This window comes from Triticum aestivum, chromosome 4A (assembly GCF_018294505.1).
Source record: "Triticum aestivum cultivar Chinese Spring chromosome 4A, IWGSC CS RefSeq v2.1, whole genome shotgun sequence".
NCBI classification, from domain to species: Eukaryota; Viridiplantae; Streptophyta; class Magnoliopsida; order Poales; family Poaceae; genus Triticum; species Triticum aestivum.
The window spans coordinates 491,591,565-491,663,653 of NC_057803.1; positions in this window are offsets into that span (position 1 = coordinate 491,591,565).

Genomic DNA, 72,089 nt, shown 5'->3' on the forward strand with positions numbered 1-72,089 from the left:
GTGGAGGGGTATATATAGCCTCCACACAAAATCCAACCGTTACACACAGTTTTCCAATATCGGTGGGACCGAATCAACAAACTCGGTCGGACCGAAAATGTAAACCTAGTGACCGTTAGAGATTTCGGTGGGACTGACATGCAACTCGGTAGGACCGATATGGTTAGGGTCTGGGCATAACGTAATCTCGGTGAGACCGATTACACAAACTCGGTGGGACCGAATTTGGTAATTAGCTAACCAGAGAGTTGGTCAGGCAAACTCGGTGGGACCGATTTGCTCTTTCGGTGAGACCGAGTGGAACTCGGTGAGACCGAAAAGTTACAAAGGGGAAACACTAAGTTTACATTGCAATCTCGGTTGTGACTCCTTGAACTAGTGCAAGATGTGGAAGTTGATTGCACTTGTTCTTGCCAAAATAATAAGAGTGAAGTATGTTGGCGGAGTCACCCTCAAGAACTCTCTAGTTCTTCTTCTTTTGGATCCACATCATCTTGATGGGAATCCTTGGAGTTGTAGCCGTACTTGATGAAGTGGAACTTGAAGTAGTCTTGGGAATCCACTTGACTAAGGTCTTAGGAGCTTCTTCAAATGCGTCAATTTCCTCTTGAAGCTTGTCCTTGCCTTTTTGCTTGTAGTCTTGTGGTGGAAGATCATCTTGAGCTTGTGTCCCCTTGAAAGAAGTATCATACTTCTCTTGTTGAGGAACAAACTTTGTCTTGGGGTATTGATCTTCTTCCCACTCAACTCCATTGGCATTGAACTTTCGTTCAAAACCAACACCTTGATTCTTTCGATGCATTCCTTGCTTGCGCACAATTTCCTCGAATTGCTTACTCCCGGCATGGCTTTTGTACACTCCTTTCTCTATAATTCCCTTCAATAAACTATTTTCTTGATCAAGTGTAACTTGGCTAAGAGAATCATTACTGGAATCAAGAGAACTACTAGAAGCAGCAATATTGGATTTAGCATGATCATTGTTACTGCTAGAGGAAGAATCTTTCTTGTTCTTGTTACTAGACTTGACTTGAGGCATGTAAGTGGATAAGAGTAAATGCTTGGCAATGTGAGAAGAACTTTTCTTGCGGAGATCATCATTGATTGCTTTTAAGAACTCATGCTCTTGCTCAAGATTGAGCTTTTCAAAGCGTAATTTCTCATGAGCTCTTAAAAGTTCTCGATGATCTTCGAAGATAGTTTCATGAGCTAACTTAAGAGTGTTTAGTTCTTTAGTTAGAGCCTCAATCTTCTCCTTATCATTGTCATTCGTTTTATCTTGATTAGCATGTTTAATTGACGTTTCATCATAGTATTCATCACTAGAGTTGTCAACAAGCAAATCATCACCTAACAAGTCATCTTCATCACTATTGAAATCAACATACTCGGGGTGTGTTACCTTAGGACCTTTGGCCATGAAGCATCTTCCAATTCCTTCATTTGGTGAGTCAAATATGTCGTAGGAGTTGGTTGACACAAGTGCTAGACCGGCAACACCTTCATCTTGAGTATCTTCGGAGTCGGAGTGATAACTTCTCTCGGAGTGGCTGTCGGAGTCGGAGCCGGATACCCATTCACCAACATGAGCTTGATGTCTTCGTCTTGTGTAGCTCCTTGATGATTTTTCCTTCCTTTCCGAATCCTTGCTTCTCCGTGAGTATCTTCGTTCATAACGATCATCTCTACTCCTCCTCTCTCTTGGTGGTGATTCTTTGCTTCTTCTTTTTGGAGAATCTTCTCTTCTCTTGTAGGGAGCCGTACACTCATTGGAATAGTGTCCGGGTCTTCCACAATTGTAGCAGTTTCGCTCTCGACTAGAAGATCTTTTGTCATTGTAGGACCTTGACTTGAAGCTTCTATCTTTGCTTCTACTCTTGTAGAACTTGTTGAAGTTCTTCACCATTAAGCTTAATTCTTCATTGAAGTCTTGTTTCTCACTTGATGATGTAGGGGCTTCACATGAGGCTTTATAGGCACCACTTGATTTGTTGTGAAGTTCCTCTTTATCCTTAAGTGACATCTCATGAGCAACAATTCTTCAAATCACCTCCGTTGGCTTGAGATCTTTGTAATTGGGCATCGTTTGGATCAATGTGCACACGGTATCATATTTTCCATCCAAGGCTCTTAGAATCTTCTTGATGATGAATCTATCGGTCATCTCTTCACTTCCTAAGCCGGCAATCTCATTTGTGATGAGAGCAAGCCTAGAGTACATTTCAGCGACACCTTCACCATCCTTCATCTTGAACTTGTCAAGTTGGCTTTGAAGCACATCCAACTTGGATTCCTTGACGGAGTCGGTACCTTCGTGCATATCAATCAAAGTGTCCCAAATTTCCTTCGCATTCTCAAGACGGCTGATTTTGTTGAATTCTTCGGGGCACAATCTGTTGAAGAGAATATCACAAGCTTGAGCATTGTATTGCAACATCTTCAACTCATCCGCGGTAGCTTCACGGTTTGGTTCTCTCCCATCAAAGAAGTCACCTTGCAAACCAACACACACAATAGCCCAAACGGCGGGGTTATGTCCAAGAATATGCATTTTCATTTTATGCTTCCAACTAGCAAAATTAGTATCATCAAAGTAAGGACCTCTACGGTGATAATTTCCCTCGCTAGACGCCATACTCTCCTAGGTTGTGAAACCAAGGCTATGACCACCAAAAGCTATGGAAATCAAAGCAAATGGAGATCAAAGCAAATGGAGACCAAAGCTCTGATACCACTTATAGGATCGAAAGTATGTCTAGAGGGGGGGGGGGGTGATTAGACTACTTGACCAAATAAAAGCTTAACCTTTTCCCAATTTTAGTTCTTGGCAGATTTTAGCTATTTTAGGACAAGTCAAGCAATCATCACATAATTCAACCAAGCATGCAAAGAGTATATTGGCAGCGGAAAGTAAAGCATACAACTTGCAAGAATGTAAAGGGAAGGGTTTGGAGAATTCAAACGCAATTGGAGACACGGATGTTTTTCCCGTGGTTTAGATAGGTGGTGCTATCCTACATCCACGTTGATGGAGACTTCAACCCACAAAGGGTAACGGTTGCGAGAGTCCACACAGGGCTCCACCCACGAAGGGTAACGGTTGCGCAGGTCCACACAGGGCTCCACCCACGAAGGGTCCATGAAGAAGCAACCACCCACAAAGGGTCCACGAAGAAGCAACCTTGTCTATCCCACCATGGCCATCGCCCACACAGGACTTGCCTCACTAGCGGTAGATCTTCACGAAGTAGGCGATCTCCTTGCCCTTACAAACTCCTTGGTTCAACTCCACAATCTTGTCGGAGGCTCCCAAGTGACACCTAGCCAATCTAGGAGACACCACTCTCCAAGAAGTAACAAATGGTGTGTAGGTAATGAACTCCTTGCTCTTGTGCTTCAAATGATAGTCTCCCCAACACTCAACTCTCTCTCATAGGATTTGGATTTGGTGGAAAGAAGATTTGAGTGGAAAGCAACTTGGGGAAGCTAGAGATCAAGATTCATATGGTAGGAATGGAATATCTTGGTCTCAACACATGAGTAGGTGGTTCTCTCTCAGAACATATGAGTTGGAATGGTGTGTGTGTTCTGGTTGCTCTCTCTTCGAATGAAGAGGAGGTGGAGGGGTATATATAGCCTCCACACAAAATCCAACCGTTACACACAGTTTTCCAATCTCGGTGGGACCGAATCAACAAACTCGGTCGGACCGAAAATGTAAACCTAGTGACCGTTAGAGATTTCGGTGGGACTGACATGCAACTCGGTAGGACCGATATGGTTAGGGTTTGGGCATAACGTAATCTCGGTGAGACCGATTACACAAACTCGGTGGGACCGAATTTGGTAATTAGCTAACCAGAGAGTTGGTCAGGCAAACTCGATGGGACCGATTTGCTCTTTCGGTGAGACCGAGTGGAACTCGGTGAGACCGAAAAGTTACAAAGGGGAAATACTGAGTTTACATTGCAATCTCGGTGGGACCGATTCGCTCTTTCGGTGAGACCGAAAAGTTACGAAAGGGAAACAGAGAGTTTGCAACCCCGTCTCGGTGAGACCGAGATCCCTATCGGTAGAACCGAATTGCTAGGGTTTGGCAGTGGCTAATGACAAGTGAAACTCGGTGGCGCCGGATAGGAAGAATTGGTAGAACCGAGTTTGGCTTAGGGTTTAGGTCATATGTGGATATGGGAAAGTAGTTGAGGGTTTTTGGAGCATATCACTAAGCACATGAAGCAAGAGGCTCATTAAGCAACACCTCATCCCTCCTTGATAGTATTGGCTTTTCCTAAAGACTCAATGTGATCTTGGATCACTAAAATATAAAATGAAGAGTCTTGAGCTTTTGAGCTTGAGCCAATCCTTTGTCCTTAGCATTTTGAGGGTTCCACTTTCACATCCATGCCATGCCAATCATTGAGCTTTCCTGAAATAATCATCTTGGAATAGCATTAGCTCAATGAGCTATATGTTGTTATGAATTACCAAAACCACCTAGGGATAGTTGCACTTTCACTTGACCTTATGACAACTAGAACTGGATACTTAATAAAATACACCCTTCCAAGTTCCAGATACAACCGGTGATCGCTCTCTCATAGGGCGACGAAGGGAGGATCATCGGTTAGGATTATGCTATGCGATGCTACTTGGTGAACTTACCATCTACTCTCTTCTCCTGCTGCAAGATGGAGGTTACCAGAGGCGTAGTCTTCGATAGGACTAGCTATCCCCCTCTTATTCCGGCATTTTGCAGTTCAGTCCACATGATACCCTTATTCCATTTGATACAAATGCATACATATGTAGTGTAGCTCCTTGCTTGCGAGTACTTTGGATGAGTACTCACGGTTGCATTTCTCCCCCTTTCCCCCCTTCCTATACTCGATTGATGCAACCAGACATTGGAGCCCAGGAGCTAGACGCCACCATCGACGACGGCTACTACTACTACTCGGGAGGTGCCTACTACTATGTGCAGCACACTGACGACGACCAGGAGTAGTTTAGGAGGATCCCAGGCAGGAGGCCTGTGCCTCTTTCGATCTGTATCCTAGTTTGTGCTAGCCTTCTTAAGGCAAACTTGTTTAACTTATGCCTGTACTCAGATATTGTTGTTTTCGCTGACTCGTCTATGATCGAGCTCTTGTATTCGAGCCCTCGAGGCCCTGGCTTATAATATGATGCTTGTATGACTTATTTTGTTTATAGAGTTGTGTTGTGATATCTTCCCGTGAGTCCCTGATCTTGATCGTACACGTTTGCGTGTATGATTAGTGTACGGTCAAATCGGGGGCGTCACAAGTTGGTATCAGAGCCGACTGCCTGTAGGAATCCTCCTTCCACACTCCTTGGCCGAAGTTCAGTCTAGACATTACAAAACTTTTTACTAACATGGCTGTGTGCCTTACGGGCCCACGTCGCCATCTGGGTGGTATTAGGATCTTTTACTCCTTGATCTTTACTCTGGGACTCTATTCTCTCTTCTTTTCGGGTTAGATGAATTTTGCTACAACTAACATTAGGATCTCGTGATCACCTTCACCCGGAGAGCACCTTATTACCGATGATCGTCTGCTGCACCTGAAAATTTTGAAGATACTCTCCGATGTTTCCTCGAGACCCTTGTGCCCTTCGCCGTTGCAATTCCATACCACTGATAAATCCCTAAGGGAAGCTACATAAACTTGCCGTCCATAACTTCATTTCCAACTTGGTCTTGTTATTACAAGATACCCTGAAATACTTCGGATATTCCGAGAATCCTTTGTGTCTACTGCCTTGCAGTTCTTTGCCACCTGAATGCCCCTATGGATAGTTCCTCGCACTCACCGAGTATCCGCTCATCCCCAGTTGATTCATGTACTTCACAAAAGTCTTCGAAATACCATTCGATCTTCCGAAAATCCTTAGCTGCTTATTGCTCTTGAAATTCTTGCTTGCTTGCATTATGGTTAGTCCCATAAGTACAGTAATCTTATTGGCAGCCTTTGTCATTATCATTTTGAGTCTGTTGATTCAATATGTTGTGAATGCTCGCAATCCTCAGTCATATCCTAGAAGTCATCCTTCTGGCTCAGACGTCGTTTTAAACATGAACTGGATCTCGACCAATCAAGTTGCCATCGATTGTAACACTAAGGCTATTCCATTTATCCATCCCTAATCAGAGCATTGCTCCTGATCCCTTGTCTTGGAATTCATAACTCCTTTGCATTTGAACTTTGAGTTACTCAGTTGTTTCTATAGTCTGATCTCCTTGCCTTCTTTCTTCCTCTGGTTGAGTATCGAGACTCACATATTCTATATTGGATTTTATCCGACAGCGTCCTTCATATTCTATAAGCTTATGAGCCTTTCCTTGGATACATAATGCCTTTGGTAAATTGTATCCTCTGCTTTCTCCAGCATGCTCTACTATCGAGCTTGTGTTATTTATTCCTGAAATTGTGGTATATGCTCCTAAGATGCCTTGATGGATTGAACCTATGCCTTCCATATTATGTGCGAACTCGAAAGTTTTCACGAGTCATACTCGTGTGGTATTTTGCCAGATAATTCAACACTACAACTTCTTCGAAAAAGAGAAGTGAATGAAATGTTATACATTGGAAAAGTGGGAGTCGACCTTGAACCCTGTGTTCATGCCCATGGAACGATGTATACCTTATCATGGAAGCTTCTTTTAAAATAATTATTCCCTTGTTATAAGTTCATCTTGTATCTGTGGACGTGGTTCCGACCATGTTCTCCCTTAAATACCATTACTCGTGCAAGTTTAAGCATTTGTCTTCTGGAGAGCAATACCCCAGTCCAACCTCCACTTCGGTCTGTTGTCGAGTATTACCCCATGGTATCTCGAGATATCATGGGACATCATAACTTCTTATGGGTTCTTCATCAACTATTATTACTCACCGGATCCAATTGTTCCTAGGTTCTGGGTTGTTGTCAACCGAGAGCACCGAATAGTGAATCGAGTCCGCACTCCGATTCAATAACCCTAAATAATTTATGTTGCTTACGAGTTTAAATAATCCTTCAAGACATTCCTAGCTTGATCGGCTATACCCTTATTGTGCTGCTCTTAATTGTGCTACCTGGTCCTTCTTCCCGGAGCACAATTTTCGATGATGAGCTAAGCTTACGTCGATTTTCCTCATCATATCATTTCTCCTTAAACCACAATCTTGATTTCGAGTTTGTGACGTACCCATGGTTCAAATAACCTTTCGCTTCATCAATCTTTTGACTTGATGTCATCGCCGATGGATTACATCTTCTCGAAACCTCTCGACAAATGTGTCGCGATCATCATAAACATTCTGAGGTCTTCCAAGATATCTATCAAATTCTTGGTGAGAAATAGCATCCTTTGCCCTCAATGATTTGGGTTATCATCGACAACATTATTGCATTCCCTCCAACACAAAACTTGTTCCTGTTTTGTGTTGTACCTTGAGTCCCTTGCTATCCAACTTATGTTATGTTCTACCGCGGAGTATTACCATCTTTGATGTCAAGAATGTTGTGAGGATTGCTCCACCTCTTAAGAACTCTTGCTATAATGATACTTCTCACCATCACCATTCCTTCTTGGTCCTCCTAACCGGAATACTGACAAATGAACTATGATGTGTGAATTCAAAACTTCTCGCGACCCTATTGCTTTGAACCAATGTTTGCTCGTGGATGTTCTCCTCGAGTGTACAACATCATATCATTTGATTTGACAAATGTTATCTCCTTGTTCACATAAGTGTGGAAATCCAGCTTTTGGAAATCTTGAAGAATTGTCGCTGAGTTCATCGGCCACCCCCTCATCATTCCCTTGGGTTAATGATGAACTCTTGTTTCGGAACTCACTCCCATAGTTCATTTCCTAAGAATTTTACAAGGTCATCTTGACAATTGTGTTGCACCTTTTCTTCTCAGTCATCCTGAGTCAGAGGTATCCTGACACCAATCAGATCTGAATCTGGTTCAGATATGATGGTTGGGACATATTTCCAAGAGTTATAACACTGGTCCTTATATATCGGTAAGGTGGTGTCATGCCCATCACACCTGGCCGGAGGACTTGTGGTTATAGTTTCCTGTTTAACAAGGTTAATCATTCTTCCATGAGGAAATTGTAACACTTATTCTATGGGTTGTTCCTGATGGATCCTTTGTGTATCCAAAGTCTGACCTTTGCTTAAAGACCATGTCAACGCTATCTCGAAGCATGTATGTGGTACTCCGATTTTCAGTACGAACATTTGAAGCACAATGCTAAAATTTCTTTATAAATTACCCCAAGCACCGTTGTATGGGTAATGCCATGAAATCTCTCTCCCCTTACCTAAAGGGTTTTCTACATTATATCCTGTCATGGATATCATGCTCTGCTTGACCTTGGGTAGGTTATACCCATGAATTATGTGGTTAACCACATTTTTCCTTTCCATTGTTCTGTTTAATCTGATAATCACATTTTCCTTTCCATTGTTTGGTTTAACCTTTCTTGTGATCTATATGATCCAAGAAGAAATATTCTCCTGCTTATGCAAACACCTCAGTGTACAATTCTGTCAGCGAGACCCTGTTACTATTGTTGATGACATTTTGGTAGCCACCGATGGACGAGAACTTTGCCTATTGGCCCGCCTCGTTCAACGAGCAGGAAAATGGTTCTCTTCGTCCCTCACCCTTGGTACCGACGTTGTTGCCGACATAATCGATAGGCTACCGTCTGACCTGCCTTGCTGTCATGACCATGCAAGATGTCACCACTCCTCCTACTTTTAAAACCACATGGTGGGCCCATAACCCACAGTTCCCAGGATCGAAACCTGACTCTCCTGTACACCCCCTGTTTCCAAAGTTATTCCCCATGCTCGGCTTCATATGTAATTCACGAGCCACCATCCAAAGATCATCACTTCTGGTATGAAATACAATACTTATTCCCGTTGCTCTGAGCCCCTTCCACACTCTGTTTCAGGCATCGAACGATTGCCTGCCCGCTTGAAACTTCTCATGACACCTCTTTATTTTGCCCTCGATATTTTCTTAAGTTTCAATTCGAGAGTTACTTTCCGCCACCTTCCCTGATGTCATCTACCACATAGTCAACCTTGCAGAGGTCCATTCTCCTAGAATACCCCCTTATTCTTTCGTAAGTACGATGGAGTTCCCGAACAAAGGATGCTGACTTCATCATGATGACTTGAAGCAGAGAAATGAAGACAACAAGGTAATGGATCGACCTCTTCGAGAAGAGCAACCAAGACCGAGAAGATTCGTTAGAATTTCGTAACCAGACATTTCCCCCTTACTCCCCTCTTAAATCTCAGGACGAGATTTCTTGTAGTGGAGGAGAATTGTGACGCCTGGATAATCAAGCTACAGTAAACCTCTGTTAATGATGCCCCGTCACCATGGTTACTGTTCCTAATCTCGCATTAGTTCAAAACCAATTCAAATTCAAATTCAAAATAAAAAAATATAAAAGTTTTCAAATATTAAAACTAAAATGTTCAATAAATAGTACATAAATCAGAGGCTATGATAAAATTGTAAAAGACATTATTGAAATTTGATAAGTGACTTAAACAACCTCAAACAGTGGCTGAAAACGTTATTTAATAACCTTTTTTTAATACAAAATAAATATGAAATGATATTTACCCCAAACTAGTTTTTTGTGGTAGGATATATTGTTATGTGATTTGTGGGCCATCTCTCATATTTTACAAAACTCATTTGATGCCCAAACAGTTAGCCAAAACAGAAAAGGAAAAACAAATGAAAAAGGCCTAAAGAACAACTATGCACTTAAGCCTACTGCTACAGTCTCCGGCCCAGCCCACCACCGCAATCTCTCCTTCAACCTTCTGTAGCAGGAGGCAGGGGACTGCGTGGAGGGCATCCATGGCGCCTTGGCACGTGTTGGCCATCCCATGGCTCCCCCGATGGTTAAAACGGCATTGATCCCCCTCCCAGAAACCCTAGCGCCATTCCCTTCTTCCCCGCGCCGTCGCTTGCCTCCCCACGCACGCCCGACCAACACCGCGCCGCGTCGGCATCGGACGCGTGCTCCGGTACCTCCACGTGCCACGGAAGGGAATCCAGTAATTCCGCAGCGCCTCTTCGTCGTCGTCCACACCTCCGGAGTGAGTCGTGGAGCCGTCCTCCGCCAGATCGCCTCATCCCACATCACCGGAATCCTCCATGGCCGCCGCCTCGTCTTGATGCTTCGGCGCCTCCCTGACACCTCCCCGAGCTCGCTTTTGCACAATACAGGGCCCGGTGAGGACCCCTCGTCCGATTCCCCTTCCCCCCTCTTTGCATCACTTCTGACCGCCCCGCGCTTCATCGGTCGTCCCGCCCCTGCTCCCATGGTTGCGCACCGCCTGCGCCCTGCCTCGCCGTGGCTGCACCCCACGCTCATCGCCTGGTCGTCCCTCCCACTGCTGCAGCCGCCTGTCGTGCCCCTGTTTTCCCCGTGCACCCGCGTCCGTAAGTCGCCACTGTCGCCTGTGAACTGCTGCTGCTGCTCTAGCAATGCCGTCCCCGCATTCACTCCTCCCTCCGTGCTAGCTGCCATCCGCGCCCGCGCTCCCACGCGCGTCCGGGGATGTGCCCCGCTACTGTTGCCGCCCCCTGCGCCGGAGCCCCGCCTCTGCCCTGGCCGCGCCCATCCCCGCGCGTTCCCACGCACTCTGCCCGCTCACCGTCCCAACCCCGCCCTTGGCCGCTGCCTGCGCCGCTCGCCGCTTGTGCCGTGTGCCGCCCCTGCACCTGCCTCTGCGCCCGCCTGCCTGCAGGCCAGGGCCTCGCCCTCGCCGCCCCCGGCTGGCGCTGCTACTTCGCTGCAGCGGCTGCCGGCGCCCCGCCACGCTCGGCGGCCTCGCCCCGCGCCTGCACGGGCTTCGGCCCCGACGAGCGACCGCCCGTTAACCGCCCCGCACCGCTGGCTTTGTGCCACTGCCAGCGGGGCCCCATGCCCCCTTTTTTTCTACAAAAAAGAAATTAAATAAAATAATAATAAAATAAAATAATAAATGTAAAAACAACTAATTAAATAGTTAATTAACTAAATTAACCTTGCTTAATTAACCTAACCACATAGTTAGTCTTAACTAAACTGTTAGGTTAGCTATGGTGTCAATGACAGATGGGCCCCACAACCCTCTTGACCAGTCAATCCAGTCAAAGTTGACTGTTGACCCTGCTGACATCAGCATGATGTCCTGCTGGCGCAATAAGTCCATTTTCGAATTAATATAATTTCAAAATATTATTAAAACTTTAGAAAATCATAGAAAATTATCCGTAACTCGGATGAAAAAGTTTTCTATATGAAAGTTGCTCAGAATTTTGAGACGAATCCGAATACGCAGTCTGTTCGTCCGTCACACAACCCTAGCATAGCGAACACGCAACTTTCCCCCTCCAATTCATCTGCCCGAAAACACGAAACACCGGGAATACTTTCCTGGATGTTTCCCCCCTTCGCCGGTATCGCCTATCCCTACTTTAGGGCACCCCTAGCACCGCTACTTGTCATGTCATGCATCGCTATGCATATGTTTGTTTAATATTTATTGTTTCTCCCCCCTCTTTTCTCACTAGACACCGAGATCGACGCCGCTGCTACCCAGTATGACTACGGTGTTGATGACCCCTCTCTCTTGCCAGAGCAACCAGGCAAGCCCCCCCCCTTGATCACCAGATATCGCCTACTCTTCTCTATACTGCTTGCATTAGAGTAGTGTAGCATGTTACTGCTTTCCGTTAATCCTATTCTGATGCATAGCCTGCCCTTGCCACTACTGTTGTTACCTTTACCTGCAATCCTAATGCTTAGTATAGGATGCTAGTGTTCCATCAGTGGCCCTACACTCTTGTCCATCTACCATGCTATACTACTGGGCCGTGATCACTTCGGGAGGTTTTAACGGGCATATACTATATACTTTACACTGTTACATTACCTGTGGTACTGTTCGGAGTTGGGGGCTGAAGGGGCAGGTGGCTCCATCCCGGTAGAGGTGGGCCTGGGTTCCCGACGGCCCCCGACTGTTACTTTTGTGGCGGAGCGACAAGGCAGGTTGAGACCACATAGGAGAGAGGTGGGCCTGGCCCCGGTTGGCGTTCACGGATACTTAACACGTTTAACGAGATCTTGGTATTTGATCCGAGTCTGGCCACTGGCCTATACGCACTAACCATCTACACGGGGACAGTTATGGGCACTCGACGTCATGGTATCAGTCGAAGCCTACGTGATGTCAGTGACTGAGCGGCGCGCGCCGGATTGGACTGGAACGCCTGCTAGGCTAGGTCTGCTTCCGGCCGCGTTCGCAACGTGCAGGTGTGCAAAGGGCGATGGGCCCAGACCCCTGTGCCATAGGATTTAGACCGGCGTGCTGACCTCTCTGTTGTGCCTAGGTAGGGCTGCGACGTGTTGATCTTCCGAGGCCGGGCATGACCCAGAAAAGTGTGTCCGGCCAAATGGGATCGAGCATGTTGGGTTATGTGGTGCACCCCTGCAGGGAAGTTAATCTATTCGAATAGCCGTGATCTTCGGTAACAGGATGACTTGGAGTTGTACCTTGACCTTGTGACAACTAGAACCGGATACTTAATAAAACACACCCTTCCAAGTGCCAGATACAACCGATGATCTCTCTCTCACAGGGCGACGAAGGGAGGATCATCAGTTAGGATTATGCTATGCAATGCTACTTGGTGAACTTACCATCTACTCTCTTCTCCTGCTACAAGGTGGAGGTTACCAAAAGCATAGTCTTTGATAGGACTAGCTATCCCCCTCTTATTCCGGCATTCTGCAGTTCAGTCCACATATGATACCCTTATTCCATTTGATACCAATGCATACATATGTAGTGTAGCTCCTTGCTTGCGAGTACTTTGGATGAGTACTCATGGTTTCTTTTCTCCCCCTTTCCCCCCTTCCTATACTCGATTGCTACGACCAGACGTTGGAGCCCAGGAGCCAGACGCCACCGTCGACGATGACTACTACTACTCGGGAGGTGCCTACTACTACGTGCAGCCCGCTGACGATGATCAGGAGTAGTTTAGGAGGATCCCAGGCAGGAGGCCTGTGCCTCTTTCGATCTGTATCCCAGTTTGTGCTAGCCTTCTTAAGGCAAACTTGTTTAACTTATGTCTGTACTCAGATATTGTTGTTTCCGCTGACTCGTCTATGATCGAGCTCTTGTATTCGAGCCCTCGAGGCCCCTGGCTTGTAATATGATGCTTGTATGACTTATTTTGTTTGTAGAGTTGTGTTGTGATATCTTCCCGTGAGTCCCTGATCTTGATCGTACACGTTTGCGTGTATGATTAGTGTACGGTCAAATCGGGGGCGTCACAACTACTCCCTCCTCGTCATGGAGAGCACCGGGATGATGAAGATGGCCACCGGAGAGGGATTGCCCCCTCCGGCAGGGTGCCAGAATAGGTCTAGATTGGTTTTCGGTGGCTACAGAGGCTTCTGGCGGCGGAGCTCCCTATCTATTGTGTTCCCCGAAGTTTTTAGGGTATATGGATATATATAGGAGGAAGAAGTACGTCGGGGGAGCCACGAGGGGCCCACGAGGGTGGAGGGCGCGCTCAGGGGGGTGGGCGTGCCCCCTGCCTCGTGGCTTCCTCGTTGCTTCCCTTACGTGGAATCCAAGTCTCTCGGGTTGCTTTCCTTCCAAAAATAAGTTCCATGAAGTTTCAGGTCAATTGGACTCCGTTTGATTTTCCTTTTCTGCGATACTCTAAAACAAGGAAAAAACAGAAACTGGCACTGGGCTCTTGGTTAATAGGTTAGTCTTAAAAATAATATAAAAGTGGATAATAAAGCCCATAAACATCCAAAACAGAGGATAATATAGCATGGAGCAATCAAAAATTATAGATACGTTGGAGACATATCAGCATCCCCAAGCTTAATTCCTGCTCGTCCCCGAGTAGGTAAATGATAAAAATGGAATTTTTGATGCGGAGTGCTACCTAACATATTTATCCAAGTAATTCTTCTTTATTGTGGCAAGAATATTCAGATCCATAAGATTCAAGACAAAAGTTTAATATTGACATAGAAATAATAATACTTCAAGCATACTAACCAAGTAATCATGTCTTCTCAAAATAACATGGCCAAAGAAAGCTATCCCTACAAAATCATTTAGTCTGGCTATGCTCCATCTTCACCACACAACATATTTAAATCATGCACAACCCCGATGACAAGCCAAGCAATTGTTTCACACTTTTGATGTTCTCAAACTTTTTCAATCTTCACGCAATATATGAGCGTGAGCCATGGATATAGCACTATAGGTGGAATAGGATGGTGGTTGTGGAGAAGACAAAAAAGGGAGAAGACAGTCTCACATCAACTAGGCTTATCAACGGGCTATGGAGATGCCCATCAATAGATATCAATGTGAGTGAGTAGGGATTACCATGCAACGGATGCACTAGAGCTATAAGTATATGAAAGCTCAACAAAAGAAACTAAGTGGGTGTGCATCCAACTTGCTTGCTCACGAAGACCTAGGGCATTTTGAGGAAGCCCATCATTGGAATATACAAGCCAAGTTATATAATGAAAGATTCCCACTAGTATATGAAAGTGACAACATAGGAGACTCTCTATCATGAAGATCATGGTGCTACTTTGAAGCACATGTGTGGTAAAAGGATAGTAGCATTGCCCCTTCTCTCTTTTTCTCTATTTTTTTTATTTTTTTATTTGGGCCTTCTCCTTTTTATGGTCTTTTTTTATTTGGGCTTCTTTGGCCTATTTTTTCGTCCGGAGTCTCATCCCGACTTGTGGGGCAATCATAGTCTCCATCATCCTTTCCTCACTGGGACAATGCTCTAATAATGATGATCATCACAATTTTATTTACTCACAACTCATGAATTACAACTTGATACTTAGAACAAGATAGGACTCTATATGAATGCCTCCGGCGGTGTACCGGGATGTGCAATGACTCAAGAGTGACATGTATGGAAGAATTATGAATGGTGGCTTTGCCACAAATACAATGTCAACTACATGATCATGCAAAGCAATATGACAATGATGAATCGTGTCATAATAAACGGAACGGTGGAAAGTTGCATGGCAATATATCTCGGAATGGCTATGGAAATGCCATAATAGGTAGGTATGGTGGCTGTTTTGAGGAAGGTAAATGGTGGGTTTATGGTACCAGCGAAAGTTGCGCGGTACTAGAGAGGCTAGCAATGGTGGAAGGGTGAGAGTGCGTATAATCCATGGACTTAACATTAGTCATAAAGAAATCACATACTTATTGCAAAAATCTATTAGTTATCAAACAAAGTACTATGCGCATGCTCCTAGGGGGATAGATTGGTAGGAAAAGACCATCGTTCGTCCCCGACCGCCACTCATAAGGAAGATAATCAATAAATAAATCATGCTTCGACTTCATCACATAACGGTTCACCATACGTGCATGCTACGGGAATCACCAACTTCAACACAAGTATTTCTCAAATTCACAACTACTCACTAGCATGACTCTAATATTACCATCTCCATATCTCAAAACAATCATCAAGTATCAAACTTCTCATAGTATTCAATGCACTTTATATGAAAGTTTTTATTATATCCCTCTTGGATGCCCATCATATTAGGACTAAATTCATAACCAAAGCAAATTACCATGCTACTTAGGACTCTCAAAATAATATAAGTGACGCATGAGAGTTCACCTATTTCTATAAAATAAAACCACCACCGTGCTCTAAAAAGATATAAGTGAAGCACTAGAGCAACAACAAACTACTCCGAAAGATATAAGTGAAGATCAATGAGTAGTCGAATAATTATGAAACTATATGAGGAATCTCTAATATTTAAGAATTTCAGATCTTGATACTTTATTCAAACAGCAAGAAAAACAAAAGAAAATAAAATGATGCTCCAAGCAAAACACATATCATGTGGTGAATAAAAATATAGCTCCAAGTAAAATTACCGATGAACGAAGACGAAAGAGGGGATGCCTTCCGGGGCATCCCCAAGCTTAGGCTCTTGGTTGTCCTTGAATATTTCCTTGGGGTGCCTTGGGCATCCCCAAGCTTAGGCTCTTGCCACTCTTTATTCCATAGTCCATCGAATCTTTACCCAAAACTTGAAAACTTCACAACACAAAACTTAATAGAAAACTCGTAAGCTCCGTTAGCGAAAGAAAACAAAAAACCACTTAAAGGTACTGTAATGAACTCATTATATATTTATATTGGTGTTAAACCTACTGTATTCCAACTTCTCTATGGTTTATAAACTCTTTTACTAGCCATAGATTCATTAAAATAAGCAAACAACACACGAAAAACAGAATCTGTCAAAAACAGAACAGTATGTAGTAATCTGTAACTAACGCAAACTTATGGAACCCCAAAAATTCTAAAATAAATTGCTGGACGTGAGGAATTTATCTATTAATCATCTGCAAAAATAATTAACTAAATGGAACTCTCCAATAAAAAATGGCAGCAATTCTCGTGAGCGCTAAAGTTTTTGTTTTTTACAGCATGATCATAAAGACTTCACCCAAGTCTTCCCAAAGGTTCTACTTGGCACAAACACTAATTAAAACATAAAACCACATCTAAACAGAGGCTAGATGAATTATTTATTACTAAACAGGAACAAAAATCAAGGAACAAAAATAAAGTTGGGTTGCCTCCCAACAAACGCTGTCGTTTAACGCCCCTAGCTAGGCATGATGATTTCAACGATGCTCACATAAAAGATAAGAATTGTAACATAAAGAGAGCATCATGAAGAATATGAGTAGCACATTTAATTCTAATCCACTTCCTATGCATAGGGATTTTGTGAGCAAACAACTTATGAGAACAAGAATCAACTTGCATAGGAAGGTAAAACAAGCATAACTTCATAACTTTAAGCACATAGAGAGGAAACTTGATATTATTGCAATTCCTACAAGCATATATTCCTCCCTCATAATAATTTCCAGTAGCATCATGAATGAATTCAACAATATAAGAAGCACATAAAGCATTCTTTTCATGATCTACAAGCATAGAAAATTTACTACTCTCCACATAAGCAAAAATTTTCTCATTCGGAATAGTGGGAGTATCATAAGAGACTTGAATACTATAAATTGTTTCCACATTAAAAGAGTAATGTTCAGAAAATGGGTAATCATAATCATGACAAGTTTTATAAATATAATCACTACTTTTTATAGCATAATTATCATCACAATAATCATCATAAGTAGGAGGCTATCATCATTATAAATTTGCATATCAAAACTTGGGAGACTAAAAATATCATCTTCATTAAGCGTAGCATCCCCAAGCTTGGGCCTTTTCATATCATAAGCATAATCACTCTCATCATTAATAGTATGGATAACACCAATATTATAGCAATTATCATATTCTTCCAAGCAAGTGCCAAAAAGATTTTCAAGATCATAAGAAGTATCATTATCTTCCACAATTATATTTTCATGAGGCACAATAGTAATAGGAGCAGCATTATTTGGGGGAGATATCTTTTTACCTCTCTTCCTTTTTCTTTTCTTCTTCTTCACCACATCATGTGTGGGTTCAATCCTCTTTTTGGAGCTCCTTATTAATGAGATTGGTTGAATAGGAGGCTCTTCCTCGTTACCTGATTCATCATAAGAAATAATAGGAGGGTATTGGGAAGTCTCTTCCCTTTCATTAGTATTCTCTTCATCTTCTATTTATTTTCTTTTCTTTATGTAGTTGGCGATATAAGGATTTTCAATACAATTCACCGCACAATACATATAAATTTCCTCTAGATCAAAATGAAGAACTCTATCAAGGGCAAATTTTGGAATATCCTTAGTTATACGTTTCATTTCTTCATAACCCAAGAGCAAACTAAGTTCATTATGATGTGCAAGGGAAATCAAATCATTACAATTTTTGGACAAGATACGATCATGAAGCAATTTGCATTGGGTACTAAAATGATCACGTTCATTGCAAAGTTCACAAGTATGGCTAAGAAAGTTTAAATTTTTAGCACAAGCATCTAGCCTTTCTTGCAACAATTTAGTTTCTAAGTACTTATGCTTCATGCAATATCTATCTTCCCTATTTGGTGTGTACTTACAAACCCAATGCACACCACAAAATTGACATGTTTATAGGAGACATTTTCATCATAACTAGGGCAATCATCATTAGTACTATGGATATTCAAGGAGTTCATACTAACAACATTACAATCATGCTCATCATTCAAAGATTTAGTGCCAAACATTTTAATGCATTCTTCTTCTAACACTTTGGCACAATTTTCCTTTCCATCATACTCATGAAAGATATTAAAAAGATGAAGCGTATGAGGCAAACTTAATTCTAGTTTTTATAGTTTTCTTTTATAGACTAAACTAGTGATAAAACAAGAAACAAAAAGATTCGGTTGCAATACAGGCTCTTGTGTCCCCAACACACCCAATACAATGGTAAATTGTATAGGTGCACTAGTTCGGCGAAGAGATGGTGATACAAGTGGTATATGGATGGTAGATAAAGGTTTTTGTAATCTGAAAATATAAAAACAGCAAGGTAACTAATGATAAAAGTGAGCACAAACCATATTGCAATGCTAGGAAACAAGGCCTAGGGTTCATACTTTCACTAGTGCAAGTCCTCTCAACAATAATAACATAATTGGATCACATAACTATCCCTCAACATGCAACAAAGAGTCACTCCAAAGTCACTAATAGCAGAGAACAAACAAAGAGATTATGGTAGGGTACGAAACCACCTCAAAGTTATTCTTTCCAATCAATCCATTGGGCTATTCCTATAAGTGTCACAAACAACCCTAGAGTTCGTACTAGAATAACACGTTAAGACACAAATCAACTAAAACCCTAATGTCACCTAGATACTCCAATGCCACCTCAAGTATCCATGGGTATGATTATACGATATGCATTACACAATCTCAGATTCATCTAATCAACCAACACATAGAACCTCAAAGAGTGCCCCAAAGTTTCTACCAGAGAATCACGACGAAAACGTGTGCCAAACCCTATGCATAGGTTCATGGGCGGAACCCGCAAGTTGGTCACCAAAACATACATCAAGTGAATCACGTGATATCCCATTGTCACCACAGATATGCACGATAAGACATACATCAAGTGTTATCAAATCTTTAAAGACTCAATCCAATAAGATAACTTCAAAGGGGAAACTCAATCCATTACAAGAGAGTGGAGGGGGAATAAAACATCATAATATCCAACTATAATAGCAAAGCTCGCGGTACATCAAGATCGTATCACCTCAAGAACACGAGAGAGAGAGAGATCAAACACATAGCTACTAGTACATACCCTCAGCCCCGAGGGAGAACTACTCCCTCCTCGTCATAGAGAGCACCGGGATGATGAATATGGCCACCGGAGAGGGATTTCCCCCTCTGGCAGGGTGCCGGAACGGGTCTAGATTGGTTTTCGTGGCTACGGAGGCTTTTGGCGGCGGAACTCCCGATCTATTGTGTTCCCCGAAGTTTTTAGGGTATATGGATATATATAGGAGGAAGAAGTACGTCGGGGGAGCCACGAGGGGCCCACGAGGGTGGAGGGCATGCCCAGGGGGTGGGCGCACCCCCCTGCCTCGTGGCTTCCTCGTTGCTTCCCTTACGTGGACTACAAGCCTCCCGGGTTGCTTTCCTTCCAAAAATAAGTTCCATGAAGTTTCAAGTCAATTGGACTCCGTTTGATTTTCCTTTTCTGGGATACTCTAAAACAAGGAAAAAACAGAAACTGGCACTGGGCTCTGGGTTAATAGGTTAGTCCCAAAAATAATATAAAAGTGGATAATAAAGCCCATAAACATCCAAAACAGAGGATAATATAGCATGGAGCAATCAAAAATTATAGATACGTTGGAGACGTATCATGAGTTTATGTGTTTTGTTGTACCGAATGCAGTTCGGAGTCACAAATATGATCACGGACATGACGAGGAGTCTCGAAATGGTCGAGACATAAAGATCGATATATTGGAAGGCTATGTTTGGACATCGGAATGGTTCCTGGTGAGTTCGGGCATTTACCGGAGTGCCGGGGGGTTACCGGAACGCCCCAGGGATTGTATGGGCCTTTTTGGGCCTTAGTGGGAGAGAGGAGGAGGCGGCCAAGGTGGAGGGCGTGCCCCCCCCAAGCCGAATCCGAATTGGGCGGGGGGCCGGGCCGCCCTTCCTTCCCTCTCTCTCCCCCTTCCTTTCTCTCCTACTCCAACAAGGGAAGGGGGAATCCTACTCCCACCGGGAGTACGACTCCCCCCTTGGGCGCGCCATGAGAGGGCCGACCCTCCCCCTCCTCCACTCCTTTATATATGGGGGAGGGGGCACCCCATAGACACACAAGTTGATTGTTTAGCCGTGTGCGATGCCCCCTCCACAGATTTCCAGCTCGGTCATATCGTTGTAGTGCTTAGACAAAGCCATGCGTTGGTGACTTCATCATCACCGTCATCACGTCGTCGTGCTGACAAAACTCTCCCTCGATCTTAGCTGGATCTAGAGTTCGTGGGACGTCACCAAGCTGAACGTGTGTAGATCACAGAGGTGGCGTACCTTCGGTGTTAGGATCCGTCGGATCGTGAAGACATATGACTACATAAATTGCGTTGTCATAATGCTTCCGCTTACGGTCTACGAGGGTATGTGGACAACACTCTCCCCTCTCGTTGCTATGCATCACCTAGATGGATCTTGCGTGTGCGTAGGATTTTTTTTGAAATTACTGTGTTCCCCAATAGTGGCATCAGAGCCAGGTCTATGCGTAGATGTTATATGCACGAGTAGAACTCAAAGGAGTTGTGGGCGTGGGTATATATCTATTGCTTGCCGTCACTAGTTGATTCTTGATTCCGCGGTATTGTTGGATGAAGCGGCTCAGACCGACATTATGCGTACGGTTACGCGAGACTGGTTCTACCGACGTGCTTCGCACACAGGTGGCCAGTGGGTGTCTGTTTCTCCAACTTTAGTTGAATCGGATTCAATAAACATGGTTCTTTCTGAAGATCAAAAAGCAATCACTATACCACGTTGTGGTTTTTGATGTGTAGGTAAGAAGGTTCTTGCTCAGCCCGTAGCAGCCACGTAAAACTTGCAACAACAAAGTAGAGGACGTCTAACTTGTTTTTGCAGGGCATGTTGTGATGTGATATGGTCAATACATGATGCTAAATTTTATTGTATGAGATGATCATTATCGGTGTCAAAACTGGCGGATCTCCGGTAGGGGGTCCCGAACTGTGCGTCTAGGCCGGATGGTAACAGGAGGCAAGGGACACGAAGTTTTACCCAGGTTCGGGCCCTCTTGATGGAGGTAAAACCCTACGTCCTGCTTGATTAATATTGATGATATGGGTAGTACAAGAGTAGATCTACCACGAGATTGGAGAGGCTAAACCCTAGAAGCTAGCCTATGGTATGATTGTTGTTCTATATGTTGTCCTACGGACTAAAACCCTTCGGTTTATATAGACACCAGAGAGGGTTAGGGTTACACAAAGTCGGTTACAATGGTAGGAGATCTACATATCTGTATCGCCAAGCTTGCCTTCCACGCCAAGGAAAGTCCCTTCCGGACACGGGACGAAGTCTTCAATCTTGTATCTTCATAGTCCAAGAGTCCGGCTGAAGGTATAGTCCGGCCATCCGGACACCCCCTAATCCAGGACTCCCTCAGTAGCCCCTGAACCAGGCTTCAATGACGATGAGTCCGGCGCGCAGATTGTCTTCAGCATTGCAAGGAGGGTTCCTCCTCCAAGTACTTCATAGAAGATTTTGAACACAAAGATAGTGTCCGGCTCTGCAAAATAAGTTTCCACATATTGCCATAGAGAGAATAATATGTACACAAATCTAATCTGCTGACGTATTCCGTAGCGTGACATCGCACCACGGCCAAGCCTTTATTCAAATCGCTTTATTGTCCCACCTCAGCGTGTCATGCGAGGCGGTTTCCTTGGCACGTCTCGTCGAAGCAGAGATCGTGTCCCCTTATTCCGGGATTCTCATCAATACGGGCGTGAGTAACCCAACCGCGCCATTGATTACGGCGCTTGGAGATAAGCGAGTTTTACCAGGCTTGTGGGGACACGTAGTTGCGTCCACCCATATAAGGGGATAAGGATCCACCTTTTCACCTACGCCTTCTTCCTCCTTTGCCTATCCATTTTCGCGCACTCGAGCTCCAGCGCCCAAGTCCGCACTCCCCACCTCAACCTTCTCCAGCCATGTCCGGAGCGGGAGGCAAGTGGATGGTCTCCTTCGTCACGGAGGGACACATCAAAAAACTGAGGAAGGCCGGATACTTGTCTAACGACATCGCGTACCGGCTTCCCGAAGAGGGGCAGCTCCTCCCCACCCCAAGGCCCCATGAGAGGGTAGTGTTCCTTCCCCACTTCCTCCGCGGACTGGGCTTTCCTATCCACCCATTCGTCCAGGGACTCATGTTCTACTACGACCTGGATTTCCATGATCTGGCCCCGAACTTCATCCTCAACATCTCGGCGTTTATCGTCGTGTGCGAGGCTTTCCTCTGCATCCGACCCCATTTCGGCCTATGGCTCAAGACTTTCAATGTCAAGCCAAAGGTGGTGCACGGCAACCAGACGGAGTGCAGAGACGCCATGGTGGGCAAGATGCCCAATGTCTTATGGCTCGAGGGCTCCTTTGTGTAGACCCTGAAGGGGTGGCAATCGGGGTGGTTTTACATCACCGAGCCGCGTGACCGTGAGTGGGTCGCAGCCCCCGAGTTCCGGTCCAGACCCCCAACGCGGCTCACGTCCTGGAAAGAGACGGGCCTGTCGTGGGGCAGCAAAGGAGAGGTGACTGGACTGAAAACATGCATCCAAACCCTTGTGGACAAGCAGCTTAAGCTTGTCAACGTAGTTCAGGTTATGCTCATCCGCCGAATCCTCCCGTGTCAACAACAGGCCTTCAATCTGTGGGAGTTCAACCCGGCGCAGCATCGAACTCTGAGCAGGCTCTTCGACACGACGTAGGAAGATGCCTGGAAGGTGCTTTTCAAGGGCGCCGAGGCTCCCGCATCCGCTACCGAGGATCGCGGATTCAGCACGCAGCGTCGCGCTAGCGCGGTAAGTTGTTTGTGCCTTTTACATGGCATTAGTTTTTCATAGTTTAACTTTATGCGGGATCTAAGCTCCCTTACCTTTGACAGGATTGGCAGGCGAAGTCTGGACAGATCGACTGTCCGGCTCCTTTGCCCGAAGACCCAGCCGATGCCCGCTTGGCGAAGCTGCTGGTTCCGGCACCCTATGTGGTGCCGGAGAAGAAGGCCACGAAGAAGGCCACGGGGACTCGAAAAAGTGCCTGGTGTCAGGAGGTGTCGGGTTCATCATTCGACGGCTCCAAGGCGCATTCCTCTCGTGAAGTCGAAGAGGAGGAAGAAGAGACCTCTCCCCCTCCAGCGGGGGGAGAGAAGAAAAGGAAGGCCGCCCTCTCTAGGGAGGCCGAAGGGTCCAAGAAGGGAAAAACCCTTCCTCCGGACTGCTCCACCGACGCCGACGACAGCGGAGAGGAGTGGCCGCTCAGGGCCAAGCCCCTGGCAAAATCGTAAGTATCCGGATACCAGAGTAATTCATAGTATTCCTTTATTGCACATCTTTCACTTATGTCGAATATGATTATGCATCCCACCCAAAGACCGGCTCGACGCGTCGTCGAGTGGTTCACTGGACTCGTCGGATGTGAATTCGCTTCCGACGGCTACCTCCCCCCGCCCTACGGACGACGCCGAAGTGTTGTCCCAACAGGTTCCAAGCCAGGAGGAGGTGGTCCTGGAGGCGCCGCCAGGCGACCTCCCGGACTCCAGGAGTAAAGGGGATAAAACCCCCAGGGCTCAAAGTCTGGATCTAGGCCGGACACCGCTCCGGAACCTTCAAAGGTTCCAGAGTCCGACGGGCGACCTCCTTCCAAGAGGAGCAAGCCCACCGTGCCGGTGACCCCCGTCCAACCGGAGGCGCCGGACAATCTGTTGGAGGTGCTCAAAGGCGCCTCCATCAACGAGGAGCACCACACCATTATGAGTGCGGTGGTCCAGAAGGTTCAGTCCGCCAAGAGTGGACTGACTGAAGCTTGTGCTAGCCTTTTAACAGGCTTTGAGGTAAGTAAAGAATGTGTAAATAATATCACCGCATAGACAGTAGCCCCTGATGCTCTGTTTGGCATTCGAGAAGAAAAGCCGAATAGAGGATCAAATGAAATTTGCAGGAGTCTAACAAAAAGGAGGCAATATGCGTATGCAGGCTTCTCTGCTGGCGTCCGCCGCACTAACTGCGGAAGTGGACACGCTAAAGCAGAACCTCGAGCAGTCCGAGCAAGAGCTCGGGCGTGCCAAGAAGCAGCTTGAGGACAAGGAAGGTAAGAAATACCTTGTTTAAATATAGATAAAAAAAGTGCAATTGCAAAAAATGACAGGATTATTGTGGCTATTGTAGGGGCCACGTCTGAGGTGGCCACCCTTAAGCAAGCGCTGGTTGAGGCCAAGAAGAGGGCGACCACGGAGCGCACTGAGTGGGAGAAGTATGAGGCCCAGGTTGGCAAGGTGCGGCAAGAGCTCCAGGCTCTCATGAAAAAAACATGAGATTTTGGAGCTTGACTCAAAGACGCGAGCATCCGAGCTCGCGATGGCTATTGAAAATGCCAAGTCTGCCTAGGCCGAATCCCAGAAGACCCTTCAGGAGTTGGATGCGGTGAAAAAGATAGCGGCGGGTAAGGCATTCTTTATGCAAAGCAAACACATAAACGTGAGTTACTTGCTACTTACCCGAATCCGGAGCTCTCCAGGAGCATTCGCAGATCTTCCCCGTAGCGTGTCCGATGTCGCCGCATTCTATCGAGCCAAGGAGGGCAGCTCGACAGAGAAGGTGTTCTGGTCTCAGTATGCTGAGGCCGGACACCCCGTGCCCCTGAGCGACCAGCTGAAGCAACTGGTCGAGCTCCACAAGGCGGCCGAACAGGCCATGAAGGGCCTCATAGTTCGGCTGTGGCCTGGAGAGGCTCTGCCTGGGAGCTATTTCGGGCTGGTGCGGCGGCTGGTGGGGGCCTGTCCAAGGCTCGAAGTTATCAAGCGCTCCATCTGCATTGAAGGTGCCCGTAGGGCCCTTGCCCGTGCTAAGGTGCACTGGGGCAAGCTGGATGCTGAGAAGCTTGTGAAGGACCGGCCACCGCCGGGGAAAGAGCATCGCAAGCCCGAGAATTATTATACGGATGTTCTGAAGGGTGCCCGCCTTGTGGCGGATGAATGTTCCAGGGATGTAATTTTTGAGTGAAACTCGCTCGTTTTGTCCTGTGCACTGAAAACTTGTTCATATGCGCTAAGCAATGCTGTTGGGATTTAAAATATTACCTTCTGTGCGGCTGTTTATCAATTCTGAGACATGGCGAGTCGTCGGCTTCTGCCCACGTGCCGCTAGTGCTGGGGTGTTCGGGGATAAACCTAAGCGCTCTTTTCCCCATGTTTGGGTCCTTGAAGGGAGGCGCTCAGCACAATGAACAAGGCAATCAGACTATAATGCGTGAACACTCTCACTTAGCCATAGAATTCTATAATTTTAAATTTCGGCGAAGCCCCTGGTATTCGGAAGACCGAGTTCGGGGTGCTATCCACGCCTTGGCCGGACAGAGCCGACTCCTTGCTCTAAGCGGCATAAGTCTTTAGGGACTCGAAAAACCTCTCGAACAGCGACCAGCTCTCGCTTCATCATGACAGTCAGTTTTAGCTTTCTCTACTGAGGTGCTCGACCCAGCTCAACTGGGGCACAATCGCAGTAGTTCTCCTAGTGCTACCTTAGCCGACACAGCGGAACATAAGGCACCAAAACATAGGAGCCGGGCAAACCCAACTATTGACCCAAGACATGATTCGAAGCCGATGCATATAATGCTATAAGTTCGGGGTGCCGCACTTGTTAAAGTGTTCGGACTTCTCACACCATATTGAGGGGTACTAAAGCCCCTCGCGTATTTTGGCCGTACCAAAGTGTACGGGTGTAACATGTCGTTAAGGAACATATATTTGTAAAAAAAAAGTAATGCAAAGATAGACAAAAGCTATGCATTGTTTATTAAAAAGGGCTGCGATCAAAGCAGAACGATACAAATAATGCGATAAGCAAAAGGTTGGACTATTTAACATGTCCGTTCCAGGGGCAGGCTGCGGAATGGTATGCGAAACAGGTATACTGCTCGTGATAGAGACCACCTAGGAGTTCCATAATGCGGCATGGCTTGTCTGCTTCCCTGGTTCTTGCATCGTTTGTGCGACAATTGAACTGCCGAATAGGCCTTCCGAAGAGTGGAGTCCTGAAAGTAAGAGAAAATTAAAAAATCGGCAGCCCCTGGTGCGGTTTAAGCCGTGTTTCGGGCGTGCCGTGATGGTGCCCCTCCCCCTGTACCCATGGTATTTCTAGAGCGTAGTTATGTACGCGAAGCACTGGTGTCGCATTTTTGCGAGGGCTGGGGTTGGGGCCGCATTGCTACGCCTGCTCGAAACGTGCCCGACGGTCTTGTTGTAGGTTACTCCGGGCGCGCTTGACGGTGTCCGGACGTTTAATGGCCGGACTGGAGAACTGCCTGGCGAGGCTGCTTTGTACTTCCGCTACAAGGGCCGCCATGTGCTCCTCTGTTCGGAGGGAGCGTTCGGTGTTTCCATTGACTGTAATTACTCCTCGAGGGCCTGACATCTTGAGCTTAAGGTATGCATAGTGTGGTACCGCATTGAACTTGTATATGCGGTTCGCCCGAGCAGTGCGTGATAGCCACTGCGGAATGGGACTATGTCGAAGATTAACTCCTCGCTTCGGAAATTATCCGGAGATCCGAAGACCACTTCAAGTGTGACTGAGCCTGTACAGTTGGCCTCTACACCTGGTATTACGCCTTTAAAGGTCGTTTTGGTGGGTTTAATCCTCGAGGGATCTATGCCCATTTTCCGCACTGTATCCTGGTAAAGCAGGTTCAGGCTGCTGCCGCCGTCCATAAGGACTCTAGTGAGATGAAATCCATCAATAATTGGGTCTAGAACCAATGCGGCGAATCCGCCATGACGGGTGCTAGTGGGATGGTCCCTTCGATCAAAGGTGATCGGGCAGGAGGACCATGGGTTAAACTTTGGGGCGACTGGCTCTACCGTGTATACGTCCCTTAACACGCGCTTCCGCTCCCTCTTGGGGATGTGGGTTGTGTATATCATGTTCACCGTCCGCACTTGTGGGGGAAAACCCTTCTGTCCTCTGTTGTTCGGCGGCCGGGGCTCTTCGTCGTCATCGCTATGCAGCCCCTTGTCGGTATTTTCGGCATTTAACTTGCCTGCCTGCTTGAACACCCAACAATCCTTATTGGTGTGATTGGCCAGCTTTTCGGGGGTGCCATGTATCTGGCACAAGCGGTCGAGTATTCGGTCCAAACTGGACGGGCCCCTAGGATTTCTTTTGAATGGCTTTTTCCGCTGACCAGATTTATAGCCTCTGAATCCGGCATTAACTGCCATATCCTCAGCATTGTCGTCATTAATGCGGTGCTTCTGCTTGTTGCGACGCGACCTACCACTACTGTCCCAGGTATCCGAATTACCAGGGTTCTTGGCCATATTGTTGCTACAAGCAAGCTAGCTGTCTTCTCCCGCGCAAAAGCGGGTCATGAGTGTCGTGAGTGCTGCCATATATTTCGGCTTTTCCTGTCCAAGGTGCCGGGTGAGCCACTCGTCACGGATATTGTGCTTGAAGGCTTCTAGGGCCTCTGTGTCCGGACAGTCGACTATTTGATTTTTCTTTGTTAGGTACCGTGTCTAGAATTGCCTGGCCGATTCCTCTGGCTGCTGAATTACGTGGCTTAGGTCATCGGCGTCTGGTGGTCGCACATAAGTGCCCTGGAAATTGTCGAGGAATGCGGCTTCCAGGTCCTCCCAACAACTGATTGATCCTGCTGGCAAGCTGTTAAGCCAATGCCGAGCTGGTCCTTTAAGCTTGAGTGGGAGGTATTTGATGGCGTGGAGATCATCGCCGCGGGCCATGTGGATATGAAGGAGATAATCCTCGATCCATACTGCAGGATCTGTTGTGCCATCATATGATTTGATGTTTATGAGTTTGAAACCCTCGGGGATTTGATGATCCATTACTTCGTCTGTGAAGCATAGTGGGTGTTCGGCGCCTCTGTACTGGGATATATCACAACGTAGCTTCAATGAGCTTTGTCTACTGTGTTCGGCCCTACCGGATTTGTGTCCGGCGTGATGGTTATCGTCTCGAGTTGTGGGGCGCCCACGTGATCCGTAGATCAATCTTGTTTGCCTTGCCTTGTCCTCCAACATATCTCGCAGGTCTGGCGCATTTTCCCATGCCTTGGTATCTTTTGAGCGGCGCCGGGGTGCGGCTTGAGTGGAGGGCCGGGAGGCCTCTCTGTCGCGGCCACGGGGTGGCTGGTTGGCCGCATCATGCGCTGGTGATGTAGGTTTAGGTGCTTCCTCCTCTAATTGGGGTAGCAACCTGCGCTTTGGGTAGCTCTTGGAGGGACGTTCGAGTTCATACTCTTCATCCGCAAGGACTTCAGTCCATCTGTCGGCTAGCAAATCTTGATCAGCTCTAAGTTGTTGCTGTTTTTTCTTGAGGCTGCTCGCCGTGGCCATAAGCCTGCATTTGAAACGCTCTTGTTCGACGGGGTCCTCCGGCACGACAAATTCATCATTGTCGAGGCTTGCCTCGTCTTCGAAGGGAGGCATATAATTATCGTCCTCGACCTCTCTGTCTGCCGCTCTCTCATGAGGGCTGGCTTCTCCATCCTACTGTTCTGAATCTTGCTGGAGGGGGCTTTCTTCGGCACTCTCTGGAGTATTATTATCTCCCGTGCTGGAATCACCATATTTGCTTTGGCGGGATTTTGAGCGGCGCCGCTGACGCCGGCGCTTAGGCTGTTTCTTGGAGGGGTCATCCTCTGTTGTTCCATCGCCATCTCCTTCTTTTGGGGTGTCCACCATGTATATGTCATACAATGAGGTGGCTTTCTAGGGCCCAATAGGCGCTGGTTCTTCATCGTCTCCTACATCGGCGTCCATACCGTCGATGTCTTCAGAGTCGAAGTCGAGCATGTTGGTTAAATCGTCGACAGTGGCTACAAAGTGGGTGGTGGGTGGGCTTTGAATTTCTTCATCGTCCGTATCCCAACCTTGCTGACCGTAGTCCGGACAGGGCTCTCCTGATAAAGAGAGAGACTGTAGTGTCTTCAGAATATCGCCAAAAGGCGAGTGCTGAAAGATGTCCACGGCAGCAAACTCCATGATCGGCGCCCAATCAGATTCGATCGGCAGTGGCGCGGAGGGTTCGGAGTCCGGAGAGGAGTCCAGCTCCTTGGAGTCACGAGTCTCGCGAAGTGCGGGGCTGGTGTTCGGCTCAATCGCCGTTGGGATCGCAGCCCCCGAGGTGGCGTCCAACCACCCATCCTCGATCGGCGAAGTTGGCTCCGAATTAAGGGTCGAAGCCGATGTGGGTGCGGCCTCCAGGGCACTGTTCGGCGGCAGAGCTAGATCATGCTCGTCATGACAGTGCGGCGCGCCCGGCAGTGGCTCGAATCCGTCGAAGATCAAGTCCCCGCGGATGTCAGCCGTGTAGTTTAAACTTCCAAATCTGACCTGACGGCCAGGGGCATAGCTTTCGATCTGCTCCAGATGGCCAAGTGAATTGGCCCGCAGTGCGAAGCCGCCGAAGACGAAGATCTGTCCGGGGAGGAAGGTCTCACCCTGGACTGCATCGCTATTGATGATCGTAGGAGCCATCAAGCCTAACGGCGACGACACAGAGGAACTCTCAATGAAAGCACCAATGTCGGTGTCAAAACCGGCGGATCTCGGGTAGGGGGTCCCGAACTGTGCGTCTAGGCCGGATGGTAACAGGAGGCAAGGGACATTAAGTTTTACCCAGGTTCGAGCCCTCTTGATGGAGGTAAAACCCTATGTCCTGCTTGATTAATATTGATGATATGGGTAGTACAAGAGTAGATCTACCACGAGATCGGAGAGGCTAAACCCTAGAAGCTAGCCTATGGTATGATTGTTGTTCTGTATGTTGTCCTACGGACTAAAATCCTTCGGTTTATATAGACACCTGAGAGGGTTAGGGTTACACAAAGTCGGTTACAATGGTAGGAGATCTACATATCTGTATCGCCAAGCTTGCCTTCCACGCCAAGGAAAGTCCCTTCCGGACATGGGACGAAGTCTTCAATCTTGTATCTTCATAGTCCAGGAGTCCGGCTGAAGGTATAGTCCGGCCATCCGGACACCCCCTAATCCAGGACTCCCTCAATCATGTTTTGTAACAGAGTTATCGGCAACTAGCAGGAGCCATATGGTTGTCGCTTTATTGTATGAAATGCAATCGCCATGTAAGTGCTTTACTTTATCACTAAGCGGTAGCGATAGTCGTAGAAGAAATAGTTGGCGAGACGACAATGATGCTTCGATGGAGATCAAGGTGTCAGGCCGGTGACGATGGTGATCATGACGGTGCTTTGGAGATGGAGACCAAAGGCAAAAGATGACGATAGCCATATCATATCACTTATATTGATTGCATGTGATGTTTATCCTTTATGCATCTTATTTTGCTTAGTTCGGCGGTAGCATTATAAGATGATCTCTCACTAAATTTCAAGGTACAAGTGTTCTCTCTGAGTATGCACCGTTGCTACAGTTCATCGTGCCGAGACACCACGTGATGATCGGGTGTGATAAGCTCTACGTTCACATACAATGGGTGCAAGCCAGTTTTGCACACACATAATACTCGGGTTAAACTTGACGAGCCTAGCATATGCAGATATGGCCTCGAAACACTGAGACCGAAAGGTCGAGCATGAATCATATAGTAGATATGATCAACATAGTGATGTTCACCATTGAAAACTACTCCATCTCACGTGATGGTCGGACATGGTTTAGTTGATATGGATCACGTGATCACTTAGATGATTAGAGGGATGTCTATCTAAGTGGGAGTTCTTAAGTAATATGATTAATTGAGCTTTAATTTATCATGAACTTAGTACCTGATAGTATTTTGCATGTCTATGTTGTTGTAGATAGATGGCCCGTGATGTTGTTCCGTTGAATTTTAATGCGTTCCTAGAGAAAGCTAAGTTGAAAGATGATGGTAGCAACTACACGGACGGGTCCGTAACTTGAGGATTATCCTCATTGCTGCACAAAAGAATTACGTCCTGGAAGCACCGTTAGGTGACAAACCCGCTACAGGAGCAACACCAGATGTTATGAACGTCTGGCAGAGCAACGCTGATGACTACTCGATAGTTTAGTGTGCCATGCTTTACAGCTTAGAACCGGGACTTCAACGATGTTTTGAATGTCATGGAGCATATGAGATGTTCCAGGAGTTGAAGTTAATATTTCAAGCAAATGCCCGGATTGAGAGATATGAAGTCTCCAATAAGTTCTACAACTGCAAAATGGAGGCGAATAGTTATGTCAGTGAACATATACTTAGAATGTCTGGGTACCACAACCACTTGACTCACCTTGGAGTTAATCTTCCCGATAATAGTGTCATTGATAGAGTTCTTCAATCACTGCCACCAAGCTACAATAGCTTCGTGATGAACTATAATATGTAAGGGATGGATAAGACGATTCCCGAGCTCTTCGCAATGCTAAAGGCTGCGGAGGTAGATATCAAGAAGGAGCATCAAGTGTTGATGGTCAACAAGACCACCAGTTTCAAGAAAAAGGGTAAAGGGAAGAAGGGGAACTTCAAGAAGAACAGCAAGCAAGTTGCTGCTCAAGTGAAGAAGCCCAAGTCTGGACCTAAGCCCGAGACTGAGTGCTTCTACTGCAAAGGGACTGGTCACTCAAAGCGGAACTGCCCCAAGTATTTGGCGGAGAAGAAGGATGGCAAAGTGAAAGGTATATTCGATATACATGTTATTGATGTGTACCTTACTAATGCTCGCAGTAGCGCCTGGGTATTTGATACTGGTTCTGTTGCTAATATTTGCAACTCGAAATAGGGGCTATAGATTAAGCGAAGATTGGCTAAGGGCGAGGTGACGATGCGTGTGTGAAATGGTTCCAAAGTGGATGTGATCGCCGTCAGCACGCTACCTCAACATCTACCTTCGGGATTAGTTTTAGACCTAAATAATTGTTATTTGGTGCCAGCGTTGAGCATGAACATTATATCTGGATCTTGTTTGATGCGAGACGGTTATTCATTTAAATCAGAGAATAATGGTTGTTCTATTTATATGAGTAATATCTTTTATGGTCATGCACCCTTGATGAGTGGTCTATTTTTACTAAATCTTGTTAGTAGTGATACACATGTTCATAGTATTGAAGCCAAAAGATATAAGTTTAATAATGATAGTACAAGTTATTAGTGGCATTGCCGTTTAGGTCATATTGGTGTAAAGTGCATGAAGAAACTCCATGCCGATGGGATTTTGGAATCACTTGATGCTTGCGAACCATGCCTCATGGGCAAGATGAATAAGACTCCGTTCTCTGGAACAATGGAGCGAGAAACAAACTTGTTGGAAATAATACATACTGATGTATGTGGTCCGATGAGTGTTGATGCTCGCGGCGGGTATCGTTATTTTCTTACCTTCACAAATGATTTGAGCAGATATGGGTATATCTACTTGATGAAATATAAGTCTGAAACATTTGAAAAGTTCAAAGAATTTCAGAGTGAAGTGGAAAATCATCGTAACAAGAAAATTAAGTTTCTACGATCTGATCATGGAGGTAAATATTTGAGTTATGAGTTTGGTCTTCATTTGAAACAATGCAGAATAGTTTCGCAACTCACGCCACCTGGAACACCACAACGTAATGGTGTGTCCGAACGTCGTAACCGCACTTTAGTAGATATGGTGCAATCTATGATGTCTCTTTCTGTTTTACCGCTATCATTTTGGGGTTATGCTTTAGAGACGGATGCATTCATGTTAAATAGGGCACCATCAAAATCCGTTGAGATGAGACCTTATGAACTGTGGTTTGGCAAGAAACCCAAGTTGTCGTTTCTTAAAGTTTGGGGCTGCGATGCTTATGTGAAAAAGCTTCAACCTAATAAGCTCGAACCCAAATCAGAGAAATGTGTCTTCATAGGATACCCAAAGGAGACTGCTGGGTACACCTTCTATCACAGATCCGAAGGCAAGATATTCGTTGCTAAGAATGGATCCTTTCTAGAGAAGGAGTTTCTCTCGAAATAAGTGAGTGGGAGGAAAGTAGAACTTGATGAGGTAACTATACATGCTCCCTTATTGCAAAGTAGTTCATCATAGAAATCAGTTCCAGTGATTCCTACACCAGTAAGTGAGGAAGCTAATGATGATGATCATGAAACTTCTGATCAAGTTACTACCAAAACTCGTAGGTCAACCAGAGTAAGATCCGCACTAGAGTGGTACAGTAATCCTGTTCTGGAAGTCATGTTACTTGACCATGACGAACCTACGAACTATGAGGAAGCGATGATGAGCCCAGATTCCGCAAAATGGCTTGAGGCCATGGAATCTGAGATGGATCCATGTATGAGAACAAAGTGTGGACTTTGGTTGACTTTCCCGATGATCGGCAAGCCATAGAGAATAAATGGATCTTCAAGAAGAAGACTGACGTTGACGGTAATGTTACTGTCTACAAAGCTCAGCTTTTGGAATCACTTGATTATGAATCACTTGATGCTTGCGAACCATGCCTCATGGGCAAGATGAATAAGACTCCGTTCTCTGGAACAATGGAGCGAGAAACAGACTTGTTGGAAATAATACATACTGATGTATGCGGTCCGATGAGTGTTCATGCTCGCGGCGGGTATCGTTATTTTCTTACCTTCATAGATGATTTGAGCAGATATGGGTATATCTACTTGATGAAACATAAGTCTGAAACATTTGAAAAGTTCAAAGAATTTCAGAGTGAAGTGGAAAATCATCGTAACAAGAAAATTAAGTTTCTATGATCTGATCATGGAGGTGAATATTTGAGTTATGAGTTTGGTCTTCATTTGAAATAATGCAAAATAGTTTCGCAACTCACGCAACCTGGAACACCACAGCGTAATGGTGTGTCCGAACGTCGTAACCGCACTTTAGTAGATATGGTGCAATCTATGATGTCTCTTTCTGTTTTACCGCTATCTTTTTGGGGTTATGCTTTAGAGACGGCTGCATTCATGTTAAATAGGGCACCATCAAAATCCGTTGAGATGACACCTTATGAACTGTGGTTTGGCAAGAAACCCAAGTTGTCATTTCTTAAAGTTTGGGGCTGCGATGCTTATGTGAAAAAGCTTCAACCTGATAAGCTCGAACCCAAATCGGAGAAATGTGTCTTCATAGGATACCCAAAGGAGACTGTTGGGTACACCTTCTATCACAGATCCGAATGCAAGATATTCATTGCTAAGAATGGATCCTTTCTAGAGAAGGAGTTTCTCTCGAAAGAAGTGAGTGGGAGGAATGTAGAACTTGATGAGGTAACTATACATGCTCCCTTATTGCAAAGTAGTTCATCACATAAATCAGTTCTAGTGATTCCTACACCAGTAAGTGAGAAAGCTAATGATGATGATCATGAAACTTCTGAGCAAGTTACTACCGAAACTCATAGGTCAACCAAAGTAAGATCCGCACCAGAGTGGTACGGTAATCCTGTTCTGGAAGTCATGTTACTTGACCATGACGAACCTACGAACTATGAGGAAGCGATGATGAGGCCAGATTCCGCAAAATGGCTTGAGGCCATGAAATCAGAGATGTGATCCATGTATGAGAACAAAGTGTGGACTTTGGTTGACTTGCCCGATGATCGGCAAGCCATAGAGAATAAATGGATCTTCAATAAGAAGACTGACGCTGACGGTAATGTTCCTGTCTACAAAGCTCTACTTGTTGCAAAAGGTTTCCGACAAGTTCAAGGAGTTGACTACGATGAGACCTTCTCACCTGTAGCGATGCTTAAGTTCGTCCGAATCATGTTAGTAATTGCCGCATTTTATGATTATGAAATTTGGCAAATGGATGTCAAAACTGCATTCCTTAATGGATATCTTAAAGAAGAGTTATATATGATGGAACCAGAAGGTTTTGTCGATCCAAAAGGTGCTAACAAAGTGTGCAAGCTCCAGCAATCCATTTATGGACCGGTGCAAGCCTCTCGGAGTTGGAATATACGCTTTGATAGTGTGATCAAAGCATATGGTTTTATACAGACTTTTGGAGAAGCCTGTATATACAAGAAAGTGAGTGGGAGCTCTGTAGCATTTCTGATATTATATGTGGATGGCATATTGCTGATCGGAAATGATACTGAATTTATGAATAGCATAAAAGGATACTTGAATAAGAATTTTTCAATGAAAGACCTCGGTGAACCTGCTTATATATTGGGCATCAAGATCTATAGAGATAGATCAAGAGGCTTAATTGGACTTTCACAAGGCACGTACCTTGATAAAGTTTTGAAGAAGTTCAAAATGGATCAAGCAAAGAAAGGGTTCTTGCCTGTGTTACAAGGTGTGAAGTTGAGTCAGTCTCAATGCCCGACCACTACAGAAGATAGAGAGAAAATGAAAGTCATTCCCTACGCCTCAGCCATAGGTTCTATCATGTATGCAATGTTATGTACCAGACCTGATCTGTGCCTTGCTATTAGTTTAGCAGGGAGGTAGCAAAGTAATCCAGGAGTGAATCACTTGACAGCAGTCAAGAACATCCTAAAATACCTGAAAAGGACTAAGGATATGTTTCTCGTTTATGGAGGTGACAAAGAGCTCGTCGTAAATGGTTACATCGATGCATGCTTTGACACTGATACAGAAGACTCTAAGTCACAAACTGGATACGTAGTTTAATTTTATTGAATGGTGGAGCTGCCAGTTGGTGCAGTTCCAAGCAGAGCGTCGTGGCGGGATCTACTTGTGAAGTAGAGTACATAGCTGCTTCGGAAGCAACAAATGAAGGACTCTGGATGAAGGAGTTCATATCCGATCTAGGTGTCATACCTAGTGCATCGGGTCCAATGAAAATCTTTTGTGACAACACTGGTACAATTGCCTTGGCAAAGGAATCCAGATTTCACAAGAGAACCATGCACATAAAAGACGCTTCAATTCCATCCGCCATCAAGTCAAGGAGGAAGACATAGAGATTTGCAAGATACATACAGATCTGAATGTTGCAGACTCGTTAACTAAGCCTCTCTCACGAGTAGAACATGATCAACACCAAGACTCCACGGGTGTTAGAATCATTACTATGTAATCTAGATTATTGACTCTAGTGCAAGTGGGAGACTAAAGGAAATATGCCCTAGAGGCAATAATAAAGTTGCTATTTATATTTCCTTATATCATGATAAATGTTTATTATTCATGCTAGAATTGTATTAACCGGAAACTTAGTACATGTGTGAATACATAGACAAAATGAGTGTCACTAGTATGCCTCTACTTGACTAGCTCGTTAATCAAAGATGGTTAAATTTCCTAGCCATGGACAAGAGTTGTCATTTGATGAACGGGATCACATCATTAGAGAATGATGTGATTGACTTGACCCATCCGTTAGCCTAGCACTTCGATCGTTTAGTTTACTGTTATTGCTTTCTCCATAACTTATACATGTTCCTATGACTATGAGATTATGCAACTCTCGAATACCGGAGGAACACTTGGTGTGCTATCGAACGTCACAACGTAACCGGGTGACTATAAAGATGCTCTACAGGTGTCTCTGATGGTGTTTGTTGAGTTGGCATAGATCAAGATTAGGATTTGTCACTCCGTGTATCGGAGAGGTATCTTTGGGCCCTCTCGGTAATGCACATCACTATAAGCCTTGCAAACAATGTGACCAATGAGTTAGTTACGAGATGTTGCATTACGGAACGAGTAAAGAGACTTGACAGTAACGAGATTGAACTAGGTATTGAGATACCGATGATCGAATCTTGGGCAAGTAACATACAGATGACAAAGGGAACAACGTATGTTGTTATGTGGTTTGACCGATAAAGATCTTTGTAGAATATGTAGGAACCAATATGAGCATCCGGGTTCCGCTATGGGTTATTGACCGGAGATGAGTCTCGGTCATGTCTACATAGTTCTCGAACACGTAGGGTCCGCACGCTTAACGTTCGGTGACGATCGGTATTATGAGTTTATGTGTTTTGATGTACCGAATGCAGTTCGGAGTCCCGGATATGATCATGGACATGCCGAGGAGTCTCGAAATGGTCGATCCATAAATATCGATATATTGGAAGGCTATGTTTGGACATCGGAATGGTTCCGGATGAGTTTGGGCATTTACCGGAGTACTGGGGGTTACTGGAGAAGGCGACCAAGGTGGCCAAGAGAGGAGGCGACCAAGGTGGAGGGCGCGCCTCCCAAGCCCAATCCAAATTGGGTGGGGGCCCGGCCCCCTTCCTTCTGTGATGCCCGTATAATTAAGCTACAGTGAACCTCTGATAATGATGCCACGTCACCTCGGTTACTGTTGTTAAACTCGCGTTGGTTCGAATCCGGTCCAAATTCAAATTATGTTTTAATGTCAAAATTTCAAATTTGTCAAACATGAACTTTGGCAGATAATCCATAGAACATGTTGGTGGAGAAATCATCTTTTTATGAAGTGTTTAAGTGTGCAAAAATAAATAAAACAACAACTAAAACATATTTTCAAATGCTTTTCATTAGTAAAATATGCGAACTAATTAATTGGAGTGCCAAATTATTTGTGGTAGTGGCATACTTACTATTACTAATTTTGGGACTAGAATCATATTTTACAAATCTATAAATAAAATAAAATGGAACTAATAGGAAACATAAAAGGTTAACAAAAAAAGAGGGAAAGAGCCCCCCGGGGCCAAATGGCCAAGCTGGCCGACCAGGCCTTCCACCACGCCGGCCCACCCCGCTTACATCTACCCCCCACTACATGGTAACCCTAACCCAACCCACTCTCTCGTCCCCCCCGATCCACCCCCCACTGTCCCCATTCCCCTCCCCCGCGCAATCTGGATCGGGGGCGCCCCAACACACGCCGCCCCGATCCCGTCGCCCCCGAGCCCGACTTCGGCGCCCAACCCGACATGCCCCGCAGTCGCCGGACTGCCCCGCCCCCACAACTCCTTCGCCGCACGCCATCGGCCTCGCCTACCGTCACCGTGCGACCGCGCCTCCGACCCCATCACCAGAGCCACCTCGGCCCGCCGTCGCTGCTCGCTGACAACCGGAGCTACCTTGTCGCTCGCGCCCGCCTCTCCGTCCTCGTCCTCGTCTCCAACGACACAGCTGGCGCCGGCCACGATGTGACCCCGCTTCCGCCGTCGATCTCTCCGCTGCCCTCTCTGTCGCTTCCCCGACCCGCTTCCTCGTCGGCCTCCCTAGGCCACGCCGCCCCTCTACCCAGCAACGCCGGTGATGTTCCCGACCCGCTCCGCCGCTCCGCCGAACCCCCTTTCCCCTGTTCTCGCCACAGTTGGCCACGGCGCGCCCCGCTGCGATCACGGGCACCCCGCGCCGTTCACGTGCTGGACGCGCCCTCGCATCGCAGCTGCCGGCGCCCACTTGCTATCGCCCGCGGCCCTCGCTTGCGCGTAGCCCTGCGCTCGCACGGCCTCTCGCAACCCTCCTCGCTCTGCCGCCTCCCATCGCCTGGTCACGCCGCCTTCGTCCGCGCTCACGGCGTGCTCCCGCGGCCACGGCGTTGCTCGCCGGCCGCGCCCGGGGCAGCCCTCGCCCGCACACCCGTCGTGTGTTAGCACCCGAACCCGATAGGCCCTTGGCCCTATGACACGGGGGCCCCACGGCCCCAGAACATTATAAAAAGGGAGAATTAATTAAAATATAATTAAAATTAATTAAAATATTAATTAATTAATGAATCAATTAACTTAATTAATTCTGTTAACTAAATATTAAACCTAATTAACCTGCTAATTATTCTAACTAGACAGTTGGTTAGTTAGTCAATGACAATCAGGACCCACTGGTCAGTTTGACTAGTCAACCCGCTGACCGGACTTGTCCCAGTCTATAACACGTGGGCCTCCTGTTAACCCGTTTACCATTCAACTGGCCAACTGTTGACCTGCTGACCCAGTAGGCTGGCCCCACCTATCAACCTGTAGTGCCATTGTTGTGTACACTTCTCTGTGTACACCTAGCACATAGTATTTAATATATTTTCGAATTAAGTAAATTTCAGAAATTTAAAAAATGATTTAAATCTTTTAAATAATTATAAAATAACCGCAGCTCGGATGGAAAAGCTCTGTACATGAAAGTTGTTCAGAACGACGAGAGGAATCCGGATTCATAGCCTGTTCGTCCGCCACACATCCCTAGCATAGCGAACACGCAACTTTCCCCCTTCGATTCATCTGTCTGAAAATGCGAAACACCGGGAATACTTTTCCGGATGTTTTCCCCCTTCGCCGGTATCACCCATCCCTGCGTTAGATCACCCTGGCACCATGTATTGCCTTGTTATATTTTGTGATGCTTTGTTTGCTCCGTATTTACTATTTCTTCCCCCTCTCCTTCTCCGGTAGACCCCGAGACCAGCGCTGATGCCACCGAGTACGACTACGTCATCGAAGACCCCTCCTTGCCAGAGCAACCAGGCAAGCCCCCCCTTGATCACCAGATATCGCCTACTCTTCTCTCTACTGCTTGCATTAGAGTAATGTAGCATGTTACTGCTTTCTGTTAATCCTATTGTAATGCATAGCCTGTCATTGCTGCTACAACTGTTGATACCTTACCTGCAATCCTAAATGCTTAGTATAGGATGCTAGTTATCATCAGTGGCCCTACATTCTTGTCTGTCTGCCATGCTATATTATTGGGCCATGATCACGTCGGGTGTTGAACACAGGTATATACTATACCTATTACACATGATATATGTTGTGACTAAAGTCGGGTCGGCTCGTTGAGTACCCGCGGTTGATTCACGAATTGGGGGCTGGAAGGACATACTTTCCCGACGGCCCTCTGTGTGGATCTTTGTGGCGGAGCGACATGGCAGGTTGAGACCACCCAGGTAAGAGGTGGGCCTGGCCCTGGTCGGCGTTCGCGGTTACTTCAAGATAACACGCTTAACGAGATCTTGGTATTTGATCTGAGTCTGACTACTGACCTATACGCACTAACCAACTACGCGGGAACAGTTATGGGCACTCGACGTCGTGGTATCAGCCGAAGCCTTCGTGACATGAGCGGTTGAGCGGCGCGCGCTGGGTTGGACCACGTAATGCAACTTCCTTTGTAATGGAGGTTGCTAGGTCTACTCACCGGCCGCGTACGCAACGTGTATGTGTGCAATGGGCGATGGGCCCAGACCCCTGCGCGCATAGGGTTTAGACCGGTGTGCTGACCTCTCTGTTGTGCCTAGGTAGGGCTGCGACGTGTTGATCTTCCGAGGCCGGGCATGACCTAGAAAAGTGTGTCCGGACAAAGGGGATCGAGTGTGTTGGGAAATGTGGTGCACCCCTGCAGGGAAGTTAATATATTCGAATAGCCGTGATCTTCGGTAACATGACGACTTGGAGTTGTACCTTGACCTTATGACAACTAGAATCGGATACTTAATAAAATACACCCTTCCAAGTGCCAGATACAACCCGGTGATCGCTCTCTCACAGGACGACGAGGGGAGGATCACCGGTTAGGATTATGCTATGCGATGCTACTTGGTGAACTTACCATCTACTCTCTTCTACTTGTTACAAGATGGAGGTTACCAGAAGCGTAGTCTTTGAAAGGACTAGCTATCCCCCTCTTATTCCGGCATTCTGCACCTTTTTCATTTGATACCAATGCATACATACGTAGTGTAGCTCCTTGCTTGCGAGTACTTTGGATGAGTACTCACGGTTTGTAACACTCCGAATGTAACTTACCATATTTGTATTCCAACTCTTGCCATTTTCGACTCTAAGTTATGATTTTTCCTCGTGGTTGTGTTTGTCTTCATTTTGCTTTTTGTCCATGTCATGCATTTCATATCATGTCATCATGTGCATCGCATTTGCATACGGGTTTGTCTCATGCATCTGAACATTTTCCCCGTTGTCCGTTTTGCAGTCCGGCGCTCCTACGTCCTCCGGCGTCCCCTTTTGTCTCTTTTCATGTGCGGGTGTTAAACATTCTCGGAATGGACCGTGATTTTCCAAGCGGCCTTGGTATGCCACCGGTAGACTGCCTGTCAAGTTTCGTGCCATTTGGAGTCCGTTTGATACTTCAACGGTTAACCGAGGAACCGTAAAGGCATCATGTGTGTTGCAGCACAACACCCCTCCAAAGTGGCCCAAAAACCATCCAAACCCCCTTAATCCTCTCGGCCGTTTGATCACGATCGCGTGGCCGAAAACCGCACCTCATTTGGACTCTCCTAGCTCCCTCTACCTATAAATAGGTGCTCCCCTCCAAAATTTTCGGGCGAAACCCTAGTCTAGCTCCTACCGCCGCCACCGGACGCGTCTGCCGCCGCCTCCCTCGCCTAATCCGCGCCTACCATGTGTCGACCGCGCCGCCGGCCCCCGCGGCCCAACTCCTCCCCGCCGCCTCGCGCCGATCGCCGCCGCCCGCGTTCGCCCGCTCTCCGCCGCGGGACCTCGCCGCGCCGCCGCCTAGCTCCTCGCCGGCGCCGACCTTCGCCGTCGCGCCCGTCCTTCGCCTCCTCCCACCTCGACATCCGCCACCATGCCGCCCTCGTTGCCGACAGGCGCTCCGGCGACCGGATTTTGGGCCGCCGTCGTCTTCCCCCACCTCGGCCTCCTTCCTCGTCTCCTCCGGCGAGGAACTCCGACGAGTATCCGGTGAACCTCGGGAAGAGCACAAACCCTAGATCTGGAATCTGAGGTTGACCCGTTTTTCTCTAAGTCCTTAATATTTTCTAGCCCTGTTCATCACATCATAACTCCACATCCGTAGCTCTGTTTTGCGCGTGTAATATATCAAAATGTTCATCTGGATGTCCTCTTCATTTGGTTCCATTGTGCCATGCTTGTTTGAGTCCATCTTGATACCCAAATTGCTGTTGCAAGAGTGCTATAAAATGTTAGTTCCCGTTTCTTATCAGATTACGAGCATTTGTCATTTTTGCCATGATTATTGTGTGCTGCATATGAGCTTGAGCCCTACATGTGTTTTGGGCTATGCCATGCCATCTTTGCAGTGGTGTATGCCATGTATTTTTGTGATCAATGTGGTGACTAGCACATGCATGCAAAGTAGCTTTCGTGATGTTGCTGATTTCAGGGACTTAGAATTTCATTAAGTCATTTCCCTGTTGTTATTTTTATGCCATGTATTCATGTTGCTACAGAGTGATCCATGCTTCTTTTGAGTATGTTCAGTAAGGATGATTTTGAAATATGGTTATGCTCTATCCATCCATGCCCTTTTTTGCATTTATGGAGTACCCTAGCACGACTCGATCTTGCTCTACTTTTGCTATAAAATGTTCCTGGCGGATTGTTTACGTGTTAATCAATTTTGCCGAGGTTGTTGTAGTTGATCCATGCATGCTATGAACTTTTTCTTGCTTTTCTTGGCTTCATGATCATGTCTTCTTGCTGGGAGTATGCTTAGCTTGTCATGCAATGCCTTGTGTTGAGTGCATCGAGCTCACAAACATGCCTACGTAACTTTGTTGATGCCATGTCCAGTTTTCTGCTAAATCTGAATCTGTTAACGAAACTTGCTATGTTTACATGGGTGCCATCATATCTTCTAATCCTTTTTGGCTTATGGTCGGTAAGAGACTTTTGTTATATGTTGTGTGTAGATTCATGCCATGCCTTTGTTTGCTATGTGTAGATTTATCCTGTAGCATGTTGTTATCTTGCTCTAAACATTGCTTCCTGATATTAATTCCTGGCATGTTGTTATTTTCACTAAGTCTGTGAAGCTGATATCTTTTGCACTTTTGCCATGCTTGTTTGAACCTGCTATTGTGTGATTTAGCCGTAGCTCAGTGTTCATCTTTTGTCAAGCATCTTGAGTAGATCACTTCCATGTGCTTGGTTGCTATGTTAGAAAGTAGTAGCTTAGTTTCTTGTTGCTTTTTATATGGCATCGTGCTGTTAATCGCAGGTTTGTGCCATTATTGTTTTGCTTGCCATTTGCAAACCGTGCATTCGATCCGGTGATCTTTATATCGATTTCGACCGAAATCAACTCATCTTTCCAGTGGCGCACTTGTTTTGCCAAAGTTGAGGCCTGGTTAAATCTTTTCCTTCCGGAGCACGCATTTGCATTGCATAGCACATCCCGCATATCATGCCATGTTTTGCATCATGTTGCTTGCGCATTGCACCGTGGTTGATTGTGGTTTCTTTTGCTTGTGTTCTTGCCTTGGGTAGAGTCGGGAGACGAGTTCGTGATCGAGGAACCCGTTGAGTACGCTTATGAGGATCAAGCTTACGTCAACTCGGAGAACTTTGCAGGCAAGATGACCATACCCTCGAAATCACTTCTATCTTTGCTTGCTAGTTGCTCGCTCTATTGCTATGCCTATGCCGCGATACCTACCACTTGCTTTATCATGCCTCCCATATTGCCATGTCAAACCTCTAACCCACCTTGTCCTAGCAAACCGTTGTTTGGCTATGTTACCGCTCTGCTCAGCCCCTCTTATAGCGTTGCTAGTTGCAGGTGAAGATTGGAGTTTGTTTCTTGTTGGAACATGTTTATTGTTGGGATATCATTATTATATCTTGTTTACTTTATGCACCTATATACTTGGTAAAGGGTGGAAGGCTCGGCCTTATGCCTGGTGTTTTGTTCCACTCTTGCCGCCCTAGTTTCTGTCATACCGGTGTTATGTTCCTTGATTTTGCGTTCCTTACGCGGTTGGGTTATAATGGGAACCCCTTGACAGTTTGCCTTGAATAAAACTCCTCCAGCAAGGCCCAACCTTGATTTTACCATTTTCCACCTAAGCCTTTTTCCTTGGGTTCCGCGGACTCAAGGGTCATCTTTATTTTAAATCCCCCCGGGCCAGTGCTCCTCTGAGTGTTGGTCCGAAACGAGTAGACTGCGGGGCCACCTCGGGGCAACTTGAGGTTTGGTTTTACTTGTAGGATGTCTCATCCGGTGTTGCCCTAAGAATGAGATACGTGCGACTCCTATCGGGATTTGTCGACACATCAGACGGCTTTGCTGGTCTTGTTTTACCATTGTCGAAATGTCTTGTAACCAGGATTCCGAGTCTGATCAGGCCGTCCTGGGAGAAGGAATATCCTTCATTGACCGTGAGAGCTTGTGATGGGCTAAGTTGGGACACCCCTGTAGGGTTTTGAACTTTCAAAAGCCGTGCCCGCAGTTATGGGCAGATGGGAATTTGTTAATATTAGGTTATAGAAAACCTAACACTTAACTTAATTAAAATGAACCAACAACGTGTGTAGCCGTGATGGTCTCTTTTCGGCGAAGTACGGGAAGAGAACACGGTCTCGTGTTATGCTTGAACGTAAGTAGTTTCAGGATCACTTCTTGATCTTTATAGCTTCTCGACCGTGCTTTGCTTCTCTTCTCGCTCTCTTTTGAGTAAGTTAGCCACCATATATGCTAGTGCTTGCTGCTGCTCCACCTCACTACCTTTGCCTACCCCTTAAGCTTAAATAGTCTTGATCGTGAGGGTGTGAGATTGCTGAGTCCCTGTGACTCACAGATTACTTCCAAAACCAGATGCAGGTGCCGATGATGCCAGTCTAGGGGATGCGACCAAACTCAAGTGGGAGTTCGACGAGGATTCAGGACGTTACTATGTTTACTTTCCAGACGATCAGTAGTGGAGCCCAGTTGGGGCGATGGGGGATCTTATGCATTTGGGGTTGTCTTTATTTTGGTTTTGTAGTCAGACCTTGATTGTATTCTGGATGATGTAATGCTATATTTATGTATTGTGTGAAGTGGCGATTGTAAGCCAACTCTTTATCTCTATCTTATTCAGTACATGGGATGTGTACAGTTATGCCTCTAAGTCGTGCTCCGACACGTGGGAGATATAGACGCATCGTAGGTGTTACATGGTTGCTTTGCTCCCCCTTTTCCCCCTTTCTATACTCGATTGCTGCGACCAGACGATGGAGCCCAGGAGCCAGATGCCACTATCAATGACGGCTACTACTACTCGGGAGGTGCCTACTACTACGTGCAGCCTGCTGACGACGACCAGGAGTAGTTTAAGAGGATCCCAGGCAGGAGGCCTGCGCCTCTTTCAATCTGTATCCCAGTTTGTGCTAGTCTTCTTGAGGCAAACTTGTTTAACTTATGTCTGTACTCAGATATTGTTGCTTCCGCTGACTCGTCTATGATCGAGCTCTTGTATTCGAGTCCTCGAGGCTCCTGACTTGTAATTTGATGCTTGTATGACTTATTTTATTTGTAGAGTTGTGCTGTGATATCTTCCCGTGAGTCCCTGATCTTGATCGTACATGTTTGCGTGTACGATTAGTGTACAGTCAAATCGGGGGCGTCACAAGTTGGTATCAGAGTCGACTGCCTGTAGGAATCCCCCTTCCACACTCCTTGGCCGAAGTCGAGTCTAGACATTACAAAAACTTTTACTAACATGGATGTGTGCCTTACGGGCCCACGTCGCAATTTGGGTGGTATTAGGATCTTTTATTCCTCGTCTATACTCTGGGACTCCGATCTCTTTTCTATTCGGGTTAAAAGATTTTGCTAACTCTAACTTTAGGTTCTCGTAGTTACTTTCTTCCGGAGAGCCCCTTATTACAGACGATCATCTACCGCTCCAGAAGATTCCGAGTTCTCCCGAGACACTTGTACCTATCGTCTTTGCAATTCCCTACCATCGTATCCTTATGGATAACTACATACACTTGCCATTCATACAATCATTCCCCGTTGATCTTGTTATTACAAGGTACCACAAATTTCTCTCTATTGTTTCGAGAATACTTGTGCCTACTGCCTTGCAGATCGTTGCCACCTCAATACCCCTACGGATAATTCCTCACACTTACCAAGTATCGCTCATCCCCAGTTGTTCATGTGTTTCAGAAAGGTCTTTGAAATACTATTCGATCTTCCGAAAATCCTCAACAGTTTATTGCTCTTGAAATTCTCGCTTGCTGCATTATGGTTAACCCCATAAGTAATCTTGTTGGCATCCTTTGTCATTATCATTTTGAGTCCATTGATTCAATAAGTTGTGAATGCTTGCAATCCTCAGTCGGATCCTAGAATTCATCCTTCTGGCTCAGATGTCATTTTAAACATGAGTTGGTTCTCGACCAAACAAATTGCCGACGATTGTACCTCTAGGAGTATTCAACTTATCCATCCCTAATTAGAGTGTTGCTTCTGATCCCTTGACTTGGAATCATAATTCTTGTGCAATTGAGCCTTGAGTTGGTTAGTTGTTTATATCATCTGATCCCCTTGCATTCTTTCTTCTTCTGGTAGAGTACCAATACTCACATCAGCTCCATTGTGGATTGTCAGATCCATTGTTGGATTTCATCCGACATCGTCCTTAATATTCAATAACCTTGTGAGCCTTTCCACAGGTATATAATGCCTTTGGTAAATTGCATCCTCTGCCTTGTCAACCATGCTCTACTTTCGAGCTTGTGTTATTTACTCCTGAAGTTTGTAATATATGTTCCAAAGATGCCCCTATGGGTTGAACCTATGCCTTCCCCTAATCTATGTGAACCAAAGGTTTTCACAAGTCATACCCTTCTGGTGTTTTACCAGATATTTTTCTACCATACAACTTCTTCGTAAACGAGAAGTGAATGAAAGGTTATGCATTAAAGAAGTGGGAGTCGACCTTGAACCTTGTGTTCATGCCCATGGACATGATGTAGATCAGATCATTAAAACTTCGTATAAGTTCATCTTATATCTGGAATCTACCTTTTGCAATCGTGGTTCCGACCATGTACTACTATAAATACCATTTCTTGTGCAAGTTTAAGCACTTGCCTTCCACGGAGCACTACCCCAGTACAACCTATACGTTGATCTGTCATTGAGTATTACCCCCTGGTATCTTCTTATACCCCCTGGTATCTTCTTATGAGCTCTTTCATCAAGTACTACATTCGCACTGATTCCAATTTTTCATGAGCTCCGAGTTATTAAACACTCAAAGCCATCAATAACTGAATTGAGTCCGCACCGCGATTAAACGACCTTGGTAACCTTCATTACTTACGAGTTTGAACTCGATCGCGTCATTCCTAGCCTACTCGGCTATAACATTATTGTGCTAAATTTTACTGTGCTACCTGGTCCTTCTTCCCGGAGCACAATTTTCAAAGATGAGCTAAGCTTACGCCAATTTTCCTCGTCATATCATTTCGCCTTGAACAACAAGCTTGATTCCGAGTTGGAGACGTATCTGTGGTTCCAATAATATTTTGCTACAACACTCCTTTTGCTTGATGCAATCATTGTTCGATTGCTTCTTCGTGAATCCTCTTGACAAAATTTGTCGTGGTCATCATCAATATTTTGACTCCTTCCAGAATAGCAATCAAATTCACAATGATAAGTACCATCCTTGCCCTTGATGATTTGTGTTATGATCGACCACTTTATTGCCTTCTGTTCAACACAAACTTGTTTGTGTTTCGTGTTATACCTTGAGATCCTTGCTATGTAGCACTTGTTCTTTACCTTGGAGTATTACCATCTTTTATGTCAAGAATGTCGTGAGAGTTTCACCACCTCTTAAGAATTCTTGGTATAGTGATACTTCTCACCATCGCCATTCTTTCTCATGTTGTTTCTAAACGGAAGACCAACAAATGGTCTGTGATATGTTAAATTCAAAAATTCTAGCAACCCTATTGCTTTGACGTTAATGGTCGATAGCTTCATTCTAAGCCTATTGCTCACTGATCATCATTCAAACATTGATCGTGCTACCTAGTCCAGATTTTCGGGTGCACTTTTCAACCAATGTTTAAATTGTGTATGTTTTCTTGAGCAGACATCATTATATCATTTGATCTGTCAAATGTTATCTCCTTGTTCACATAATCATGGAAATCCATCTTTTGGAAATCTCAATGAATTATCGTTGAGTCCTTCAACCACCTCCTCATCCTATCCTTGGGTTAATGATGAACTCTTGTTTTGGAACTCACTTCCATAGTTCATTTCCTGAGAATCTTACAATGTCACCTCGTAAATTTGTGTTGCACCTTTTCTTCTCAGGCATCCTAAGTCTGAGGTATCCTGACACCAATCGGATCTGAATCTCGGTCAGATATGATGGTTGGAACATATTTTCAAGGGTTATAACATTGATCATTATATGACCCGGTAAGGTGATGTCATGCCTAGCACACCTGGCCGGAGGACCTATTGTTATAGTTTCCTTTTCTACAAGATTATCCATTCTTCCATGAGGAAATTGTAAGACTTATTCTACAAGATGTTCCTGATGGATCCTTCGTGTATCCAGAGTCTGACCTTTGCTTGGAGACCATGTCAACGCTACCTCGAAGCATGACTGTGGTACTCTAACATCAATAAGAACATTTGAAGCCCAATGCTAAATGTTTCCTGCTCAATTATCCAAACACCGCTGTATGGTAATGTCATGAAATTTCTCTCCCCTACCTAAAGAGTTTTCTACATTATATCTTGTCATCGATATCATGCTCTGCTTGTCCTTGGGAAGGATATCATGGTCTACATTTTCCTTTCCATTGTTCTATTTAATATGATAATCATATTTTCCTTCCCATCGATTGGTTTAATGTTTCTTGTGATCTATATGATCTAAGTAGTAATATTCTCCTGCTTATGTAAACACCTCGGTGTACAATTCTATCAGCAAGACCCTGTTACTATTGTTGATGACATTCCAGTAGCCACCGATGGACGAGAACTTTGCCTTTAGGTCCGCCTCGTTTCAACGAGCAGGAAAATGGTTCTCTTCGTCCCTCGCTCTTGGTACCGATGTTGTTGCCGACATAAATGGCATGCAATCCTCTGACATGCCTTGCATACATGATCACGCAAGATGTCACCACCCTTCATACTTTTAACCCACATGGTGGGCCCATGACCCACAGTTCCATAGGATCGAAACCCGACTCTCCTGTTCAAACCTGTTTCTAATGGTTATTCCTCACGTTTGGCTTCGTATTTAATTCACCCGCCACCTTCCTAGTGCTCTATTCTGGTATCATACGCAATACTTACTCTCGCTGCTCTGAACCCCTTTTCTCACTCTGGTTCGGACTTCGAGCAACTATCTATCCGCTTGGAACCTCTTATTGTACCTTTGTACCTTACTCTTGATGTATTTTATATGTTCAACTCGAGAGATAATCTTATGCTCATTCATGGGTTAACCCCAGATTGTTTCCCTCCTAAGCTTTCTATCGTAGCTGAGATGCCCCTTACCTTTTCGTAAGTACGTTGCAGTTCCCGAAGAAAAGGACGACTTCACCATGATGACCTGAACTAGAGAGATAAAGACATCAATGTAATGGATCGACCTCTTCAAGAAGAGCAACCAAAACTGACAACATTCGTTAGAATTTCGTAACCAGATCTTTCCCCTTACTCCACCTCTTAAAATCTCGGGACGAGATTTCTTGTAGTGGAGGAGAATTGTGACTCCCAGATAATTAAGCTACAGTGAACCTCTGATAATGATGCCACATCACCTCGGTTACTGTTGCTAAACTCGCCTTGGTTCGAGTCCGGTCCAAATTCAAATTATGTTTTAATGTAAAAAATTCAAATTTGTCAAACATGAAAACTAAAATGTTCAGACTTTGGCAGATAACCCGTAGAACATGTTGGTGGAGAAATCATCTTTTTATGAAGTGTTTAAGTGTGCAAAAATAAATAAAACAACAACTAAAACATATTTTCAAATGCTTTTCATTAGTAAAAATATGCGAACTAATTAATTGGAGTGCCAAATTATTTGTGGTAGTGGCATACTTACTATTACTAATTTTGGGACTAGAATCATATTTTACAAAACTATAAATAAAATAAAATGGAACTAATAGGAAACATAAAAGGTTAACAAAAAAAGAGGGAAAGAGCCCCCCGGGGCCAAATGGCCAAGCTGGCCGACCAGGCCTTCCACCACGCCGGCCCACCCCGCTTACATCTACCCCCCACTACATGGTAACCCTAACCCAACCCACTCTCTCCTCCCCCCGATCCACCCCCACTATCCCCATTCCCCTCCGCCGCGCGATCTGGATCGGGGGCGCCCCAACACACGCCCCCTGATCCCGTCGCCCCCGAGCCTGACTTTGGCGCCCAACCCGACATGCCCCGTAGTCGCTGGACTGCCCCGCCCCCACAGCTCCTTCGCCGCACGCCATCGGCCTCACCTACCGTCACCACGTGACCGCGCCTCCAACCCCATCATCAGAGCCACCTCGGGCCGCCATCGCTGCTCGCCGCCAACCAGAGCTACCTCGTCGCCAGCGCCCGCCTCTCCGTCCTCGTCCTCGTCTCCAACTACGCGGCTGGCGTCGGCCATGATGCGACCCCGCTTCCGTCGTCGATCTCTCCGCCGCCCTCTCTGTCGCCTCCCTGACTCGCTTCCTCGTCGGCCTCCCCAGGCCACGCCGCCCCCTCTACCCGGCAACGCCAGTGAGGTTCCCGACCCGTTCCGTCAAACCCCCTTTCCCCTATTCCCGCCACAGTCGGCCACGGCGCGCCCCGCTGCGACCACGGACACCCCGCGCCGTTCACGTGCTGGACGCGCCCTCACATCGCAGCTACCGGCGCCCGCTCGCTGTCGCCCGCGGCCCTCGCTTGCGCGTTGCCCTACGCCCGCACGGCCTCTCGCAACCCTCCTCGCTCTGCCGCCTACCATCACCTGGTCACGCCGCCTTTGTCCATGCTCACGGCGTGCTCCCACGGCCACGACGTTGCTCGCCAGCTGCGCCCGGGGCAGCCCTCGCCTGCACACCCGTCGCCTGTTAGCACCCGAACCTGATAGGCCCTTGGCCCTATGACACGGGGGCCCCACGGCCCCATAACGTTATAAAAAGGGAGAATTAATTAAAAATAATTAAAATTAATGAAAATATTAATTAATTAAAAATTAATTAACTTAATTAATTCTGTTAACTAACTATTAAACCTAATTAACCTGCTAATTATTCTAACTAAACAGTTAGTTAGTCAATGACAACCAGGACCCACTGGTCAGTTTGACTAGTCAACCTGCTGACTGGGCTTGTCCCAGTCTATGACACGTGGGCCTCCTGTTGACCTGTTTACCAGTCAACTAGTCAACGGTTGACCTGTTGACTCAGCAGGCTGACCCCACCTATCAGCATGTAGTGCCATTGTTGTGTACACTTCTCTGTGTACACCTAGCACATAGTATTTAATATATATTCGAATTAAGTAAATTCCAGAAATTCAGAAAATGATTTAAATCTTTTAAAATCAATATAAAATAAACCGTAGCTCGGATGGAAAAACTTTGTACATGAAAGTTGCTCAGAACGACGAGACGAATCCGGATACTTAGCCCGTTCGTCCGTCACACATCCCTAGCATAGCGAACATGCAACTTTCCCCCTCCGATTCATCTGTCCGAAAACGCGAAACACCGGGAATACTTTCCCAGATGTTTCCCCCCTTCATCGGTATCACCCATCCCTGCGTTAGATCACCCTGGCACCATGTATTGCCTTGTTATATTTTGTGATGCTTTGTTTGCTCTGTATTTACTGTTTCTTTCCCCTCTCCTTCTCCGGTAGACCCCGAGACCAGCGCTGATGCCACCGAGTACGATTACGTCACCGAAGACCCCTCCTTGCCAGAGCAACCAGGCAACCCCTCCCCCCTTGATCACCAGATATTGCCTACTCTTCTCTCTACTGCCTGCATTAGAGTAATGTAGCATGTTACTGCTTTTCGTTAATCCTATTCTGATGCATAGGCTGTCATTGCTGCAACAACTGTTGATACCTTACCTGCAATCCTAAATTCTTAGTATAGGATGCTAGTTATCATCAGTGGCCCTACATTCTTGTCTGTCTGCCATGCTATACTATTGGGCCGTGATCACGTCGGGTGTTGATCATGGGTATATACTATACCTATTACACATGATATATGTTTTGACTAAAGTTGGGTCGGCTCGTTGAGTACCCGCGGTTGATTCACGAATTAGGGGATGGAAGGACATACTTTATCGACGGCCCTCTGTGTGGGTCTTTGTGGCGGAGCGACAGGGCAGGTTGAGACCACCCAGGTGAGAGGTGGGCCTGGCCCTGGTCGGCGTTCGTGGTTACTTCAAGATAACACGCTTAACGAGATCTTGGTATTTGATCTGAGTCTAGCTACTAGCCTATACACACTAACCAACTACGTGGGAACAGTTATGGGCACTCGACGTCGTGGTATCAGCCGAAGCCTTCGTGATGTCAGCGACTGAGCGGCACGCGTCGGTTTGGACCGCATAACGCAACTTCCTTTGTCATGGAGGTTGCTAGGTCTGCTCACCGGCCGCGTACGCAATGTGCAGGTGTGCAATGGGCGATGGGCCCAGACCCTTGCGCGCATAGGGTTTAGACCAGCGTGCTGACCTCTCTGTTGTGCCTAGGTAGGGCTGCGACGTGTTGATCTTCCGAGGCAGGGCATGACCCAGAAAAGTGTGTCCGGACAAATGTGGTGCACCCCTGCAGGGAAGTTAATCTATTCGAATAGCCGTGACCTTCGGTAATAGGACGACTTGGAGTTGTACCTTGACCTTATGACAACTAGAACCGGATACTTAATAGAATACACCCTGTCGGTGTCAAAACCGGCGGATCTCGGGTAGGGGGTCCCGAACTGTGTGTCTAGGCGGATGGTAACAGGAGACAAGGGACATGATGTTTTTACCCAGGTTCGGGCTCTCTCGATGGAGGTAAAACCCTACTCCTGCTTGATTAATATTGATGATATGGGTAGTACAAGAGTAGATCTACCACGAGATCAAGGAGGCTAAAGCCTAGAAGCTAGCCTATGGTATGATTGTTGTATATGTTGTCTATCGACTATCCTGGCCCTGGTTTATATAATGCACCAGAGGCCTAGGTTAACAAGAGTCCTAGCCGAATACGCCGGTGGGGAGAAGTCCTTGTCTTGATCGCCAAGTCTTGTGGAATCTTCCTTGTATGCGGCAGCTGTACGAACTGGCCCATGAGTATACGGCCACGGGGGTCCTCGGCCCAATCTATCAGATCGAGAGATGACGCGTTGAGTACCCCCTAGTCCAGGACACCGTTAGTAGCCCCCTGAACCGGTCTTCAAGTTAGGGACGCTCCTCGATTCTTCTGAACTGTTCTTCATCTTCAGTCGTCGGTCTTGAAAACTGGTTCAACAAATCTTCTTTATCTTCGATCTTGAGGGTCGCCGAAATGCATTCGACGGGTTTACACGTCGGGTATCCGAGGAGCCCCTTTAAGTTTCCGGCCTTTATCAATGCCTTGTTATTTTTATGCCACACCTCGGGTTTGAAGTTGTTCCCGGGAGGCAGTGTCCTCTTGCGTCCGAGCTCCAACGCTGGACTGCATTAGAGGTATCTTTTGTAGCCGAGCACCAACACCGGACTGCTTTCCGAGCTCCAATGCCGGAATGTATCCGAGCTCCAACGCCGGACTGTGTCCAAGCTCCAACACCGGACTATATCCGAGGTGTCATATCACCTTGGTTCAAAAAAGTTGAAGGAGTTTAGCCGAGCTTAATGCCGGAAATGCCCTCTATGGAGCCAGCCACTAGCGCCCGAGCTTTATGCCGGACTGCTTCCGAGGTGGTGCACCACCCCGACTATGGGCTGATTTTTTGTCAATATTTTTTATTGGTGCAATTTATTCTCTGCCGAGATATATAGCTAGTAACCCTCAAGGCGTGTATCGGTCTAAAACCCGAGATGCACATGAAGGATGACGTAAGACCGCTGATCCCAGTGGCCGCTGAGACTCATGTTGATTTGCAGAATCGACCTGAGGATCAAGTCCTAGCTCGGCAGAATACTTTGGGACACTAAAAGCGGCGTGCTCAGTCCTCGAGACTCAGGTTGGGTGCAGCCGACCAACCTGAGGATCAAAATCTCCTCGGAAACTATATTGCACATAAAATTTTCTGCATTGGACAAGCAATGCAGTAGCCCCCAAGACACTGGTCGGGTGGCAACACCAGATCAGGGGATCGATGTGCCCCTTTAATATTTGTAAATAATAAGCCCGAAGCCCAGTAGCCCCCGAGCCTTAATGTGGGCACGGGTGGCCGAATTAAGGATCAATATCCATAGTAAAATCACAAATTATGTGTAATGATTCTATATATCCAAGTACTTTACGTCATTAATGCTCGGATCCGCATTGTACAAAACTTTGTTGACCGACCATCGGCTTCCACCTCCTCGGCCAGTAGCCGAGGAGTGTTTGTCCTACTTTATAAAGCCTTTATGAGGGCGAAGATTTACAACAAACAAGGTAATCTGGCCATACGGTTTTATAAACAAAGGTACGCAGAGAGATATGTTATATTACTGTTTAACAGAAGAAATGTCTTCCAAAGAAAATAGTCCTACTATCGGTTCCTTTCTTTGGGTTGTCATGCTAAGCATGATCATTAAACCTCAGCTCTAATGTAAGAGCAAAATATCGAGGATTTAGTTTGGGAGGCCAGTTAATAGCCCCTGGTAGTGTTCGGCGATAGTCGGGGTCAAGCCGTAAACACTTCGGCCAATGTTATGAACGGCCCATCTTTTAACATAGTCATTGGATCACTGACCAGTTTACGCTTATTGTGACAGTCAGTTTTCGGCTTTCTCCACTGAGGTGCTTAACCATGTGAGCTGGAAGCACAATCACAATGGTTCTCCCTTTGCACGCCTAGCCGAACAAAACGAAACGTAGGAAGCAAGTGCAGGAGCCGGGCAACCCAACTATTGACCGAAGACACAATTCGAAACCGATGCATATATAGCAATATCTGAGAATTTTTTTGCCGAATCCCTAAAGGTGCCCGGCGTTGCATTGCGAGACTAATGCTGGAAAAGCACAAATAGTTTAAAAGTGCCAAAAAGCTTGGAAAACCAAGAAACGTCAGTAAAAGCATGACATCCGAACAAGATCAAGTGTTCGGTGCCAATTTGAAAATTGGTCTTAAAAAAGGAAGTGCTTCTGTCATGCTTTAACATGATACATCCTATCTCAAGACTTCGAGCGGGTCAGCGTATGGCTTCAACCTCCTATCTCGAGGGCGGAGTACTTCTCATTAGGCCAGTTTAGCAAACTAAACTCTAGCGGCTTTGAGAGAGAAATTAGGCTCCCCGGCTAGTGACCGCACACTCGCGTCGAAAAAAGGAGTGATAAATAATAATAATAAAACTTTGCAAGGACTAAGAAGAAGAACACTTATTATAAAACGGCTCAAATAAACTTAAGAGCCCCCAAGTGACTTGGGTAGAAGAATGATTGCATGTACCGAAGTACTTATATCATATCTATGTTCAACCGAACTTTAAATGTGTCTTAACCGACCGTCGGCTTCTCCCTCTTCGGTCAAGGACCGAAAAGTGTTATGTACTCTGTCAGGACCCCGACTCGATGTCACATCGATCTAGCCGGTAACACCTCATATCACTTTGCGGCCTCACGCACGGTATCCCCACGGGTGTCGTCTTACCTTTTCCCGGGACCGTTTGCGCCTTTTGGCTCACGTATATGATAGTGTCGCTAGCATCCATATGATAAGGAGCCCGGGCTGACATGACTAGTCGTAAACCCAAAGTGGCACGGACTTACAGGGACAGGCATCCATGACCCAGCTTCGAACGTGTCGGTCATCAGCAAGTGGGTCCGGGCTGTAGCACTGGGCTAGCAGGACTCCGGTAAACCGGGCTGTAGCGGGCTAACAGGACTCCGGTACTCAAAGCGTGACATTTCCCCGAAGGGACAGACACAGGAACGAAGAAGGACACATGCCGGCCAGCCTAAGTGTTCCAGAGCAGTAGCAAGCTACCATGGCTCAGCGGTAACACTAGGAGACATTTCCCGGTAAGAGAGGCTACTAAAGATAAACAACTAGATAGTCAGATCCCACACATACCAAGCATTTCAATCATACACACAATATGCTCGATATGTGCAAATACAACGAAGCATCACAACATGACTCTATGACACAAGTATTTTATTTAAGGCTCAGGGAGCCATACATAACATACACAAAGGTACGGGTCTCACGACCCCACATACAAGTCATACAGTCATACAAACCAGCAGCGGAAGTAACTTGTCTGAGTACAGACAACTAGTAAAATAAAAGAGGCTTGGAAAGCCTAACTATACTACGTGGTCCTCCACAAGCTCAGGGTCACCACCTGGGTCTTTAGCCTACTCGTTGATGTCAACGTCTACATAGAACCCATCAGAAGGGGTTGCAGCGTCTTCTGTAAAAATGTAGATTATAGCAACATGAGTACAAAGGTACTCAGCAAGACTTACATCAGATCCTACATACATGCATAGTATCAAGAAGGGTTGGTGGAGTTATTGCAGCAAGCCAGCTTTGACTCTTGGCTAGACTATCCTACGATACTCCAACTGAAATGGTTTTGCGCACACGAGTCCACTACTCACCACTTCAATACACTACCGAGGATCCACCTCCGTCTTCCTACGGAAGAGCCATCCTCGGCACTCACACTTATCTTGAGGCTTTTAGCAGTTTCCATTTACTTGTCTATGAACTGTATAGGCAACCAAGTAGTCCTTTACCGCGGACGCGGCTATTCGAATAGATCATGTTAACCCTGCAGGGGTGTACTTCTTCATACACGCTCTCACCACTTACCGTCGCTTACACGACATGTACTCGGCAACCTTCAAGCGGAAGCCCAACGTGGGTGTCGGCCACGACCTACCTAATCACCTAAGCCTCCAGTCCAGGTTTATCGCCTATTCGGGTTCCATCCGCAGGGAGTCCGGCCGAGGTTTCCCATACGGCCCCGAACGATGTGAACAGGGTTCCCGAGATACCTAACGGGTATTCGGTACACCGTGCCACGTACCTACCGCATCACAGCCCACCCCTACGGTCAGCGCTGTCCACGGCCTCCAGTAGGCTACAAACACCAGAAACTACTTGCAACTCCTGGACGGAGAACTAGGGTGAATAAGAAGTCGAGAGGGTCCATTGGTTTCGGGCCCAATGCATGGTAGTAGCTGATTCTTAAATCACACATACAGATCTCAGTGCTTAAGGTCGGCTTCAATGAAACAACCCACCATGTACTCCTACATGGCCTCTCATCGATACCTTTACCAAATCGTGTTCACCACACCACTCTCATTACCGACATAATCATTTCACTCTAGCCCATCACCCAGATGAACCAGACCTGACACGACTCTAAGCATAGCAGGCATAGCAAGGTAGGAACAACACATACATAGGGCTCAATCAACTCCTACACATGCTAGTGGGTTTCATCTAGTTACTGTGGCAATGACAGGTCATGCAGAGGAAATGGGTTCAACTACCGTAGCACACAGCAGTTTGAAACGCGTTGTCTTAATGCAGTAAAAGAGAGCAGGAGCGAGAACGTGGGATTGTATCGATATGATCAAATGGTTGGTTGCTTGCCTGATGGTTCGATGCACTGATATGGTTCTTCGTTAGGGTAATCACGGTACTCCTCGGAGGCAGAACCTGTCGCAAAGGACATCGATACACAAGCATCACCAAACAATGTGCAACAATATGATGCATGCATGAAACATGGCAATATGAGTGTGTTGGGCTAATGCAACTAAAACCAGAGGGGTTTGAACAAATTTGAATCAAGGATTCAAATTTCAAATTCAAATATGGTCTTTTAAAGTGCTTTTCCTTGTTCTGCTTAAAACATCAATTTAACTTGTTTGATCATGCATGAAAATAGTACAGATGGATAGATTGGATTTTTCTGATCATTTTTCATATATAATTTGTCCAATTTGGAGTTACAGAATAAAAGTTATGAATTTTTGAAGTTTAAATAATATTCTGGAATTTCCTGATTTAATTTAAATCCAGAAAATCAATTACTGCGTCAGCCTGACGTCAGTGTGACGTCAGCAGGTCAACGGAACAGGTCTGGGTCAAACCTGACAGTGGGTCCCGCATGTCAGGGTGATTATTTTAATTAAGATTTAATTAAAACTAATCCTGTATAATTAGCAGGGCTGGGCCCCACCTGTCATTGACTCAGGGGAGTCAACCAGGGCCCACCCGTGGTCAAAGTCAAAGTCGGCTGCCGGCGTTTAGCCGCCGGCGAGCCCGACGCGGCGGCGGGAGTGGTTTTGGCCATTTCGGCCACCAAATGGACCGCGGAGACCACCGGAGTGGAGCTGAGGACAAACCGCAGCTCTTGGCGGAGTCCGTTGGGGTCGGGGTGGCCGGAGTTGGCGCCGGCGACGACTTTGGCGGCCACCGGGGTTCGGTCGAGGATGAACTTGGCGCTAGAGGGGTCGGTGAGGCTCGTGGAGTGGCTAGCTAGGTGCTGTGGGACTCGGTGAGCAAGATGGACACCATCTTGTGGCCGGAGTGTGGCCGGAAGCACGTCGGCGACGAGGTCCGCGACGGCGCGGGCGTGTGATCCTCGTGCGGTGGCTACACGGCTCGGGAATGAGAGAGAGAGGGTCGGAGGAGTAGCTAGGCTCACAGCGCTCCCGTAGAGGCCACCGGCGGGGTCGGGGACGAGCTGAGGCAGCGACGGCGTTGAAAGGGATCTCCGGCGACGGCGAGCTCGGGCGAGGTCGGTGCGGTGGTCTCGGGCCGCTCGAGCACACGGGGCTCGGCTAGCTCGATGAAGTGGACGGCGGCGAAGCTCCTGGACACGGTGGCACGGCGTGGGGTGGACGGAGGGCGTGGCTACGGCAAGGGGGTGGCGGCGATGGCGTCGGCCATGGCTGGGGCGTGCGAGGGGGAGGAGCTGGAGAGGAGAGGGGGTGTCTTGGGGGTTCGAGGGAGAGAGGGAGGCCGGTTCACGGCGTTAGCCGGGCGAGGGAGGCGGCGAGGCGGCGAGCAGCTGCGTGGCGAGCTGCGGTGCCGCCACCGAGTACCTTGGCTACCTGCCTGGCAAGCCAAGCAGCTCGCTGGAGCGGTGGCCGGGCTGGGCCGGCCAGGTGGGCTGGCTGGTGGGCGACAGGTAAGTTTCCCCCTTTTTTCTGTTTCTGTTTTTTATTTAATATATCTGCAACTTTGTTGAATTTAATAAAATACCTAGGCAACTTCAAAAATCACCAAACTATTCCTGGCCCATAGTTGGATTATTTCCAACATGAAACATTTTAGTTTGGAGATATTTGAGCATTTAAATTTTTTATATTATTTTAAATGCCCAAATCCAAATATTTATGATTTAATTCAAAAACCCTAGGATGGCCTAGGAAAATGTGCACCACTTTTGGCAGAGGTTCTGAACCAAGGCAAAAATGATGGGCATTTTAGAAGGGCATTTCAGGTTCATTGAAAAATTATTTTAGTAACCCTAGTTGGTTTCAGAGGGGACTGGGGGTTCTGTCATCCCCATTTCAAGTTTCTGATGAAAGAGTAAACATGATGCAACACTCTAATGCATGACTAGCTAGGGTGTGACAACTCACCCCCACTCAAAGAATCTCGTCCCGAGATTTGGGTTCCTCCGGGAAGAAGGCGGGATATTCAAGTCGAAGACGATCCTCCCTTTCCCAAGTTGCTTCATCCTCAGAATGGTGCGACCATTGAACCTTGAGAAACTTGATATTATGACGTCGCGTGGTACGTTCGGCCTGATCGAGGATACGAATGGGGTACTCTCGGTATGTAAGATCATCTTGGAGATCAAGCTTTTCGTGGTCCACTCCACGGATAGGATCCGAGAAGCAACACCTAAGTTGAGAAACGTGGAAGACATCGTGAACTCTGGAGAGGTGCGGAGGTAGTTCCAACTGGTAGGCAACTTCTCCTCGTTTGGCGAGAATGCGAAAAGGTCCAATGTAACGAGGAGCCAATTTGCCTTTGATACCGAAACGATGTGTTCCCTTCAGAGGGGTGACCCGAAGATAAGCCTTCTCGTCAACTTCGAAAGTCATAGCCCTATGTTTTCGGTCATATTGACTCTTTTGACGAGATTGGGCTGTTTTCAACTTTTCACGAACGATACGAACTTGTTCTTCTGCTTCCTGAATCATATCCGGGCCAAAGAATTGTCTTTCCCCGGTCTCTGACCAGTTAAGGGGTGTTCGACATCGTCGTCCATAGAGAACTTCAAAAGGGGCTTTACCCAAGCTAGATTGATAGATGTTGTTGTAGGCGAATTCGGCAAATGGAAGGCACTTCTCCCAGTCCATTCCGAAAGAGATAACAGAGGCTCGAAGCATGTCTTCTAGAATTTGGTTGACGCGTTCCACTTGACCACTCGACTGAGGGTGGAAAGCGGTGCTAAAGGAGAGACGGGTTCCCATAGCATTTTGGAAACTTTCCCAAAATCGAGAGGTGAAAAGACTTCCTCGATCCGAGTTAATTTCCAAAGGAACACCATGGAGAGACACTATTCGGGAGATGTACAAATCTGCCAGCTGACTAGCGGTTATACTCTCACGAACAGGTAAGAAATGGGCTACTTTGGAAAGACGATCGACCACGACGAAAATAGCATTATTCCCTCTCTTGGTCCTGGGAAAACCGGTAATGAAATCCATACTAATTTTATCCCATTTCCATTCAGGAATAGCTAAGGGTTGAAGAGGTGCCAGCAGGCCGTTGATGCTCTGCTTTTACACGACGACAGACGTCGCAATTTGCAATATACTGAGCAATTTCTCTCTTCATCCTAGTCCACCAGAACCTCTGGCGTAGGTCCTGATACATTTTAGTACTACCGGGATGAATGGTGAGAGGAGATTCATGAGCTTCCTTAAGGATTAATCGCCTTAGGTTGCGCACTTTGGGAACCACTAGTCGATTCCCGAAGTATACGACTCCTTGATCATTAATGGAGAAACAATCCGCAATTCCTTTCTGAATGTTCCTCTTGATGCGGGAGATTCCCGGATCTACCTTCTGTGCTTTGATAATTTGATCCGTAAGGGTAGGTTTTGCCACCAAGGTGGAAAGAAAACCTTGAGGTACAATGTGAAGGTTAAGTTTCCGAAATTCCTCATGGAGAAGCGGTTGACTTTGTTGTAACATCAGGTTGTTACAATAAGATTTACGACTTAGCGCATCAGCCATGACGTTGGCTTTCCCTGGGGTGTAGGTTATTCCTAAGTCGAAGTCTGTGATCAATTCAACCCAACGTCTCTGCCTGAGATTCAAATCCGGTTGGGTGAAAATGTACTTCAGACTTTGGTGATCAGTGAATATTTCGCAACGATTACCGAGGAGGTAATGTCGCCAGGTCTTAAGTGCATAGACTACGGCTGCAAGCTCTAGATCATGAGTAGGATAATTCTCCTCATGTGGGTGCAATTGCCGTGAAGCGTAAGCAATTACGTGTCGATCTTGCATGAGAATGCAACCTAGTCCTTGTCGCGAGGCGTCGCAGTAGATAACGAAGTCCTTGGAGAAGTCTGGCGGTACCAGCACGGGAGCAGAGGTCAGGCGTCTTTTCAGTTCCTGAAAGCTGTGCTCACATTGTGGAGTCCATTCGAACTTCTTATCTTTCTTGAGGAGTTCGGTTAGAGGTTTAGCAACTTTGGAAAAGTTCTCGACAAAGCGACGGCAATAGCTCGCTAAGCCTAGAAAACTCCGAACTTGCTTGACCGATTCAGGTGGAGTCCAATTAAGGACGGCTTGAACTCGCTCAGGGTTAACAGCAATACCTTTACCAGATATTACATGACCCAGATAGGTCACTTCTGACAACCAGAATTCACATTTAGAAAATTTGGCATAAAGGCGATGCTCTCGAAGTTTCTTCAACACTAGCCTTAAATGTTCGGCATGTTCTTCCTCGTTCTTGGAGTAGATGAGTATATCATCGAGATAAACTACGACGAATTTATCCAAATACTCCATGAAGATTGAGTTCATTAACCGAGAAAAGGTGGCTGGAGCGTTGGTTAAACCGAAGGACATGACGGTGTACTCGTATTGGCCATAACGAGTAACAAAGGCCGTTTTAGGAATGTCCCCGTTTCTGATTTTGATTTGATGGTAGCCCAACCTCAAATCCATCTTGGAGAAGACTGAGGATCCAGCGAGCTGATCATACAGGTCGTTGATCCTGGGAAGTGGATATTTGTTCTTGATTGTGACCAAATTGACAGGTCGGTAATCTACAACCATCCGGTCCGTACCATCCTTCTTCTTGACGAATAGGACGGGGCAAGCCCACGGAGATGAACTAGGGCGGATGAAACCCTTTTTCAAGGATTCATCGAGTTGTTTCTTAAGCTCGGCTAGTTCTAGGGGTGCCATCTTATAGGGTCTTCTAGCAATCGGAACGGTTCCGGGAATGAGGTCTATTACGAACTCAACATCCCTGTCAGGTGGAACACCTGGCAATTCCTCTGGAAAGACATCCGGGAAGTCACAGACTACCGGCACGTCCTCAAGGTCTGGCAAGGGCTGGCGTTAAGAGAATATAATTGTCGCTTGGCTATTCGGGTCAAGACATTGACTATCTTCCCCGAAGGATGGGTGAGTTGAACAGTCCTAGAGAAGCAATCAATTTTGGCTTGATGAGCTGACATCCAGTCCATACCCAAAATGATATTAATATCTGAAGATTTAAGGGCTATCAAAGATGCGAGAAAAACAAGTCTGTCGACTTGGATTTCATTTCCATGGCTTACTCTAGAGGTTTGCCATTTGGATCCCGGAGTTTGAATTACCATAGAGGTTGGCATATCACCGAATGCGACGTTATGCAAGCGAGCATAGTTTTCAGATATAAAAGAATGAGAGGCTCCTGTATCGAAAAGAACAGATGCCGGGTGGCAATTAACAAGAAGCGTACCGAGAACGACGTTGGGATCCTCTTGAGCTTCTTCGGCAGAGATACAGTTGACATGGCCACGTGAAGCGGTGACCGGCTTGGCGTGGAATATTTTCCTGTCGGCTTGCCACGGCCAACAGCTTTAGCAGATTGATTGGGGTTGGTCTGGGGACACTCACGCATATAGTGACCAGATTCCCCACATTTGAAACAAGTCACAGAACTGGTACGTGGAGGAGCATTATTGGTTGGACCCCCATAGGGCTTGGTTGGAGCAGACTGTTGAACGGGGCGAGGCGCCTGGAAAGATGGCCTCGGTGTGAACCTGGGTGGCAGGGCGGTGTTGGGCACCCACACGCGGCGCTTCTGAGGACCAGCACCGGATGAGGAACCCATGTCACGGCCATGCTTGCGTGTTGCGTCATAGTCAGTCTGACCAGTTTCAGCACTGATGGCTTTGTTGACAAGTTTCTGAAAAGATGTGCACTCATGCAGACGGAGGTCGCGGCGAAGCTCAGGACTAAGGCCCTTACGGAACCTTGCTTGCTTCTTGGCGTCAGTAGACACTTCCTCAGTTGCATATCGGGCGAGATTACCAAACTCCCTGCTATAGGCATCCACAGAAAGTCGGCCTTGGGTGAAACTGCAAAATTCTTCACGTTTACGGTCCATGAGACCCTCCGGAATGTGATGTTCACGGAAAGCCTCGCTGAACTCAGCCCAAGTAGTGACATGGCCCGCTGGGCGCATAGCTCCATAATTCTCCCACCATAGACTGGCGGGGCCTTCAAGATGATATGCAGCAAAGGTGACCTTGTCAGCCTCCGCTACCAGCGCGGAACGCAGTTTGTGAGAGATACTGCGAAGCCAGTCATCAGCGTCGAGAGGCTCGACGGAGTGGTGGAACGTGGGTGGATGCAATTTGATAAAATCACTGAGTGACACCACGTTAGCCCTCTGATGGTGTGCTGTATTCTGTTCAATACGCTCCAACAAACGGTTGGTCTCCCGCTTGTTTCTCTCAGCTTCCATCATAACCTCGGCTAGTGAAGGAGGATGAGGCAGATTTGCATCCCTGGCTTCACTGCCTTCGGCCTGCTCTTGGGAAGCAGGGTTAGCGCGCGTGTTGACCATCCTAGGTAACAAGACAATGATTTAGTCAGGATGGTAAAATTCCGACATAGGATACATAATGTAAGGAATAATTCGGAATGCAAGATGATCATCCGTATGACATGGTAGATACAGAAACTGCTTCTTTATTCCATCGTCATACACACCATACAGGGTTTAGTACAAGACCAAACAAAGTACTATTACGGTGAAAAAGGATTACATCTCATCGGAGGCATTCCAAGCTCCTATACATTATTTTTCTACACCTCCGGAAGAGTACAAACTAGGTCATATCCCACGAGTCACGCGGGACGATAGACGACACAGCTAGTGCGAACTAGTGATACTACCACTAACTCAGACTGATCCGTAGTAGTCCTCGTAGAAGTCACCTCCATAGCCTGGAAGTTCAACATGATCATCCGGAAACAGACGGTCTCGCGGAGCTTGTGGACCATAGGGGCTAGGATGAGGCCTTGGACCAACAAACGGTGGCCTGCGGGGACCGCGAGGTGGGGTGATGCCTCCTACATCACGCCAAACCATCACGTCCGGCAGAGCAGATCTCACAGGATAGAGATCGCGCATATCTGAATATCCAGCTTGCACCGCCGGTGCGAACCGAGTCAAAGTGGCCCAGTGGTCAGCACGGGTATTGAAGAGCTCTAACCTCAAGGCCCGATTTTCACGGTCCTTATCCTCGAGCATCTCAGCAGTGGTGCGAGTCCGTGAATCCTCCTGAGTGGGGTCAGCATAGATAGCCTGGAGATACCCTTGTGCTCCCGGAAGTGATCCTGGCATATACCGGAAATCAGAGTCCCGAAATAAACCAGATCTGACTCGCATAATGGTCATCATAGAGTAGGCGGCGTCCTGCACAGCCATCTCAATAGTAACCCCGAGTCCATAGGAACAGTGAAGAGGCTCGGTGGATCCAGGATAAGATGGAAATATCCTGACAGTGCAGAGATACTGGCTTTGATTAAAATCTCGGAATTGCTCTTCGACCGTGTACTCGGGATACCAGCGGTATCCAGCCTCAGTCATTACCCTGACCAACTTAGCAGTATGGCCGGGTACATCTAGGCATCGAGTCAGGCGAACCACTTGATTGAGGTCGCGAGTGGCCATCTGAAAGCACAATCATAATGCAAAGGCATTAGAATTTCTAGCAAAATTTCGGCAGCATAACAGCTGTAAATGCTCAAGAAGGATTTGAGACATTTGACAAAGGATTTCGTACACACTCAACATCATCACATCAAAGTTCTGAAACCATTCTAACAACATAATGTGGTAGTAGATCTGAACTAGGCTTGTATCCATCAAACTTATAAGGTACTACTGATTAGTAACACGTGATCCTGATAGAGAGAATAGATCCTAATTCCTTAACCCCCGGTGGAAGAATGGACTGACTCAGATCAGAAAGTCATAAGGTATAAGGAGTAAAAAGAGCCTTACGTTCCAACCCACAAACAATTCCCCTACATATAACTAAAGAATTTCTAGACTCAACATCGACCAGTTTGGCTTGGAGAACCTACAGGCAGTCCGGCTCTGATGCCAACGCTGTCAGGACCCCGACTCGATGTCACATCGATCTAGCCGGTAACACCTCATATCACTTTGCGGCCTCACGCACGGTATCCCCACGGGTGTCGTCTTACCTTTTCCCGGGACCGTTTGCGCCTTTTGGCTCACGTATATGATAGTGTCGCTAGCATCCATATGATAAGGAGCCCGGGCTGACATGACTAGTCGTAAACCCAAAGTGGCACAGACTTACAGGGACAGGCATCCATGACCCAGCTTCGAACGTGTCGGTCATCAGCAAGTGGGTCCGGGCTGTAGCACTGGGCTAGCAGGACTCCGGTAAACCGGGCTGTAGCGGGCTAACAGGACTCCGGTACTCAAAGCGTGACATTTCCCCGAAGGGACAGACACAGGAACGAAGAAGGACACATGCCGGCCAGCCTAAGTGTTCCAGAGCAGTAGCAAGCTACCATGGCTCAGCGGTAACACTAGGAGACATTTCCCGGTAAGAGAGGCTACTAAAGATAAACAACTAGATAGTCAGATCCCACACATACCAAGCATTTCAATCATACACACAATATGCTCGATATGTGCAAATACAACGAAGCATCACAACATGACTCTATGACACAAGTACTTTATTTAAGGCTCAGGGAGCCATACATAACATACACAAAGGTACGGGTCTCACGACCCAACATACAAGTCATACAGTCATACAAACCAGCAGCGGAAGTAACTTGTCTGAGTACAGACAACTAGTAAAATAAAAGAGGCTTGGAAAGCCTAGCTATACTACGTGGTCCTCACAAGCTCAGGGTCACCACCTGGGTCTTTAGCCTACTCGTTGATGTCAACGTCTACATAGAACCCATCAGAAGGGGTTGCAGCGTCTTCTGTAAAAATGTAGATTATAGCAACATGAGTACAAAGGTACTCAGCAAGACTTACATCAGATCCTACATACATGCATAGTATCAAGAAGGGTTGGTGGAGTTATTGCAGCAAGCCAGCTTTGACTCTTGGCTAGACTATCCTACGATACTCCAACTGAAATGGTTTTGCGCACACGAGTCCACTACTCACCACTTCAATACACTACCGAGGATCCACCTCCGTCTTCCTACGGAAGAGCCATCCTCGGCACTCACACTTATCTTGAGGCTTTTAGTAGTTTCCATTTACTTGTCTATGAACTGTATAGGCAACCAAGTAGTCCTTTACCGCGGACGCGGCTATTCGAATAGATCATGTTAACCCTGCAGGGGTGTACTTCTTCATACACGCTCTCACCACTTACCGTCGCTTACACGACATGTACTCGGCAACCTTCAAGCGGAAGCCCAACGTGGGTGTCGGCCACGACCTACCTAATCACCTAAGCCTCCAGTCCAGGTTTATCGCCTATTCAGGTTCCATCCGCAGGGAGTCCGGCCGAGGTTTCCCATACGGCCCCGAACGATGTGAACAGGGTTCCCGAGATACCTAACGGGTATTCGGTACACCGTGCCACGTACCTACCGCATCACAGCCCACCCCTACGGTCAGCGCTGTCCACGGCCTCCAGTAGGCTACAAACACCAGAAACTACTTGCAACTCCTGGACGGAGAACTAGGGTGAATAAGAAGTCGAGAGGGTCCATTGGTTTCGGGCCCAATGCATGGTAGTAGCTGATTCTTAAATCACACATACAGATCTCAGTGCTTAAGGTCGGCTTCAATGAAACAACCCACCATGTACTCCTACATGGCCTCTCATCGATACCTTTACCAAATCGTGTTCACCACACCACTCTCATTACCGACATAATCATTTCACTCTAGCCCATCACCCAGATGAACCAGACCTGACACGACTCTAAGCATAGCAGGCATAGCAAGGTAGGAACAACACATACATATGGCTCAATCAACTCCTACACATGCTAGTGGGTTTCATCTAGTTACTGTGGCAATGACAGGTCATGCAGAGGAAATGGGTTCAACTACCGTAGCACACAGCAGTTTGAAACGCATTGTCTTAATGCAGTAAAAGAGAGCAGGAGCGAGAACATGGGATTGTATCGATATGATCAAATGGTTGGTTGCTTGCCTGATGGTTCGATGCACTGATATGGTTCTTCGTTAGGGTAATCACGGTACTCCTCGGAGGCAGAACCTGTCGCAAAGGACATCGATACACAAGCATCACCAAACAATGTGCAACAATATGATGCATGCATGAAACATGGCAATATGAGTGTGTTGGGCTAATGCAACTAAAACCAGAGGGGTTTGAACAAATTTGAATCAAGGATTCAAATTTCAAATTCAAATATGGCCTTTTAAAGTGCTTTTCCTTGTTCTGCTTAAAACATCAATTTAACTTGTTTGATCATGCATGAAAATAGTACAGATGGATAGATTGGATTTTTCTGATCATTTTTCATATATAATTTGTCCAATTTGGAGTTACAGAATAAAAGTTATGAATTTTTGAAGTTTAAATAATATTCTGGAATTTCCTGATTTAATTTAAATCCAGAAAATCAATTACTGCGTCAGCCTGACGTCAGTGTGACGTCAGCAGGTCAACGGAACAGGTCTGGGTCAAACCTGACAGTGGGTCCCGCATGTCAGGGTGATTATTTTAATTAAGATTTAATTAAAACTAATCCTGTATAATTAGCAGGGCTGGGCCCCACCTGTCATTGACTCAGGGGAGTCAACCAGGGCCCACCCGTGGTCAAAGTCAAAGTCGGCTGCCGGCGTTTAGCCGCCGGCGAGCCCGACGCGGCGGCGGGAGTGGTTTTGGCCATTTCGGCCACCAAATGGACCGCGGAGACCACCGGAGTGGAGCTGAGGACAAACCGCAGCTCTTGGCGGAGTCCGTTGGGGTCGGGGTGGCCGGAGTTGGCGCCGGCGACGACTTTGGCGGCCACCGGGGTTCGGTCGAGGATGAACTTGGCGCTAGAGGGGTCGGTGAGGCTCGTGGAGTGGCTAGCTAGGTGCTGTGGGACTCGGTGAGCAAGATGGACACCATCTTGTGGCCGGAGTGTGGCCGGAAGCACGTCGGCGACGAGGTCCGCGACGGTGCGGGCGTGTGATCCTCGTGCGGTGGCTACACGGCTCGGGAATGAGAGAGAGAGGGTCGGAGGAGTAGCTAGGCTCACAGCGCTCCCGTAGAGGCCACCGGCGGGGTCGGGGACGAGCTGAGGCAGCGACGGCGTTGAAAGGGATCTCCGGCGACGGCGAGCTCGGGCGAGGTCGGTGCGGTGGTCTCGGGCCGCTCGAGCACACGGGGCTCGGCTAGCTCGATGAAGTGGACGGCGGCGAAGCTCCTGGACACGGTGGCACGGCGTGGGGTGGACGGAGGGCGTGGCTACGGCGAGGGGGTGGCGGCGATGGCGTCGGCCATGGCTGGGGCGTGCGAGGGGGAGGAGCTGGAGAGGAGAGGGGGTGTCTGGGGGGTTCGGGGGAGAGAGGGAGGCCGGTTCACGGCGTTAGCCGGGCGAGGGAGGCGGCGAGGCGGCGAGCAGCTGCGTGGCGAGCTGCGGTGCCGCCGCCGAGCACCTTGGCTGCCTGCCTGGCAAGCCAAGCAGCTCGCTGGAGCGGTGGCCGGGCTGGGCCGGCCAGGTGGGCTGGCTGGTGGGCGACAGGTAAGTTTTCCCCTTTTTTCTGTTTCTGTTTTTTATTTAATATATCTGCAACTTTGTTGAATTTAATAAAATACCTAGGCAACTTCAAAAATCACCAAACTATTCCTGGCCCATAGTTGGATTATTTCCAACATGAAACATTTTAGTTTGGAGATATTTGAGCATTTAAATTTTTTATATTATTTTAAATGCCCAAATCCAAATATTTATGATTTAATTCAAAAACCCTAGGATGGCCTAGGAAAATGTGCACCACTTTTGGCAGAGGTTCTGAACCAAGGCAAAAATGATGGGCATTTTAGAAGGGCATTTCAGGTTCATTGAAAAATTATTTTAGTAACCCTAGTTGGTTTCAGAGGGGACTGGGGGTTCTGTCATCCCCATTTCAAGTTTCTGATGAAAGAGTAAACATGATGCAACACTCTAATGCATGACTAGCTAGGGTGTGACATACTCCATCTGTCGAGAGTATCGACAGTGTTTCCAATAACCAGGCAATCAGGTCATAAGGCTGTAACAGACAAAGCGCGCTCAGGGAACTTATGTTATATTACCGCGAAGTGTAAGAAGCATCTTCGAAGAAAATAGTACCCCCACCGATACCTTTCTTCGGTGCTCATTGTTATTATGAGACTTGTGCAATAGATTTTTTGTACTCATGAGTTCCTTTGTGTGCCGACCATCATTGAAAACTATAAGAGCACTAGCTTTCGGGTTCACCCAGTCTGAGGTCCGGCTCGGGCGACCCGATCGTGACAATCGCAGAGGTGCTCCCTTTACTCCCTAGCCAAACAATCGGGAATGTAGGGGTAAACACAGGAGCGAGGCAACCCAGCTTGCAAATCGCTTAAGTCAATATGGTGCATATTGTGGCGTAATATACGAACAAGGAATGAAGTCGTACAAGTATAATCATATGCAACAGGAAAAGCTTCATAAAGGAAGCCCCCAAGTAAACATGGTATTTGAATTTATGCGTCACAAACAAAGTTTGGACAAGGAATTTTTTTACAAGCAACTTTTTTCCAAAAAAGTATAATGCTTGGTCGAACCAAACACAAGTTAGAAATTAAAGCTTTGAGCATGAAAGCGACTTAGCTGGTTAATGTGTTCGGTATTGATGACGCGGTCCGAGCTTGATGCGGGGCAAGGTTCCATCCCCCAAGCTGGTCCCGAGGTGGCGGAGCGGACAGCTCGACACGCCGAAGTGGTGACATAGCACGGTAAATGCAGACCGGCAGAGTGACACCGAAGTCTCCGGATCATTTTCCTGTGCATAAAAAATAGTGCAAACCGGAGATAATATTAATAATGATAATTAAAAAAAATGTTGCATAATAAATAATTTATGCAAAGTGAGGAATAGAAGAAATATGGCCTGGCGCCGAAGTCAATGTCGATGCAGGGCGTCGGCATGATGTAGTAAAGGCATGGCAAAGCCTGAATTCACAGGTCAGTCCGAGCTTCGGATGCGGCGTTCGCCAGACTATGTACAGAAACTGATCGAACCACCACGCGACCTCGTTAATGCGGTCACCATTTGATAGACCTGTGTACATATCATGGACAAACCAGAGTAATAATTCCTTGGGAAAAATGAACCCAAACAAGCAAAAAATACCGGGATTAACAGCACCTGGTTTATTTGTTGTAGCAATCCGAAGGAAGGTGATTCCCAAAATTGGGACTCGCTCCGCACACCCATTGCCTGATGGGCGATAAAACGACGGCATGACAATGCTGGTAAAGGTTGACTCGCCGAGGCAAAGCCCTCGGCCCAGCTAACGTGACGGAGCTGGTCGGCTAGTGACGCCGAAGTGTCTGGAGTAGGTTGATGAAGAGATGGCGAAGCCCCGGTCCAGCCGAGATGTCGAAGCCTCGACGTCAGCCGATGAGTCGAAGTAGGGCGGCGTGATGGACACCAGCTTGAAGAAGCAATAGTGCGGCCCTGTCGATGCAGGTCATGACGTGATCGATGCCGGCTTGATGAAGCGACCGTGCGGCGATGCCGGTATGCCCGCTCCATGTAATCCGTGGGGCGGCGATGTTGATGATGATTTATCCTTCGCGATGCCGGACTCTTGTTCGGCTTGCCGAGATGATGATCCGAAGAAGTTGAGCTCGGCTAAAGTGACGACGTGTTTAGCGCAGGTCGGCAGCCGTGGAGTAATATTGCCGGACTGGTTTGACACCCGCATGATGTTGAAGATCATGTTCAAAAGATCTTAAAGTTAGTGGGATGTGTTCGGGAACAAAACACAATATCCTATACAAAACTTCCTTCAAAAGGGATGTCTGAAATCCCATTCATAAAAAAGATGAACTCGGGTCGGATTCGTTTTTGTGCAGAAAACAAATCTGAAAAGTGATGCACTAATTGGAAGGTTCCCGGAGTTTGGACGGTCGGATCGAGCTGAAATTTGGAGAGGTGGTAGATATAGGAATTCCGCAGTCGATCAACGGTTGGGTCTTCCAAAGGACGTCCGAGCTAGAAGCTGGACACCACGCCCTAAACTCATCCAAATTCCCGTCCAGATTTGACAGGGCTCCTGTATATCGTGGATTGCCAGAGATTCCTCCATCGAACTCGACGAAATTGTCCAGGGTTGTTGTAGACTCTATTCCGCACAATTCCACCAAAGGGATCGTCAAAGCGATACTCGAGGAGGTGGTGGCGG